Below are 72089 nucleotides of genomic sequence, written 5' to 3'. Positions count from 1 at the left end.
TTTGTGAGATTGTACAAATTCTGACTGAAACCGGCATTCTCTTCTCCAATGCAGAATTGTAGAAGTGAGGTCATTAAATAGCCTCTGGATATGTATTTTTAAGCTTAAATCCTTAAGGTTGCGGAATTTGGTCACAACACTCTGTCAGTATAGTGATGCATGCAGTCAGTACGGTCTCTCGGTTTATTACCAGATTCGTGGTCTGTGAGCCCTTTCAGTTTTGAAGGGGGCGCTGGAGCTTGGTGCAGTGATCCAGCTCTGGTTGTGGGATATGTGCTTATTGTTTCGCCAACCTCTAATTTCGCGGTCATCGATCTAGTCTTTAAACTGCAGTATAACTGAATCTTGAGTTTTTCAGACATTCTGCCCTGATATTCCCATCAAGTTTTGTGTTTGTCCTCTAGACACCCTCAAGCCCAGTTGTGTTATTTCTTTATTTTTATTTGACTGACTCCTGACTTTATAATGTATTTGATTTGTGAAAGGATGTCAATCATGTTTAGTGAATAAGGAGAGCAGGACTGACTTGCCTGAAGATGAGGCTTAATGCGTCTCTCTGCCTAGCTCTTGCTCTTCTGGCTCATGGCTGCTACATGGCGGTGCCAAGACAGAGCCTCGGCTGTAGGCCGGAGACACAGGAGTTGTGGCGCATGGGTCCATCGGTTCTTGGTTGTTTCTTTTCCGGGGCATTATAGACGGCTGAAATCAAGATTTGTTGCGATAAGACCTTGTACGCAGTTGAGAATTACGGTAACGGTTCACTCCAGGCCACTAAGCGCTCTGTCTAAGGTAAGGCTCCAGTGCACGTGCGACGGGGTGCCTGGCGCTGCCCTTTACCTGCATCAGCACGACCTGATGGACTCCAGGCAAATCATGGTGGGGAGGCGTGGCGGGGGCGCGGCCATGACGGGACTCGGCTGGTTTGCCCTCATTGGCTGAACTTCCGCCGTCACGAGAACTGACGAGACAAAAATCCTGTCTTTTGGCAAAGGCGGTCGCGCATCGCGCCTTGGGCGTTCATGCACACACGCCGACTGGGGCCTGCCCCATAGAGGGCTGTACTTTGTGTGCGTCACGCGAGCAGCCGCAGCCACCGGGGACGAAGCCTAAGAGGCCATCCTGCTTGAGCACAGCCAAATCTCACCACCACCCCCGCCACCCCTGCCCCACCCCCCTCCCGGTTGTTTTAAATTTTGTAACTGCTACATAATAACTTGTCCCTGAATAAACTTTGTAACCGTGCCTGTGTTTCTTCCTCTGTTAGGTATGAAAGCAGTTGGAAAGCCGTTCGACCTGTGTATGATGATACAGACGCGCACCCCGCCGGGAGCAAGAGGGTTAAATTATTTTAACCGCTGGTAAAGATTGTAGGCCACGTATGTGGCTGAGTGCTTTTACTTTATTGCAACTCATCATATGTTGCTAAGCAGAACTGGGGCTTTAAACAGACAATTACCCAAAGCATTTACTGACTTCAAAAGATTAAAGTAAATACTCCGGGACCATAACATGTGACTCATGACATCAAACATCAGCCTGTCACCCGCACGTCTAGCCATGTCACAAGAGGCTCTCATTAAGTTTTATTGTTACCGTTTGTTGTGGTATTTACACAGTGCTTTAATGTAACACATTACCTTTTGTGATGGTGATAACATCGTTTTTGGTGTGGATGCTCAAGGGTTAATAACAGATGACAATGTTGACCATTCTACAATGAGGTAATGTTTACCTATCAGGATATTTCCAGCTTCCTGGAGCTAAGCAATACATTGGTAAGAGCAGTGTCATGTGCAGTAAGTAGGTTAAGTACAACATGTCTTTTCCTGCACATTACAAATGACTTGTGTACAACTCATCTCAGGAAGGACCCGTGATGAATGTTAGAATTGGCTGAGCCTTGAAAACTCCATATTGACTGTTTCTTGGTGATATTAATAATTTCATCTGCCTGGTTTGTAGCTTCCGGCTTTTCTTCGTTTTTTTTACAATATACAAAGTCAGAGCCGACAACAGATATCCCAGGGCCCAGGACTAGAGTTACGACCTGCCCCCCATCCCGTGCCAGCGGTCTTGTGATCTCCCCCATTTCACACTCCCCTCCTCTATTCCCCCCTCTTCCCATGTATTTCTCCCCCCCGTCTCACTCTTATCCCCCTCTCTCTCACTCACTCTGCCCCTCTCATCCCTCTCTCTCTCTTCCTCACTCCCTCTCTTACACCCCCTCTCTCCTCTCACTCTCGCCCCTTCATCAATTAATCCCCCCTCACTCAATCCCGTTCCCTTAATACCCCCTCCTCACACTCATACCTTCCCCCCCCCATGACCACAGACACAATTCTCCCCACACAATCCCCCCACGATATACTTACAAAACACCCCCACACCCCAAATATATACAAAATACCAACCCCACACCCGAAATACATACAAAACACCCCCAAATACATACAAACACCCCCACCCTACAAATACATACAAAACACCCCCACATCCCCAAATACATGCAAAACACATACCCCCAAACACATTAAAAAAAAAAACCCATCCCCAAATACATACAAAACATCTCCCCAAATGCATACAAAACAGCCCCCCAAATGCATACAAAAACAACCCCCCCAAACACAGAGAAAGCATCCTCCCCACAAAAATACATGCAAAACACACTTACCTTGGTGATAGTATCAGGCCGTCATGCCCCAGCTCTTCACAGCTGTAGGCATCCCTCACTGTCCCACATGGGGCCTCTGTCTGATACTAGTGCCCACCAGGCCTCTTTCTGATACTGGTGCACGCCGGTACATGCTGGGTCTCTCTCTGACGCCAGTGTGCGCCAGGCCTCTCTCTGACGCCGGTGCGTGCTGGGCCTCTCTTATGCTTGTGTGCGCCAGGCCTCTCTCTGGCGCCAGTGTGTGTCGGGCCTCTCTCTGATACTGGTGTGCGCCGAGCCTCTCTCTGACAATGGTGCGCACTGGAAGCTGGGCCCAGTGAGAGAGGCCCGCAGCTCGGGAGAGTCAGGGTCTGGCAGCAACCAGAGGACCAGCAGCCGGACAAAGAAGTTTGGGCCCGACCTCTGGCCAGGCCCAACTTTTAGCGCCGGATGGGTTTCCCGCAGCCACTAGGCCCGGGACACTTGTCTCTACCCCCATCGGCAGCCCAGTCATGTTGTTATCAGACTTCTAATTGGATGAGCGAGCAAAGTGAAGACTTCAACTAGACTTTGTGGCCACATTGGGTGTGTGTTTGTTCATGTTTTATCTCTCTCCACAGGCCAAACACCTTGACTGATTCTGGTGACATTTTGAGGGTACCTTTCTGCGATCCTAACCTTGATCTGCTAGAAGTTTCAACCGAATCAGTGCAGCCCCCATCTTGGAATTATTGTTTAATTTCTTTTAGTGATAAAGAGAAATGTAACGGTACATCTCATCGACCGGATCCTGATACAAAACATTAAATGTATTATTCTGCAACATGTACTACATTTTCAGACCATTGTCTTGAACCGTTTCAGAGAAATGAAATATTTAAAATGAAAATAAATTAGTAACCATGGTAACAAACAACCCTGTACAATAAACTGTAGCTTTACTTTGACATCAAGGTGTCAGTGATAACTTTTCACTGACCAATAGTTTTTTTATTGTGTTTTCACGATACCCACAATGTCAGATCTTATCTTGCATTAAACTGGATATGGATGGAAGGGAAGAAAGCATCATTATGCCACTATATAAAGCATTAGTAAGACCACACCTTGAATATGGGGTACAGTTTTGGACACAACTCCATGAGGTTGTCACCAAATTAATAAAGGGGATGGAAAATCTGACTTATGAGGAGAGGCTAGCTAAATGTAATTTGTATACATTGGAAAAGAGGCGTCTAAGAGGGGATATGATAACTATATAAGAATATATTCAGGGTCAATACAAGGAGCTGTCAAAAGAACTATTCATCCCACGGGCAGTACAAACAGCATGGGGTTATCCCTTAATGTTGGAGGAAAGGAGATTTCACCAGCACCAAAGAAAGGGTTGTTTGCATTAAGGGCAATTACAATGTGGGATTGATTACCCATGGAGACTGTGATGGCAGATACAATAGATATCTTCAAATTAAGGTTGGACATATTTTTAGAAAGGAAAGGTATACAGGGATATACCAAATAAGTATACATGGGAAGGATGTTGATCCAGGGAGAAATGTGATTGCTATTATTTGGAGTCAGGACTCGAGAAGGGATTTCTTTTTCTCCTTATCAGATATCATTAGATGATGCTTCACTGGAGTTTGGTGTTTGCCTTCCTCTGGATCAATAAGCTGTAAATAGAAATATAGGAAAAGCATACGGATAAGTACCTGTTGTCTTAATTTAACACAGTTGAATTCGATGGACATACTTTATGTATTTGTTCAACCTCATCTACTATGTAACTATTTAACCATGTAACTATGTAACTATGTAACTATGTTTATACATCAAAGCCTTCTTGAGGATAACTAGTTGTGTGTTGTTTTTTGTTTTTCAACTTTCGGTCAGTTTGTTGCGACTGAGATTGTTACATGGAAGAGTTTTCCCGTTTGGGACATTATATTAAACGTATTTCTTTTCAAGTCACAATAGCGTGAGAGTTGAGGTGATATTCAGTATTTACATTATGTTTGACTTCAGGGCCTCGCTTGATCATCGTGACAGACAATAGCCGCCTTTTTGGACAACTTTGTTTCCGATGCCTCCACTGTCAGGGAAACGTGGCTTATTTACAGGCTTATATAATACCACACAATAGTGTGAGAATTAAATTGGCCAGACATTTAATTGAAGTTTGAGAATACTAGGCCAATTTGATGACAACATCTACAAATGTATGGCTATAAAACAAGCCTTTTTCTGGTATTTCTGTGTGAGCACAGTCAGACGCTGAACCCCCTTGCTCTTCTTCCCCTTATGTTTATTGTCTCTCTGATAAAGAGAGGGTGAGATAAGGGTAAATAAACCACTTCCCTATTAAGTTCATAAGCCTCTAAGAGATTACATTTGTGATTATGTTGCAAAAAATTAATGCATTCAAATATTTGCTATTAGAATGGTGATATTTGTTCTGGGGAGCCAATTAGACAGTTACATTCTTTACAAATGTTTGTTTTCTGTCTGGCCATGTGGGATTGCACCTTTGAATTGTCAGCACCTCCCATCTTTAAACTCAGGGCCCATTTTAGAATTTTGCTGCCCAAAAGCACTTACCTTTTTGCCGCCCTGGCCCCATCCTCCTGTAGCGTCCCGACGTCATGTGGCAAGGCCTTTCCATGACAACGAGACGCCTTGTGCCGTCACGTTGTCATGCCAACGCATCACCACGTGATGTTGCGGCGTGATTTGATGCCATGATGCTGCAGAAGGAAGAAGGCAACGCTGCAGGAGGGGGTAAGAGACCTTTACAGAGGTCCCAAGCTCTCCCCCGGCAATCAGTTTCATTGTTATGGGGAGGAGAGCGGGACTTCTGTAACCACAGCACCAGCTCCTCCGAAATTTGCTGCGCCCCTGAAATTTGCCGCCCTAGGCCAAGGCCTAGTAGGCCTATGCCTCCCTTTGCTCCCCCAGATAGAAGCAGCCGGAGGGAGATGATGGTAGGCAGCTGTGGTGGAGGGCCGCCAGAGTGAAGCAGAGGAGCAGTCGGCAGAGGAGTTAGGAGTTGCACGGAGGAAGAGCAGGATGGCCGGTTAAGAGCGCACCCAAACGGGCTGACCTCAAAGTCTTTCATACTTCCTTTGTCTATGCTGCTACAGCGCGCTCCTCCCTGGCTGTCCTGCTCTGCCTCCGTGCAACTCCTAACTCCTCTGCTGACTACTCCTCTGCTTCACTCTGGCGGCCCGCCGCTGCTGACACCGTGTAACATCATCTCCCCCCACCTACCTCTATCATCACCCTGTCCCATAGGTAGAGATAGAGGAGGAGGGGGAGAAAGCTAGAGGAGGGGGTGAGAGCTGAGGGGGAGAGATGAGGAAGTATAATGAGGAGAGTTGATGAGGGGGAAAGAGATGAGGAGGGATGATGAGGAGAGATGATGAGGAGGGATGATGAGGAGAGATGATGAGGAGGAGGGGGAGAGGGATGAGGAGGGATGATGAGGAGAGATGATGAGGAGGGATGAGGAGGGGGAAAGAGATGAGGAGGGATGATGATGAGGGGGGGAGAGAGCTGAGGGGGAGAGATGAGGAAGTATAATGAGGAGGGTTGATGAGGAGGAGGAGGAAAGAGATGAGGAGGGATGAGGAGGAGGGGGAGAGAGATGAGGAGGGATGATGAGGAGAGATGAGGAAGAGGGGGAGAGAGCTGAGGGGATGAGGAGAGATGAGGAGAGATGATGAGGAGGGATGATGAGGAGAGATGATGAGGAGGAGGGGGAGAGGGATGAGGAGGGATGATGAGGAGAGATGATGAGGAGGGATGAGGAGGGGGAAAGAGATGAGGATGGATGATGAGGAGAGATGAGGAAGAGGGGGAGAGAGCTGAGGGGAGATGATGAGGAAAGATATCTTCTAATTTAAATTGAGGCAAATGTTTCTCCTGAATCTACGGAATACATTCACTTATAATGGGGCCATGAAAATGTTTTTGCCCTGGGGCCCCCGCATATCTAGCTACGCCACTGCCAGGACCATTTATATATGTACTGGAGCTTTGTCTGAAACTGACCTACATTTTTAATCATCCTTAATTTCTCTCTTCTAACCCCTCACCCTGCAAATAAATAGGATCCCCTCATTGCTGCTTAATCGTCTCAAAATTGGGTACCAGTTTTGCACTAACTAATATCTGTGATGGAAAGTTTGACACGCCTTTTTTGTAAGAAACAATCCCTTCATCAGGCCTTTTCGTACTCTGAACTTAATGAGTTCAAATGATCTAAACACAATAACAACACTGATATTTATGAACTGCAGAACAACTCAATTCAAACCTTATTGTATTATATGTATTAGGTCGAATGGATAGGAGAAATATCCTTGCCTCGCACTAACTGATCAGTTACACATGACATGAATTCAGTTTAGGTGGTTGTCCACTTATGAGCTGTTATTAAAATCAGATATAACAATCTGTTAGGAATTATGAGTTCAGCTATTATATGTGGTCATTTTAAGCTAATAGAAGGTGCGATTATGCATTATGCAATATATCTAGGATTCTCCCAGATCAGTGTATCAAGCAGAACTTCATCGGGATTTGTAACATATACTGGAAATCCGATATACTACAGATAACATTGATGACGACAGGGTCAACCTCATTGGACTGTCTCTCTGCTACCTCTGGGATTACATTCTGATTCTGATACATTCTGATTCTGACACATTCTGATCCTGATGCATTCTGATCCTGATACATTCTGATACATTCAGATTCTGATTCTAACACATTCTGATACATTCTGATTCTGATACATTCTGATTCTGATACATTCTGATACATTCTGATTCTGATACATTCTGATCCTGATACATTCTGATCCTGATACATTCTGATACATTCAGATTCTGATTCTAACACATTCTGATACATTCTGATTCTGATACATTCTGATTCTGATTCTGATACATTCGGATACATTCTGATTCGGATACATTCTGATTCTAGATTCTTTTACTTTCTTGCTATCCTCCATGTCCAGTTAGAGTGTGTCCTGTGCATGCATCAGCTTTTAGTAAAGAAGAAGAACCCTGTAGCTGTACTTAAGAAGATTGCCTAAATTAAAACCACTTATATGTATCTTCCTTTGTTGGTATTCCTATGGCAAATAAACAGTTAGAACAAATTGTTCTGCATTTATCTTGTTGGTAGCTAGTTCCTTGAGTACATCTAAATCAAAATAGGAAAATCCAGCACAGTCATGGAATTGTGAGGAAAGAATTAGGTATCCGCCCTTAAGTTGGATCATGTGAAGTATTCTATACATGCCTATCACTGTACATCACCGTTTGTTGACCCAGTTATGAGCGGTTATGTGTTCAGGCCAATGGTTACACTTGTTTGTAGAATAATCATTATAAGGTCAAAGAGGTCAGCTACTTTCTTAACAGAGGAGGTAATACCATTGTCATTTTGTCATTGAGTGAAAAAGTAACCAAACCTCTCCACCCTACAGCAATGATAAAGAACATTTATAATCATATTCACATGTCTGAGACACGTCCACAAACCTGCCTTGCCCCACAATCATGCAGCCTAGTGTGCTTCCATTGCAGCAAAGGATTCTGGGTAATAAGATGCAAATGAGTACTCACAGTATGTCACTTTCACTGCAGGTCCGATGCCTGACATATTGATCTAGCCCCACCAGTTCCAGCTCTGCACTCTGATTCAGACAGTTCCGGAATTGCATCCTGTTCTTGTTGATTCCGGTCCAGCATCCAGATTCGGACAGTTCTGGCATTGCAGCCCGTTTAACGTGTTCCAGCCCTGCATCTTATCTCGGACAGCTCCTGCATTGCATCCCATGCTGACCATTTCCCCCTCTGCTTCTAGGTTCACACAGCGCAGACATTGCAGCCCATTTGACTTGTTAAAGCCGGAATCCTGATCCGAACCGTTCCTGCATTACATCCTATCCTGGTCAGTTCTGACCATGCATGTTGCCCTGGATAGTTTTAGCCTGGATCCAGATCTGTCCTTCTCCTGGTACTCTTGTTCAGAACACACCATGCTGCAGGTCCTGGCATCCTTTTACATCCCCAGCCTGGACCCTGGCTTGTTCCTGCCTGATTCAAGTCCTGACGTTTTGTACATAGCCTGTCTGAACTGCCACCTGTTCCAGTTCTCGTGTTCACTAACTGCTCTGATTCAGGCCCTGGTGTTCCTGTCTTTGCCATTCATAGATCCCGGCATGTATCGTTGGCTGGATCATTCTGGTCCTTTCAGCCTTTCTCTGTCCTGAGACTCCTCAGTGTATCCTGACCTATGTTACAGACCCATTCCTGTCTGCAGTCTGTCCCTGACCACTGCTTGTCCTGACCTCATCCCTGCCTGCCGCCTGACCTCGGCCTGTCCTGGCCTTGCTCCTGCCTCATCCTTCCGCACGCTACTATACCTGTTTTTAGGCGTTTCTTCCATCGTTGTGCTGATCTAGGCCTGTGTTGCCCAGCTCATCTCTCCAGGCTTGCTCCAGACCTGCTACTTCCAGCCTTTAGGATCCGCCTTAACAAGCATGTCCAGTGTGTGACACTGATAATACCAGATCAATAGATCCTTGGCATCAGAATCATTAAACCATGTTGTGTGTCTCAAATGCAGGAGAGTTAATTGAAGCACACACCAGACAACACAAATATTTTAATGGTAGACTGAAGGGGCGTCCTTGAATTCATCTCTGGGAATATGCACTTCATGCCTTTTTCTTTGAAATAGCAATTGTACCCCGGTGATACGTGCATTAGTACTTTCAGGAGTGGATTACTGCAATGCACTCTACCTGCAGTGACTTTTAAATTGTATGTGCCCCTGATAACTTATTTCCATATTGCCCATCAATAAGAGCGTGTGAAGACCATGTCTTCCGATAGTTACAGGGCTTTCCTGTTTGGTCAAAGAGTGTAAAACCAAGTTTTTGTGGGTGCGTTGTTTTTTTTTTTTTAAAGTTTATTCTAATGAGATCAGTAACAGACATTGTTTTTGCATTTATTTAGCTTTGTGGATTTGCGTTACCCTCTGGGAACATCTCCATAATATGAGGTTATGAGCCACGACTTAATGGACCCCTGTGCATCTACGCATACACGTCATCTGTGCCGGAGCTGCTTCTTGGCACCTGCTCAGTAACCACCCCCATGCTTTGTAATTACCCCGGGCATGAGCAAGTTCTTGCTCTGAGGTTGATGATTATACAATAGAATCATGCTTGGAATTTCTTAAAACACTCAAGGAATGTTTGTGGGTCACGGTCAGCATTATTGTACGATCATAGTTACACAATAAGAATAATAAAAGCAAACGTTTCCCCTTTGTATTTTGAAACTCTACGGCTGTAGATGTGATCCTAAACAAGCTATACAATCAGTAATCTGCTTGTGATCTGTCTCCGGTGCGATTTACTAATAGAGGAGTAATAAAAACATGCATTTTCACATTTGCTTGATATCGCCATAAAGTAATGACAGGCTTGAATTAAAAATGCTGCATAAATCACAGCTTCACATCCTTTATCCAGCTTAGTTCTGATATTTTAGGATAATTTACCTTTAATATTGAATATTATACTTGCAATACACACATATAAGTAAAATATTTGCTAAACATACACCATTCATCATTGAAATGTCCATCTTTTACGATAAAATCGAGATAAGGGCAGCTGGTTTTTTTAATGCATCCAAAAGAGTCAAATCCACTCCTTTTAAAGAACTGAATCATTATTGATTATGAACAAATGTCTGCGAGATTTGGTACAAATGCTCAGGGCGACCTTCACATCTTCCATCCATTGCATTCAATAAAGGGAGAAAGCAGAAAATACTGTGCGTTTATCAGCACATTTTGAAAGTCTCCCTCATAAAAAGGCAAACTTGGCTTGTATGTCTATCAGCTATCACAATTTCATGCTCTTCCCCCAAGTTATCCTCCACTCTTTATTAATTGTCAGAGCTAGCAAAGCAACAGAGATAGTTAAGAGAGTAGCAGTGTGTTTGGATTGGGCTGGAATGGAGGATATGGGGGGCGCCATTTTGTGTATCACTCAGAAATTCAATGTAAGGCATATGAACAACAGGCACACCAATTTATTATAATTCAATGGTACATTGTGACATTAAAGTCACTGGGGCTATAATTAATTGGTGTCAGGGCCGGCTTGATGGCGGTTCAATCGGTGCTTACATGCTTACAGAGGCCCCGCGCTCTTCCCCACAACATGTAAACTGATCGCCGGGGGGGACCTCGGTTAGTGCCTCTTACCTTCTCTCCGGAGCCGGAATCTCCTCCAGCATTTTCTGATGGTGATGACACGTTGCCATGACCACGTGGTGTCAAATGACGCCGTAACTTTAAAATGGTGACGTGTTGCCATGACAACGTGACGCCGCAGAAATGAGAAGTTGCCGGAGAGAAGGTAAGAGGCCCCGCTCTCTCCTCCAGCACCGAGCCTCGCCAAATTAGAAGCCGGCACTGATTGGCGTCCCTGATGCTTACATCATTCCATATTTAGGTTCACAGCAGGAAGTTCCCCTCGGCATTGTAAGTGATAAAGTGCCTTCACATAATATCAATCACTGGAGCTCTCCAATCCCCAGAGAGCGAACCCCAATCATAAATACACATTATTTGTGTAAAAATGTGTAAATTACAGAAATATGGGCCTGAGAAAGCCCTTTATAAGTAACATTTCCAGATGTTTTGTGGACAAATCTCCTACTGGACAACTACCTTCCCCTTTGCTTCTTTTACGCTGGGGAGAGCGAGTCTTCCTATATCTGTACCAATTACACATATAAACACTGTGAACAAAACGAGAAAGGGAGCAAAACAAGCGGCAAAACACGATATATTTATATATACAAATGCAAAGTGCAATACAAAAACTCACGTGTAAAACATTTAGCTATTGTGTAGCGGGTAAATTCCAGATGCAGGGTTTCCGGTGCTGGCTTCGAAAGACTCCATGGCTTATGAATGTCCTTTCAATCTGCCCAATTCAACAGACTGATTGAGGACCGCGCTGTTCTCTCCAACACTTACTTACCACATACTATTAAGAAGTCCGTTTGTACATCCTACGGTTTCTTAAAGCTGCAGACCAAGCCATATCCTACTGTAACAAATCAGTTCAGTTCTATGAGAAAATACGTGTAGCATTTTTTTTTAAACAACTCTAAATTAGATTTTTTTTATGTATTATAATGTGAAAAGTATTTTTTGTTTCGAGAGCAACCATTTACAAAGTCACATCCCCTTCCTCTTCTGAAACAGGCACTGGCACACTCCTTTTTGAGCCCTGCCCTCTCTCTAGCAGTGCACCAATTGTATCTAGTGACTGCCTGGTCACATGATCTTCCCCACAGTGCATCTTTGGTCCTCTTCTGCTGCACTGACAGCCATTTAGTGAACCCCCGAAATTTTCTCTGATCGATCACAGGAGAACGGATCGATTGGCAACTTATCTAATTACTTATCATTGTGTGGATTGTGTTGATGCACATATTAAAGGGAAACAAAAATTAAAAAGCAGCAGCTTGAACTGCTGCTTTAAAGGCAGTGATTTTCATCCTGTGGTCCGTGGATCACTGGGAGGTCTATAGTCTATGTCTAAGGGGTCCACGAAAAGGGACTATAAAAAGGTCCCTGCCCTTTCCCGAGTGCAGAAAGCCATTGTCCAGTTTACCGCATTGCAGAAGAAGCAGGGACTTTGCTGCAGCAGACCTGAGCTTCTTCCCTGTCCCTCCCCACAGCTTTTTAATGACACAAAACCCCCCGAGGAAACGACACCAGCCGTGAAACGCGTAGGGTTTTCGAGATAGCACACCGGAGATCCCCCAAGCTGCACTCAAGAAGTCTGTGACGTCACAAGCAAGAGGCGGTCCAGTGCACAGGACCGCGAGGTCGGACGGAGATGCCAAGCAGCGTTCCTGCAGCAGACGTAGGGGACCAGGACCCGTTACCGAGGACTCCTTCCTTCTTACCTGCTACTTGCTTGTGGCCTTTGAGCAGTTTGTAAGTAGGATTTCAATTTTACCGCATGCTGTCTAGCTGTTATTTCATCTGAAACGGCTGTTTTTATAAGCGAAATGTTTCTTGTTTCGTCCATGTTTTTATAAAAGGAGCAACGTTTTTTTAAATGTCTATCAATGCAATTTCTGGTGATTCATCATCCATCTGCTTATGTATCATCCCGTTGTGGATAAGCACATTCACATAAGTCACCTCTACACACGACCTATTAACCCTATCATCACGGCTTTTTAATCTTTTCACTTTTTCCCATGTTTCCACTTTTTTTTCCGCGCACATGTTATTAAGGCACTGCATATACAGACAAGCCAAAGGTATATTCTCCACACAAAATGATCACGACGTAGATATTTTGGCTTTGAAGTGCTGTGCTGTGTTTCTCTTTTCATTTCATGTAATATCCTGCACAAAGAATCAACGGGATAAACCCACTGAAGGACATTAAGAAAAAACCATCGACGACTGACACATGGTTTGATCCCACCTTGATTACACACTATTAGCTACAACATTTTCATCTAGTCCACAGCGCCAAATCAAAGTCATTTTGTGGAACAACTGGAACTTTGTTTAATGAGAGTGATGAATATTTCCCACGTGTGCCCACATGTGCCACATATTGCCTCTCATGTGCTAATCACTAGATTGTAAGGGGGGTGGGGCAGTGTTCATCAGCATGTCTACAGGAAGCAGCTGTGCAGAGGGGCCTGCCAGTCCCTCCTCCCTGTGCACCATGTCACTTCCACCCTCCCCCCCCAGAGTGACTTACTCACCCTGTCACTCTCTTCCACGCCATACCATTCATTCTCCCCTCCCCCCATGTTACTCCCCCCCCATGTCACTCCCTCCCCCCCTGTCACACATTCTCTCCACCTCATATGTCCCACTCCTCCCAATTTGTTCCCCTATATTCCCTGGGGCGTGAAGGGGGTACAGCCCCCTCTTGTCTGGTTGTTCTACATTGTGTGGTCAGTACACACCCAGTGTGAAAGAGGAAGGATCTTAGGCACTGGGTAAGTGTCCAGTCTGAAAGTGACATTACTTTATCTATTTATGTTCACTATACAAACAATAGATTTCCAAATGGGTCTGCCCCTCCATTTTTTAGGGGTCCGCTTATTTCAAAAGTTGAAAAAAAAACAATGCTTTAAGGCAGGGCTGCTCAACTCCAGTCCTCAAGCCCCTCCCCTACCCCAACCCCACCCCCACCCCCCAGCCCCCAACAGGTCAGGTTTTTAGGATATCCCAGCTTCAGCACAGGTTGCTCAATTGGAAGCCCAATCTTTGACTGAGCTTCTGATTGAGCCACCTGTGCTGAAGCAGGGACTGATTGGGCCACCTGTGCTGAAGCTGGGATATCCTGAAAACCTGACCTGTTGTAGTGAGGGGTGTGTGGCTTGAGGGCTGGAGTTGTGCACCCCTGCATTAGGGTATCTATTCATCATGTTAATATATCTTCTGCTTAACAGGGTGCCCCTGTAATGCCCCATAATACCTGTTCTTTATGGGGGATGCAGCTAGTGGGGTAAGAGTGTCTCCGGGGCCTGAGGTTAGCAGGGTATGCCCGTTGGGGTGTGATACATAAGGCAGTCGCTAGCACCAGAAAGTGTATGCAGTTGCAAACTAGAGATATTTTTGAAAGAACTTAGAAAAGGGCTGTTGGAGCCATTAGGGGGGAGTTGAAGATAAACCGCCGGTGTGATAAGACATGCGGCCAGAATAGAAGGATAGTTAAGAAACAAAAGCAGGTAGAATAAGGTGAAGTTAAGAGAAAGTGTGAGAACATGGAATAGATCTGCCATTTATTAGGAATTATAGGCTAAAAGGGGGGCATTATTGAAATGCTGCATTGTAATTGGTCAAAATTCTGGGCATCAAGTGAGTAATACCCAGAATTTTAGGAAGCTCGTCAAAACAGCTGCAGTAACGTTCCACTGCCCCCTCCCCCTTGTTCCACAGGTTGGGTCAGGTGACTTGGGGATTCATTCTCCCCCCTCCCCCATCACATTCGTGTTCCCCTACTAAAATGGTTGGGCCGTCTGTCCCATAAACTCAACACCCCCACCCCACTCCACAGTTGAGTGAGGGGCCAGTGTGAGTGAGGGAAGAAGGCACAAGATTTGGGTCCAGGGGCAATGGATGCATAGGTCTGAGAAAAGGCCCAGGGCCCTGAAACGTTACTTTTTGGCTGCACCTGCTCTAATAATCTTTTAAGAATAAACACAGAGTTAGCTGATTTTACTACATCGGGTCTCCTGTGTGCCTTCTGCCACTTTTTATTTTTGCACAGGCTTATTAAAAAGAATGATGTATCTCATCCAGTTCCCAGACACTTCTCCAGATGCCCTAAAGGGGGAATAGCCAACTTTTCCTATATGGCAATTGAACATATCCCTTGTAACGCTAGAGGAGGCCATAGAGAGGGGGTATTAAATAAACAGGAAATGTATTGGGTGTACACTCTGAACACACTCCATCCGGCCGGCATCAATCAGGAGTGGGAACTGAAACACTTCCTAATGGGGTAATGGCTAAGTTTTGGGGTGGGTTCACAGTGTTCACCCAATTACATTGTGATCTGGGAGGTGACATATTAAGTTACTGTCTGTCATGCGGTTGCCACTGTATTCATGGATATGAATTATGTGAATAAATTGATAAAATGTTTATATCCCTTTAAAGTGAATCTTGATACTGAAAATGCTTTATAAGTACTGAAAAGATTTTATAAGTACTAGATATATGAAATCCTTTGTTATACATCTGTATACTTCCATTAATTGATACAGCTTTATATAATAATAATGATGCTGGTAACTTAAAACATCAGTAGTTGTGTTTTTAAATTTATCCATTATATGTTCTGTTTTGTTTTTAAGATTTTTCATGTGTATGTTGTAAATACCTTGTTGTGCAGCCATTGCTATGGGGATTGTTGTGGAGATAGTTATCCACTTTAATGATTAATCTACCACAGGTGAGGTTTAAATACGTTCCCTGTTTCTATTGGTGGCATACACTCACCACTCCCTATATCTATTTGGCTGCCATACACTATCAGCACTCTTTGAAAAAGTCCATAGCCTGGACGAAACATGTTAGAGTGGTTGCCTGATGTTTGCTGCTAGCGATCAATAAAGTTTTTTTAGACATCCATGCGTTGGCTGCTGAAGTTGCTGTGAACCACGGACCATCCTACCCCCTTCCCCCTTGTTCCACAGGTTGGGTCAGGTGACTTGGGGATTCATTCTCCCCCCTCCCCCATCACATTCGTGTTCCCCTACTAAAATGGTTGGGCCGTCTGTCCCATAAACTCAACACCCCCACCCCACTCCACAGTTGAGTGAGGGGCCAGTGTGAGTGAGGGAAGAAGGCACAAGATTTGGGTCCAGGGGCAATGGATGCATAGGTCTGAGAAAAGGCCCAGGGCCCTGAAACGTTACTTTTTGACTGCGCCTGCTCCAATAATCTTTTAAGAATAAACACAGAGTTAGCTGATTTTACGACATCGGGTCTCCTGTGTGCCTTCTGCCACTTTTTATTTTTGCACAGAATTTTGGGTCCATGGGCCCATCCTGTTGAGTAGAGTGGGAGTGACCTTCCACCTCCTGGAGTCCACATACACGCAGGAGGTGCCGGAGGCCTGTGACGGGTGGGGATTTAGAGCGAGAGGACGCGTCTCCATTCAGAAGCCTGAACCTGTCTGTGAAGGCACCAACCTGGGGGGGCTTCATAGACCATTGGTTGAGTGGGGGTGCGGTTGAGCACACGTGGGGTCAACCAGTTCAGCAGTGGAGGGTCATGGCCATCCAGTTGAATAATGGTGAGGGATGGGCAGCTGGCCAGTAGAAGATTGAAGGAGGGGGTCATTAGTAAGACATTTTATAATAATAATAACAATACAAAACTTTAGCCCATAACAGTAATAATTGCCTCAGGATAGGCCATTAATGCCATTAAACGCCTCCACCCTGGGCATTAATAACCAATATCCTGTCCTTCGGGTATTTTTTACTTAATTACACATCTGTTGAGTACACGGTCGTGGAGTTGGATCTATGCCAAAAGGAAAACTTTCACTATCCCATAGTGGGGTACTGCTGAAATGAGAACATTTGGGGCAATCTTTGTTTATTTCGCTAATCCTTTATTACTAAATATATACATAATTCTGATTATTAAACTAAATTATTTACAGAAGCAGGCGATTCCAGCTTAATAAAATGACGTTGTTAAAATGCGGTATGGTTTCTCTGCCTCTTCATCCTCGCAAGCAGTTATCTGTGTGGCCTCTCCCAATGGCGGTGTGATGTGGGTAGCAGTGTAAATACCTGTGTGCAGGCTGCTCTGAGTAGGGAACTACTGTAGATAGGGGTTTGTTGGGTCTCCACCTCTCTCCAAAGTGCTGCCTCCAGGGTTGGTTCATTGTATATATACAGTATTTCCACTAATCATTACAAAAATACGTTACTTTTCCTCATTCCTTCTGAACACATACTTCTTATAAATTGCGCACAAATTTTACATTTGTGTTTTTTTTCTATAGGTTCCTTGTGAATTTTCTAGGAATCGTTTAATGACGCAGCTTCAAAAACTGCAGCAGCATTCTTCAGTTCAGTATGTGTTGTACATCCTATGGTTTGTCTTTATACGGCTTGAAAGTTTATAATTGTAAAGCATAGATAAACTGCCAATTAGGACCAAATAATGCTGGTGACAGCACTGAGAATACATAGGTCCATGTAAGATATCTCACGTGGATAATGATATCTTATTTTGTCTGGAGTATTATAGCTATTGTTGTCTCCTTAACAACCATTTATTGGAATAGCTGGTAATATGGGGAAATGACTATCACACTTAAGTTATAATAGCACTGCAGTAAATACTGTATACCCCAGTTTTATGTAATACCAATTTAAATGAATATCAGTCAATACGGTTGAAAGGGTTAATATCGTCTGATTGATGTGGTTTTTTTGTTTCCATTTTTTTTTTTAAATCCAACATAAAACTTTGTAAATCGAGTGTGAAAATAATCCGTGGCCTTTTCTTGAGGATGAGCGTAGGATGATTATTGATTTCCGCTGTTCCTCCCCAATGATAAAAATAATCAGATTAATTTGCTTCCTCGAAGAGGACATGATGGATGAGAAATAAAGAGAGGATAAGGGAAGTAAAACTCACCCTAAACTTCAGTTTACAGTGTTGTGTCAGACAAGTCACACACATGTATCACATTTTTATATATATATATATATATATATATATATATATATATATATATATATATATATATATATATATATATATATATATATATTTATATATATGTATATATAAAGCAGAAAATAGCCGTGTTAGTCCAGTTGCGAATATCTAATACTGAAGAACTCATTTATTCTGCACTATTTATATATATATATATATATATATATATATATATATATATATATATATATATATATATGTATATATAATATTTTTTTTATATATTATTATTATTATATGTTTAGATGTGACTATATTCTTATGGCAATTTCTGGATGATCCTGATTCCTATTACGAAGGCGTTTATTGGATGTGGCGGTGATGGAAACTTTCCCCTACACCTCCGTTTGCATTCACCGTTACAGCTCTATAGTGTATGCTCTCCCCGGTCTATCATAGAAAGCAGGAAAGGAAATGATTCGAACCCGGGGTAGTGTCAGGTCGGAGGGGACACAATTTCTGAGCAAAGTCTATTACATACACCAAGGCCTGGGAGGCAGGGAAATAGACAGCTCCCCTGAGATAACTCCTTCTAACCCGCTGTGTATCAACGCCCCGGGGTGAGTGATCAAGAAGTATGGTACAGCTCCCCAGTGAGAGCCTCTCTTTCTTTGAAGAGTGCATTGAACCCCCATCAACAATGCAGTGTATTAACATGATAGGGGGCTGGGAAAGATAAGGGGAATGGGAGAGCCTCAATGGGACTTCCTCTCCTCCCTACTGTGTACCAATGTCCTGGACGGGAAAGAGGACAGATGCCCGGAGGTATCTCCTCTTTGTCAGAGAACTGATGCCAAATCCTAAGGGGAATTGGGGAGAGTAATGGGATAGATCCATTGTAATGAGCAGTACATCTAGGAACTGGGGCAGAGTAGGGCAGATAAACATGATATTGCCTACTTCTCCCCAACGTGTACCAGCACCTCGGGAATGAAGGGAAGAGAAGGGAACAGCTCACCTCCCAGCAGTGTACAGCTGAAGTGGCCAACTCCCGTTCCCAAGAGCTGCTTCAGCACAGGTGGCTCAATCAGTGGCTAAGCCACTGATTGAGCCATCTGTGCTGAAGCAGGGATCTCCTAAACATCTGACCTGTTGGTGGCCCTTGGGGACTGGTGTTGGCCACCTCAGGGGTACAGAATTGTAGGAGGGAGGACGTAGTTGGAAAGCCCTCTTGTGGCATCTTTCCTCCAGCAGTGCCCCCAATCTCTGTGGCAGGTTGGACACGCAGAGCACGGAGATCGGCTGCAAACTCCCATTCAGGGGCTGATTGTACAAAATGTGTGTCATACCATATCAACACTCATCATGAAAACTGCCTGTATAGGAGTTTCAAAGTAATGATATTTCTTACACAGATAATTCCTATTGAAAGGACCCGTTCCTCCCGGTTTTTTTTTTTTACAACTGGGAAGCACGGGGTCGCTAGAGCTGACCCTCATTTATTTCGGGGACCCACTGCTTCTTCTCTCAATTTAAACATTAAAGCCTACGTATCCAGCCAGGAAAAAAAAATGAAAAGGGTAACTGGCTCCCTTAAAGAAATCTAACCGTGCTAACTGCAAATATTTGGCTGCTTTCATATTTCTTTTACATTAGTTACAAGTTGAATTTCCTAGGGGGCCTCTGAATGGGGAAGCGATTGTCAACCAAGTGTTTTCTTTCCCCTTATCCCACCCCCTGTCCATATCAGAGAACCAATAAAGATAAGAGGAGGTGGGGCGGGGGGGACTCTGGCTGTATACACACTTGTTGAACCTGTGACATCACACAAAAGGGAGCAGCCCCGAGGAAATCAAACCTCTCCCAAGTCTCACTTTATAAAATAAATTACAAATACTTATAGGTGTCAGATTTGCGCAGCGCCGGGCTTTGCGAGGCCCTAAGCTATAATAAAGATGGGGTCCCTGTCAAAAAAAAAAAACCTGTTTGGAGTACTCCTCCCAATTGAAGTGGTGTGAGAGGCTGTTCCTAGAATTTAAATAAAACAGGGACAGAGGATATGAAGTCAAAGGAAAGAACAAACGAAACCATTCCGTTCCTCCGGAAAGGCTGAGGAGTCGCTGTTATCCGTCTTTCAACTTGTGTTACTAAAGATTCCAACCACCATGGATTTTATTCTAATTCATTCTTAGCGTAAATAAACCCTTTTAGTTTACGGGGCCGCCTCAAATATATTTATAGGCAGTGTTCGACAAACCTATACATTTGCACGCCCCGGGCGAGTGGATTTAACATCGTGGCGAGCTCCTATTGGCCCAAGCAGCACACGTGTGGTACTAGGTGACGAGTAGATTTTTTTGTTCGGCGAGTAGATTTTTTGGTGATTTGTCGACCACTGTTTATAGGCCTGTTGAAAATCAAAAAAAGTCTTAGTATTTGGAGGCCCCCAAAACTGTAGTTTTTTTTTAGATTATTATACGTGGATTTGAGGTCAAAAGGTATTACCCAGATGAGGTCCCCTTAAACATGTTCACGTTTGGGTTTAGTAGGGATTGCCCCTTTAAGTGGAACTTGGCCCTTAAGGTGCAGTCAATGGAAGGTATTTAATATGTTTTTTTCACAGTGCAGACTTTAGAGACATGTCAGTCCTCCCACACAATGTTTCACAAGGTCTTCAGTCTGCTTGTAAAGGTGCAGTCCTGCTTAGTGTCAACATAACTTAGTGGCAGTGATACACTTGAAGAGGAAATCCCACTGAAAGTACTTTTCGATGTCATCTGGTTCCTTAAAAAAAAAACAATGAAATAATATAAACAGGATGTCACTCACACCACAAACTAAAAACGTATGTTATCCAAACATTTAAAAAAAAAAAAAATACAAAGAACTAAGCATCAAAGTTATGGAGTACTCTCAATAGCTCAGGGCATGGGTTATTACCACCGATGCATTTCGCGTCAAATGGCTTCATCAGGGAACTTTCTCCATTATGACTTTTATGCTTATTTTTGTATGCTTTCTTTTTTGCATGGTATATGTCTTGGTTTTTGGTTTATGTTACCAATGATATCCCATTTACACTATTCATACATTACTGTTTATGGTGCCTGGGTAACCATACTTGGCAAAAGGAGGCTAAGGCTACGGTCCCGTTGCACGCGTCCGCACGGCTGGCTTGCTTGCCGGCGGCGCGTGCAACTCGCTGTACCGCGATCTGCGGTCTACAAGATGCTTTTCTCGGAGCCGGGGGGCGTGGCCAAATGGGTCGGAGGGGGCGCGGCCATGACGTGAGGGGGCGCAGCCATGACGTGAGGGGCCGGAGCGGGAGGTGGGAGGATTGACTGGGAGGATGGACTGGGAGGATGGACTGGGAGGATTGACAGGGAGGGGGGGCGTGGCTTGAGCGGAGGGACCCGCTACTCTTCCCCCCCCTCCCTCCACGGGCTGCCACGGGCTGCAGGTAAGTAAAAAAAACACACACACGCAGGCACTCATACATACATAAATACATACACACACACACACACACACAGGCAGGCACTCACGCACTCATACACACACACACACACACACAGACAGAGACAGGCACGCACACAGACAGGCACACACATACACACACTCATACACACACACACACAGACAGGCACTCAGGCACACACATATACAGACAGGCACTCACCTGCTTTCACTCCACACTCCTCCCCGCTCCCCGAAGCCTCTCCTCCTCCCGCAGCCTCCCCTCCCCATTGGCTCACAGCCACACCACGTGACGCGTCGAAGCTAGGAAACACCATTCTGTGGTGTCTCCTAGCGGCTGACGCACCACAGCGTGTAATCAGCTGTGCAGCCAGTGGGGACCGGGACCAACTCGCGAGGATTCCCCTGCTGGTGGGGAACTCGCGACATTGCCGCCCGCGCCAACGAGCGCAGCGGGTCCCAGGCCTAAGGGCCTTATTTTGTATAGTCCGAAGCAGCCGATCGGGCCATTTACGTCAATAAGGATTTGGGTGCGATTCGAACTATATAGAATTACTCCCTACGCTGCCTACCTTGCTGTTAGTGATTATGTTGTATGTATACATATACCTTCAGTGGTATTATTATATACTCTCAATAAAGTCATCAGTTCTTGCTTCATTGGGCGGTGCTTCAATGCGGTCACCTATTTTCTTTAATATTTAGCATCAATGAATATATTTGTATCCGGAGATCCTGCGTGGCTGCTCGGTCAGGTCCAGCAGCCGCTCCTAATGAGATGTTTCCTGGTTGCTTTATGAGAAGAAGGCCTCAGGCGCAGAGCACTGCTGATCCAATTATTATTTATGTTACATTTAACGAGATCTTATCAGTAGTTATTATGATCAAATGTGGTTGGTTCATCCAGTTTTGAAGTAGAACTTTAAAAAAATATATATATTATTCAAAAGGTGTCAAACTTCAGTAAAAAAAAAAACACGCAGATGTAACCCTTTAAATGTGTTACTGGATTTTGTAAATGTTGGTCCTTTAACAGGGAAAATACTACATAATGGGCAAAAATAAAGGAAATAACTTCTCAACGTAATCTGGTCCCATTGAGGGGTTAAATCACACTTAAGTTAAAAAAATTACTTTTTTTTTGTTGAGATTTTTCGATTAAAAAAAATTTGTGGTTCTACTTTAAAAAAAAAATTCCTAACTAGTAAGGTTGGGGTTTATTATTGCTTTACAAAGAAGGCAGATTTTAAAAAAGCAATTACACATGTACTTATCTGAAGCGTTTGGATACCACGGGAACACTAAGGGACATAAGACACCTACCTTACAGACCCCTTACTGCCTATTCACTTGTATGCTCCATATTTACTAAAAGATGTCTCATGGCGTAGCACTGCTTAGCAAATATGTGCCTAAGTGTTTCAAACATAACTTTTGAAATGTTTACTTGTCTTTTTTTTTTTCTGAAAGGAGTCATTTAACTTAGTTTACCATATTAATCATTTTATTTTGGTATTAAGACGGCCTGCCCCTTTAGTGGGTTACATTAGTGACTCATACATTTTTTTTTTTTTTTTTAATAGATTTCTTTTTAAAAAGTTATTTTGGGAACACTGTAAATTAAGACTTTTAAGTTTCTTTAGTTCCCTTTTATTTAGTTTACATTTTCTTACTTCATATTAAAGTTGGTCCTCCGATAGGGAAGTCTCCCATTGATCTAGTGCCAAAAATGTAGAGAGAGACCAATGTTAATGCTGAACTGTGGCGAGTGCATCTAACATACCCTGTGAGAAGGGAGTCCTTGCTCTGAATTGTATACACCCTAAACAGGGGTGGGCAACTCTAATCCTCAAGGACCACCAACAGGTCAGATTTTAAGGCTATCCCTGCTTCTGAGCCACTGATTGAGCCACTGATTGAGTCACCAGTGCTGAAGCAGGGATACCATTAAAACCTGACCTGTTGGGCACCCCTGTGCTAAGACAGTGCTTCTCTAACCTCTCTTCAGGGCCCTGAGCCAAATAAAGATTGGGTGGTTTTCTCACAATGCTCCATTCACATGCAAATTAGGTCCATTCACCTGTGTGCAAATGCATTGGTTATTCCTAAAACTTGGTTTAGCCCGTGGGCCCCCCCCAAGGAAAGGCCTGAGAACCACTGCTATAAGTGGTCTGCTGGAAGATGTCTGACGCTGAAGCAGTACCTGTAAGTACCTTGGTTCAGAGAGCATGACTAAGACAGCGGGTACAACAGGTTCAGTTATTCTTCATTAGGTACAACTGAAGGGTAACTTCATACGTATTGTGTTGCTGGCTGTGAAGTGGTTAAAAAAAATACACTTGGTTGGGAGACTCGAGATGTGTTCTCAGGCAAACCCTTTGACTTTGGGTGGTGAGCAATCCGCACTGCCTGCTCGGACTTGTGCGGTGAAGCAGGTGTTGGTGACTAAACACGTATAATCCTCCCTTTCAAGGCAGATTGGCCAGACAAATGTTCTCTACGTTCCCAGTCATGCTGGGCGTTAAAGTGGCCTCACTAATTCATAGCTAATGGATAATTGATTTGATTTAATTTGACATTTTGTTATGTCTGAGAGTGCAGGTCACGCAGACATTGTTACGGGTGAACAGGTACACTTCCATGTAATACCATCAGAAAGGAGCAGGTAGTGAAGGACTTCTGCAAAGAGCTGAAAGTACAGTATCCAGGAATATCTCAACGATTCAAATTCAAAACGCTTGGCCGAAGAGAGACGGTCCAGAAGCAAAACAGAGTTGGTGAAGGGTTAATGTTTAAAGCCTTATAAAGACAAAGTGTAGAACCCAAACATGGGTAGGACGGGACATGGATAAGGTACAACAGGGACTCATCTTTCAGGGGGGTCATGCATTGGAGCGGAGTGGTGGTAGGCTTTGGGGGGTGGGGGGAAGACTTTTTCTGTTATAGTTACACCATGATTCACTGAGCTCACATACGGGTTATTACACAGCCATCTTGACTTAACCACCATTGGATTGAATGGCAGTAACTGTAGGATCGCGGTGCGATAAAAAAGGTATCGGAGTTTAGCAAATCTCCCCATAAAATGCATGCAATAGCCTTCCAGCAGAAGTGGTAATGTCAGATACAAACACGTAATCCAGGTTTGTGATAAACGTTAGAGAAACATGTGTGTGGGCCCCCCTTTCCCAGGGTTAAAATACCTCAATTGTGAGGGGAAAAAAACGGTCAATATCAGAAGGCATAATGTGGCTGAGAGCTTTCACCGTCTCTGAACCCACAACCACAACTTGCCACCTGTGCATACAGGGTAGCACTATTCTTTACGGCATGTGAAGCGCTTCGGAGCAAGGCCTTGGTGTCAATGCAAAGCCATCCGCTCACAATCAGTAACTAATTAATGCAGCGTAATCAGCCGCACACCTTCAAATATTTGTGTGTACAAAGCAAATGTATTCAATGTTCTTCACGCAGCCGATCTCGCTCTCTGAAGCTTCACCCCAGCAGAAGCAAAGTCCAACACCTCCAGCAGCATACGTGTGTCCCAACATGAGCAGGGAACGGCCGCTTGCTGCAACCTGCCTACGCGTCCACGGACAGTATTTAAATGAGTTTGCAGCATAGCAAAGCAGACAAGCAGCTACACGTCCCGCTATAAACGGCTCAGAAATAGGTTCTTCGGTCAACAAGACAGTGAATGTGCTTATTGTTTCAAGCTTGAAGTCACAAAGGCCTAATCTCTCTTATTCTGCTCGTCGCATAATACAGGTGAAGGTTCTCTTTCCCTTTTCATAAGGTTATATCTATGCAGAGATGCAGGTGGCATTAGTAATTATACTTCAATGAACGCACACACTGGATGTGACCTCACTATGAACCCCCGCCACTCCAAAACCAGGGATCCGTCACGAATCAGAACAAATTACTCCGGAGATTAAGCTTTCCGGGGCAGGGACTTCCTTCCCTATTGTGTGGTTCTAGGTTTGTCGAACATGTATCACTGTCACCTGTAGTGTATTGTCTCTAATAAAACGTTGCTTACAGTGTTGGCGTTGGTTCAATTGAAAAAAAAAAAATATATAACATTTATGGTGTTGAAAGTGCTTTGCCACTTGGGGGCTAAAATGATCGTATATGACAATGAGAGGTAAAGTATTATTGACTGTTTTTTAAAGGGTACTTATTGAACCTATTGCACTTGCTATTCTTGGTTGGGCACTCATCACTTGAGTTTTAAGGCTGGAATTCTGAAATGAATGTTATTTAATTCTTAGCCACCGGTTGCATTTTGTGGGGTTTTTTCTTTTACTATGTGAAGGTTACATAAATGATTCAGGTCGCACGCTTGTAAGTGACAGATGATTCCTGTTCAGGCTTCTCCCATTTTCTTTGCTTAGTGGAATCAGGTTTTAGTAGTTGCAGGCGATTTGGAAACAACTGGAAGATGCGCAGAATAGAATCACGGTCATTAAATGGAGATTTTTGACGTACTGTATTTGGGCCCACCCAAGCCGGCTGCTTTGGTCTGCGGATCAGTCCCAAAAAGGCCAATTCGCCTTTCCTGAAATTTTTTTCTCCTATCACAGACACTCCACGTGGGGAATGATTAATCCGGATTGGTATTAATCTGCACAGATTGACTCCGAGAGAGGGGAGAGTGCAGTTGTTTGAATCCGAAATCCACATCCCGGATTGTCAATGTGGAATCCTAGTGAGAATTCTTAAAAATTCATCTGGATTGTATGCAATAGCAGCTTCAATTAATCTGCTCCAATTGTTTTAGTACCCAATTCACAGGTGTGAACAGAAACACTACAACCACCAGAACGCCCTAGCCTTACCAGGTGCTAGTAGCTTTACTTTGACATCTAGAGGGCAGTGATAATTATTCGCTGCGCAATAGGCTTTATATTGTTTTTTCACGATATCAAATTAAACGGGGGATGGGTGGAAGTGAAGCATAACTAAGACCACACCTTGAATATGGAATACTGTTTTGGGCACAACTCCAAAAAAAATACATTATGGTACTAGAAAAAAAATGCAGAGAAGAGCCACCAAATTACTCAAGTAAATCTGATTAAAGATAATCTGATTTATGAGGAGAGGCTATTAGAAAAGTGGCGTCTTAGAGGAGATATGAACTATATATCGAATAAAGTCAGGGTCAACGCAAGGAGCTTGCAAAATAACCATTCATCCCAAGGGCAGTACAAATGTATGCATGTCTTTATATAGCGCCATTAATGTACATAGCGCTATACAGTAGTGATACACGTGACATCATAAATAACCAATAACAGATCATGGGAATAAGTGCTTCAGGCATAAAAGTAACAATTATGAAGAGGAGTCCCTGCTCAGAAGAGCTTACAATCTAATTGTTAGGAAGAACGTACCGAGACAGTAGGAGGGCATTTATGTAAGTGCATCTGCAAGGGGCCAAGGTTTATGCATCATGTGTATAGTATTAGCCAAGGTGCTACTCATATGCTTCTTTAAGCAAGTAAGTCTTAAGGTGGGACATATAGGTGGATAGAGAGGGTGCTAGTCGGTGTTATGGGGAAGTGCATTCCAGAGGTGTTGGGCAGTCAGTGAGAAAGGTTTAAGGCGGGAGAGGGCTTTAGATACAAAGGGGGTAGAGAGAAGGTATCGTTGAGCAGAACGCAAGAGTCGGGATGGTGCATGGATCAAATCTTATGGTTGGGGGGGAAAGGAGATTTCACCAGCAAGGAAAGGGTTATTTACACAAAAAATTGGACATCTTTTTTTAGAAATGAAAGGTATACAGGAATATACAAAAAAAGGAAACATGGGCAGGATGTTGATCCAGGGAGTAATCCGATTGGCAATATTTGGAGTCAGGACTCGAGAAGGAATTTATTTTTCCCTTATGAGACATTATTGGATAATGTTTCACTGGGGTTTTGTGTTTGCCTTCCTCTGGATCAGCATAATGTATATACACATCAGATAAGTACCCGTTATTTAAATTTAGCACAGGTTAAACTCGATGGACAGATGTATTTTTCCAACCTCATCTATTATGTAACTATGTTCATACATCACAGCCTTCTTAAGAACTAGTTGTGTTTTTGTACTTTTGGATAGTTTGTTGCAACGGATTGTCACACGGTTTTCCCATTTGGGTTATTATATTAAACGTATTTAATTTCAAGTCGCAATAATGTGAGAGTGGATTTTCAGTATTTACATATTTGTTTGACTTCAAGACCGCGCTTGATCATTGTGACAGACAATAGCCGCCTTTCTAAGCAACTTTGTTGCCGTGGCTCGACTGTCAGTGGAAACAGGTTTTTTTTTTGGCTCGTATAATACAATAGTGTGCGACATTAGGTTTAATCGCTCATCCCACATTGCAACATAAAATATAGCGTTTTTTCTAGTGTTAAAACAGAAAAGGAAGCATTTCAGGAACAGTAGTAAAATAGTTTATTGATAAAAATGACCATAATACAATGTTGAAAACATGAACGTTGGTGTACTAAAACATACACAGTTTTCTAACTGTTCCACAATATTTTCTGTCATAGAAAGAGATACATATGGATATATGCAACTGGCTAGAATATGATATACACAGTATATTCACATCGAATGTGTATCGGTTTCACGTAGCAGTTATACTTACAAAAAAAGAGACAATTGTTTTCCATGGACTTGCGATAGCAAACAGAACACGTGCCCTCACAAACCAATTGCACGGCATAAGACGTGTACTGTAGTGCCGACGAGTCCCCTAAAACAAATCTGGGGCAATCACCAACAAGACCCAGGTACATGCTGGGTACATGCTGCAACATTTCAGTGACATTTCTGCAGACAGACTAATGGCCCATCGGATTAACACAGCAGGGGTCCCTGGCAGTCCCGTTCAATTTGTTAATCCAATGGGCCATTAGTCTCTGCAGAAATGTCACTGAAAGGTTGCAGCATGTACCCAGATCTTGTTGGTGATAGCCCCAGATTTTCAAGTTTAAGGCAAGTTTTAGAATACTCGTCGGCGCACCTGTACATACCAAGGTGTGGCTTCGTTTTATCTGTCGGTAATGTGACAAATGGAGTTACCCAATCATGGAATTGCAACCACGACATGCAACTTCCCGGAACACCTGCATCGCCAGCGGTGTCTGCAAAACGCCGTGTGGACCGCGGCTCCAGCCAGCTGTGCAGATTGTCCGAGCACTACAAGAGGCAGACGCAGTTACAGTGCGTGGGTAATGGGGGCTAGGGGAGTAACACTGCTTTCTTAACACACCCAGAGAACCACTACTTTTTGACATTTATAGTTCCACTTTCTAAAAGAGGTGCAATCCCTGGCAACTGACCAAAAACCCCAAAGTAAAATGTAATAATGTCATTTGCTTCCTTAAACAAATGTGGCTGTACGTACTTAGAAGCAAACATGTGGCTAATTTAGTTTCTTTGGACATGAAGCACAAACTACCCACGGAAAGGGGGAGCGTTTGCAAAGCAGGCAATTCCTCTACCCTTATTCCACCCTGATCTTATCAGAGAACCAATACAGAGCAGGGAGTTGTGTGTGTGTGGGTGGATGAATTCTGGCACGGAGCAGAGGTTGTAGGTTTCCTGAAGAATGGCCTGGTTTCCATTACAGATACACAGTGCCAGGGAAGCCTCCACTTGCAAAAAAGTGTTAATGCATTTTTATTTTTTTTAAATCTAGCTACAAATTGTTAAAGGGAAAAAAAAATAAATCTAGATATGCCAGAGGTGCTTCGCCCAAAAAAAAAATCTAACAAAGTTAGTATGATGTCTTTACGTTGTCCCCGAGTGTTAGGAAGGAGACAGCTTGCATTAGTAATGACACACAAAGCATAGAGGTTGCAGTTGAAGATTCCTCCTTACCCTATTAATATATCAGTCAGTACAGCGTCATCATTGGGTATATCAGGGGTTCTCAACACCAGTGTTCAAGAGCTATCAACAGGTCAGTCGAAGACAGCCACTGATTGAGCCATCTGTGCTGAAGCAGGGATATCCTGAAAACCTTACCTGTTTGAGAGTCTCAAGGACTGGGAGTTGAGAACCTCTGCCTTAACTGAACAATATGAAGTTTGCCAGGTCGTATGGAAAGGTTTGGAAGCATAACACAAGAACGCTGCCCATATACAAAGCTCGAGCTGGAGTCCGCAAGTAAAAAAAAAATCCAATAAGATTCATTATATATAACTCCAGAATTCAGAGAGTGTAACATTAATGTTTGGCAATTGGTTGCTCTCCTGCTGTCATGAACGGCAATACATTACAAGGTTAAAGAGTAAAAACATGTACTTTGGCCTTAAGCAACTGTGTGTGTGGGCAGAGAATGCGGAATGTACACAAGATCGCTGTATTTATCCGGGAATCATCAGGACGTGCATGTGAACATACGGACAATACTTGTAGCCAGTGGTTATTTTGGGGCAGCTGAACAATAGCTGCAGTGTCACTGGTACCTTGATCCAGAAGGTGGTTATCAACAAGAAGTTCGGTAAGTGGAGTGACTTCTTGTTCTCAGACAGAAAAATCTACACCGGCGTTTAACTTACAGTGTAAATTTTACACGGTCAGAAGTAAACCACTCATAATCTTGAAGATCCACTTTCCACTGGTGACAGATTGGTTTCCTCCTCTAATGGGTCTTTACATTTTGCACTGACCTTTTCATCCATCAGCATCTTAACTGTGGCAAGATGCCCATTCTGATGTGCTAGATCCAGAGCCGTGTAACCTTCGGCTGTAATAAAATCAATCTCTGCCCCACGGTTAAGAAGCAGCCTAGCTGTGCTGGTATGACCCGTTTCAGCGGCTATATGGAGAGGGGTCTTCATCTGCCTGTTTTGAATATTCACATCACATTGCAGTTCCATAAGAATCCGGGCCACCCTGTAATGTCCTCTTTGAGCAGCTAGATGTAGTGGGGTTCTGCCATCCGAGGTCTGGGAGTTGATGCTGGTCCCATGTTGCTTTGCCAGAAGCTTCACAATAGACAAGTGACCCTGCCATGCAGCATAATGCAGAGATACCCAGTTGTCCTTCCCCTTAATAGTGATGTCCGCCCCCCGTCTCAAGAAAATACGCACAATGCACTCCTGCCCATGTTGGCATGCAACGTGCAAGGGTGTTCTCCCCTTACTGTCTACCTCGTTCAGAGACGCATTTTTATCAAGAAGCATCCTGGTGATGGATTCATCTCCATTTTGGGCAGCAAAGTGAAGAGCCGTAAATTGGTCCTCGTCCTTGGAGTTAATGTTGATCTTTTTCCCAAGAATAAACTCCACAATGCTCTTCATCTTTTTATCGGCAGCTATGTGGAGTGGAGTGGAACCTTTCAGATTGGTCATGTTGGGGCTAGCATTGTAGAGCAGAAGCAACTTGACACATTCTTCCTGGCCTGCCTCCACAGCCAAGTGAAGAAGGCTGGATCTTCCATCCAATACCAAGTCAACATCTTGAGGCTGCAGAATCTTCATCAGCTTCCCGGTGTCTCCAACCACAATGGCGTCTGTGAGCTTCTTCTTCTGGATATCAGTTGTGCTAATATCTGTGGGTTGCAAAGAATACATGTGAGGAAACCGGTTTTTGTTACCAATGTGCATAGATGTTAGAGAAAGTATTACAAGGGCATTTTAGACCCTTGGATGAACAAGTTTTAAATGATTGTAATTTGAACTGCATGTGAAGAATACAGTATAATACTAAGCTACGTATGTAACTGGATCACACACACAAAAGGGAGTTCTGCTTCTAATAAGACTATTTAAAACAGCAATTGTCAGCCCTCACTTTTTTAAAATAATTTTAATAAAACTTAAGCCTCCTATTGAGAAGCAGAGTAATAAACAGGAGATGCAGTAACTTCCAGTAACTAGCCATCACAACCATTAGGGTAATTTGCCAGTAACTAACATTGCTTACCAATTACAGAATAGTCTCTCTCAAAGGATAGTGATAGGGAACCCCTAGAAGAAAAGGCAGAGTCCACAGAAGACACCCCTGAGAGCCTCTTGTCACTGGATGCCAGCTGTGTCTCGCATGCACTTTGGCTGAGGTCTCCAGGTCCTTCCATGGTCTGCGATATTCCTGAATCCAGCTGAGACAGCAGCTCAGAGAGGCTGTAATCCTTATTGTAAGCTGGAGTGGAACAGCGTTTAGACTCCGACTGAGTGGGCAATTCCTTCAAAAACAAACAAACAATAATACAGTAGAATTAGTCAAGTGGATAATACGACAGAAGATCCTAATGTGTGGTAGCTGAAAGGAGCCCCATTCAGGGCTAAAGGACAAAAAGGTACAGACATTGCAAGTCTGTATGCATGCAGCGCCCAGAGTACTCAGCGCTTGACAAGGATGCTACAGTGCCCCGAAGGGTTTACGCCAGACCTTATGAATTACAGGAGGTTTAGGATGGGTGAGGAACAGGGTTCTCAGTCATCCTGCAGTTTCAGAACAATTTTTTTTTTAATTGGTTCACTGGATTCATTAACCACGTTAGATGTCCTGCTTTGCACGGATAACCCAACCACCGATTATTATTATTTTTAACCCGTTACCTCGGGATGGACTTCCTGCGAATTTCTGGCTTTCCCTTCGTGGCATATCACCGACCTGGTCTCATCTTCATGCCTCGTACACAAGAGCTCGGTCTCCGAGGTAATTTCTACAGAGGGAGAGGAAGAAACCTACGCTTAGTAACTGTTTAGAAAGGGAGAGTTGGCCATATCCATCACATTGTGGCCATCAGAACATGCCAAATCTGCCCGGGTGGAAACAATGTGCCCAGTTTCAATCAAAACAATAGAAAAAAAAAATCTGTAGATTTAAGGAAAATGTGTTAGATGTGGTTAAAAATTAAAGTGTGTAATGAAAACGGACACTTCTGCTTACATTGATCTCTGTGGATACAAACATACATACATACATACATCTCTGACTGGCCTAATGTGGTAGGTAATCCACTGCTTGCATCATTAGCACAGTCACATTCCCCAAGTCTTTCAGCGGTAAACAGACTCCACTTATTCTGCTGAATCATAATGCAGTCACCAAAAGTATTTTGTGGGTAATTTATCAAAGTCCACTGTCTTCCAAACTTGGGAAACATTTGCAAAAAAACAGCACCTGATTTAATCAAAGAATAATCATTCCATAGAAACTAAGAGGGCGTTTTCCTCTGATAGGTCTCAAAGGAGGGAGAGGGAGTAGGGGGCATGACATCTTTTATTAGCCCAATAACCAGTTGATATGTTACAAGGTTCCAACCTCTCAGCAGGTTGACTGATGAAGGACCCCGAGAGGTTGGAAAGCTTGTAACATATCAACTACTTGTTGGTCCAATAAAAAAGATATCATACACCTACTCCCTCTCCCTCCTGTGTTACTACATGGAAGAAAGGACCCCACCCGTCTTTGCTCTGATGGATCTCAACGTGTGTTTGCACCAGATTTGGCCTCACAGAAGACCTCGCTAACCTGAGGCCTTTCTCTGAGAACAGCTGAAAGCGGGGTTGTTCACTGCAATTTTAGTGACTTGTGATTGTGCCACCTATGCTGAAGCAGGGATATCCTTAAAACCCGACCTGCTGGTGGCCCTTGACTGGAGTTGACCACCCCTGCTCTAGATTGTAAGCTCTCACAAGGAGGGCCCTCAATGCCTCGTATTTCTTTGCGCTTATATGTCCTTATACTTATAGTATGCCATTCTGTTTAAGTCATTGGTATCCCTCTGTATTCCCATTGTACCACGCTATGGAATATGTTGGCGCTTTACAAATAAACAATAATAATAATGTGAAAGGTTCCAAGTAGGACTGCAGCCTCAAAACCACTGCGCCGGAGTCTGATGTGCAATTAACTCTTGTGCAACAGGAACATTCCTATTACAGGATCGCTGCACTGTTAGGACTTGCACTTTGTCAGTGGAATGCAGGCAATCCACAATCAGCTGCATCCTTTACACCACAGCAGAGGGCTGTACGCAGACAGGAACCCTGGCTGCCGCAGCGACGTGCTTCCACGTTATTGCGCCTTCCATAGGCATTGTTAAAAGATTGATGCAGTAGAGTATTTAAAGAGAAAGCAACACATTGTAGGCAAAGAGGCATTTATTTAAGTAAGCTGATTTCGCTTTCTTTTACAAGGTAACCCCCTCTTTTTCTTGAGAAAATAAAAGGTTTATTTCTTTGGGTTCCGTGAAATGCTCTCTGCTACTTATTGCTACACTCCATCTCTTTGGCTAATAAACAACGAGACAAATATTAGTGTTGATTAACAACATGTAAATACGAGAACTTGCTGGGTTGGCATTAAAAGTAAATACGTTTTCTTGCCATATATTGTTTTTTTTTTTAAAGTAAAAGGCCATATTTACTAAATGGTGCTGTGTCATAAGACACTATGCAGCCGATACAGGTATCTTTCTGTTCCGGAAGGGTCTTACAGCATAGTACGACTTGGTAAACATGGGCCTTAACATGCCACAGCGATTAGTGTCCATTTAAACAGCGTCTCCAAATCATAGGTCTCTGCTATCACACCTCGAACATAATGTTCTCAGCCTTCGGCAGTTAACATTGCCAGCTCACAGACACTGCATACAGTACACGGCAGAACGGAACGTCTGGCCACGTCCAACTCGCCACCAGGACTCCAACACCTCACTGCCTTCCGCCATCTTTAAAAAGGTCATCGGATCTCCCAAGCCGCCAGGCACCTCACGCGACTGCCGCTCTGACTGCACCCATGTGGCCCGCGGGAAATTTTTAAATGCGTCCTGTTAGCCGCACTGTGGGTCCTGCTGGTGCCCAGGTACGGACGCGCTCCGCTCAAAAATGCAATCCAAATGGAGGCCCATTGAGGTGCATTGTGGCTGGGGAGATCCAAGGACATTTAAAGATGGCGGGTGGTGGCAAGGCGACATATGTGGAGTAGTTCAAATGACAGTGTCCAAATGTCCTACACCGGTACCATCGCGCCTTCACTGGGCGCTGGTTCTATGTCTTACCTTGAAACGTGGGTCTCTTGCCAGGGCTGTCGTGCCAGGACTCCTGCATCAGTTTCACCATGTTGTTGCACTGCGGAGGTCTGGCTCTTTGAATATATGACAAATCGGGGCGCAGACCGTTCCCTACTTTCACCATAATATGCAGGATGTTTTTCTCCTCTGCGAAAAAATAATACAGCACGTCAAAAACATGTCTAGAAACAAAGCCCAGTAACAAAGCTGCAGTAACCTGCTAAATTCAGGGTACTCTTCCCACGTTTTCCCTTCTTGCGTAAGATCAATAACAAGGTTTGTGCTGTAAAGTGGCAGTCCATAACTCAACTTCAAATGCAGATTTTATTACATTTTGTGCCTGCACATTAAATAGTTTTGCACTTCTGTACTGCTCAGCTGTTTTATAGAACATGAGCCAGATATAACTGCCTACAAAACACAAGGAGTATGAAACCCTGCGGCCTGATTTCTATTATTTATTCAATGTTCCAGCCGCTCGGGAGTCTTAGACTTTTAAAGATAAATCAAAATCCTTTGACACCACCTGAATGTTGATGTAATTTTTAGATGAAAATTCCCTGGGGCATGTTATTTATATATCCAATGCGGTCAATTCCAGTTACTGCTGCCCGGCCTCTGGCTATAACAGATCCATCCTACACCGCAGGACTCTGACGCGGACACACGCGAAGCTGCCGGACTAGTTTTAACACTTGCTTTCTCCCTGCCATTTTCCCACTACATTTAGCTGGCGTTGCTTGCACCAGTGTTTGACTTTTTCACACAAATAGGTTCACAACACTGCATCCTATATACTCTATATTAGGGAGGGCAACTCCAGTCTCCAAGAGCCACCAAAAGGTCAGGTTAAGAATATCCCTGCTTCAGCACAGGTGTCTCAATCAGAATGACAGCCACCTGTGCTGAAGCAGGGATATCCCAAATACCTTGCCTGATGGTGGCCCTTAAGAACTGTAGTTGGTCACCCCTGCACTTCTTGCCTCCAACAGGTGTTATTTAAAAGCAGCACCCCTAGCGACACAAAAAAACAAAAAAAAGTGTTTGAAGCAGGGTGTCTTGGAGCAGAACCGCGCTGATTCCAGCTCCGGGGACCCCTTGCTTCCCAAGATACTTGCCTCCGTAGGCGCCCCGAGTGGATTCACAATATGGCGGTTTAGACGTCCCATGGGCCAACAGGAAGCCGCAAAGTCATCCCTTGTGTCTTCCTATTGGCCAGTGTGACTCAGGAATTTGAAACTATGCAGAGATACCGGCAACAGCTACAGAGGTTAGTACCTCGGGAGGCAGGGGGTCCCCAGAGGCAGGGGTCGCCAGAGCTGAGAGCAACGGGGGTCAGCTCCGAAGAGGAGACTTTATTTATGTATTTTACCCACTGCAAAAACCACTAAATGTGTTTTGTGCGTCCACATTCTCCCAACAAGACCAGCTTTAAAATGGCTGGAGATGTATAGCTGTAATCGGCGTAGCTTAAACCACACACTGCAGGTCTGGAGAATTATTTTTTTCCTTCTTGCGGGGTGATGCAATTGCTTTTATAGATATTCCCATCACTGGCAAAACCAAACCGAACCTTGACCGTATGTTATAAAGTTGGCTGGGGAGCCTCGTTACTATGTTTTAAGGCGATAAAAGATAGGTTTCTAGGCCATGAAATGTGAACAATCACCTCAACTTTAACAATAGGCATGAAGGAGGACATGAATGTAACACTGGGGAGGGTTAGTCCCATCTGTAACAGAGTCCCAATACCATGATGAACACTAGAATCGAATGGCACAGATACAGGCAACGTTGTTGCATCCTCTGGCTCACTCCTGCGGGCGATAGCCCCGACTTCTTCCCACACGCAGCCGATTTAAACCAATAACCACTTCTCCCGCTGGTGTGTTGCGTATAAACCGCTGCAACGAGCCAGGGGGTGCAATACTGTTGGCTACATCTGCATGTACATGTACATCCTTGGGCGCAGTTTTGGACAGTCGTAGCATTGTACCTACGTGCCCTGCTTTGAAATATTCATAGGCGCAAGGGTGTATAACAGCTCACTACGACCAGATGTAATCAGCGGTGCAATGCCACAAGTCGCCAAGCAGCACTGGGCTGGAGATGAGGCGTCTTCCAGCAGCCGGAAGGTGTCTAATGGCATAGCACTGCGTAGTAAATATGGGCCCCTGTCTTAATTGCAGTTCATTCAGAGAGAACAGAAGATGGAAAGCAGTCCACGGTGGCAAACAATGGTATGTACATTATTCATCGGCAAAAAAAGGTTTACCTGCAAATGGCTTTTTCTGGGTGAGGATTCCCCAAATGACTATTGCAAAACTGTGAAAAAAAAGAAGAAAATGGAAAGCACCATGAATATCGAGTACTCGGCATGTGTATCTCAGGCACACATAGGGATATAAACGTGGAAGTATTGACTTTAGTTCGAGACACAGAGGCAAATAATACAATGCAGTTTCACAGCAAATTTGGAGGCCATGAAATTGTATGCAGCATTTAATTCAAAATCCTTTATTTTTGTTGTAAATTAAATCAGTTGCGAGTAATTAGATGACACGCACTGCATTTCCCCAGCCCCCCCCCCCCCCCACTCTTTGTGCACTTTTTAAATGATTTTTTAAAATGTATGAAATGGGTTGTTATAGCAACTATGAAGCTACATCACTTCCTCTTGTGAAATAGGCAGCCATCTTGGGTGCCCTGGGAAGCAGAATCTCCCTCCCGATTAATCAGGGGAGAACAGATTAAATCAGCAGCTTAGATAATTGCGTTGCCGTAAAGGCAAGAGGAAATGTTACAGTTATTACAAATAAACAAAAAACGGGCAAGAGGAAATGCTTCTTGAACATTTCATGGGTTTTAAACACCGTGCAGGGGCGCGGGGTAACGTGCAGGGGCGCAGGGTAACGTGCAGGGGCACGGGGTAACGTGCAGGGGCGCGGGGTAACATTAATACCCATTGGAAATTATTTCTAATTGCAGGAGATGGACCAGGGACTAAAAAGTTAAGTAACTTACAAGGAAACAAATACAAACTAAAATATAGAGTTACAAATATGATGAGGTTAAAAAAAACAACAACAAAAAACACACACACATGTCCATAGAGTTCAACCGATGTTAAATTTAAATGACTGAGATCGTCATATATTTGTACTTCAAATCGATCCAGAGGAAGGCAAACAAAAGAACCCCAGTAATACAATATCCAATGAGGTCTCATAAGGGGAAAAATAAATTCTGTCTCGACTCCAGTAATGGCAATAAGGTGTCTTCCTGGATCAATATTCTAAATATTAATAGGAGTAACAGAATAGAAAAGAAGCAGACTAGTTGGGATAGATATACATATACATACACACAATCAAACCTATTAATGCAATGGACTATAGAAGGATATTTTTGACTATGGTTATTGACTTGTATATATGACACTTCACAGCAATTGCAAAACCTACAAGAGCTGAAGTACCATCAAATAACCAAAATAATAACGTTGCCCTGCAATGTCCATCCCCTCAAGTACAATAGATCATGTATTAATCATTTGTCAAGACATTTGTATGCCTCAGTAAATTAGCTTCTGATGACATTACTTTGTCCTTACCTGTAGACATCATGTTTGGTGTCAAAGTTCCTGTTCTTCTCCTTGAAGCGCTCTGGGGGCAGATAAGCAATGGTCCCACAGATCCCATCCATGCTCAGCTCATGGGAATTAGACAGCCCGTTCCACTTGGCTAAACCAAAGTCCGAGATCTAAACAAACAATGAGGAATTCGGATATCAGTTGCAAAGAAAAACACCATCTTAGATTATACTCTAGTGACTGACTCACAGGGCAGTCACTATTGTGAAGCTCTACATCTGTTAGATCACTATGATCCATCTCTATAGTCTCTCATATGATCTTTTAAGCCCTCGAAGTCTCTTGTGATGTAGCATCAAGAGCCATAGCTTCCAGTGTTGGAACTCAACCTCCAAATGTTGATAAAATGTGTTCCACCAGATCACTTTCAATGGATGAGTCCTACAAGCTATTTTGTGGTCACCAGGTTTACAAGACCACCTTCATACCGTCTACTAGGTCCTATCCCGTCTACACTTGCACAGCCTTATTACTCATCATTGTTTTACCCAATTAACAGCATAAAGCACGGGAAACATCTGTATGTCGCTGTACCTCAGGTTTTATGTGTTTCAGTATCTGCCAAACAAGTGCTACTCTGGGTGTCATGATAAACACCACTATTGTTTGATAATTGCAAAGTCGAACTGGACTCCCACAAGAATGACAATAATACATTCTCCGATGTATATGAGGACACAGGGGCTTTAAAAGTAACCTACCATGATAAACATGAAATCCACAGCAAAGCACCACTTACAATTAAACTCAGTCTTTGCCAATATAAGTACATACAACAAATAACTAAGCAAAGATTAAAGTAATTGTGATACCATTTGTGTGACCCATATGAACAATCTTCTATGGGGACAGAACTTTAAATTACCTGTTGACACACACACACACACACACACACACACACACCAGCAGACCTCAAAAATGCACAACATTGGCTAATGGGAATACAAAACTGTAAGGCTCACATAAATTAAAGAGAAGGGATGTGGCTGGTTTTCTAGCCATAAAAAAGGGTTTATTTTCCATTAGTGCCATTGTTTTCCTTCTTGAACATGTAATCCTAGAGGCATTCTGTTCACAAGAAAAGCTTCACCTCACACAAAAGAAAATGTTTTTAGAAGCCACTGTACCAGAGAGAAGTTGGCCTGGTGTTCAAAAACCGTCAATGACTCTAAATTAATCTACTTTTCCGAACCATGTACAGCGTGCCCATAGAGGCAGGAGTGGTTACATGAGCAGGCTCTTTTATGCGCAAACAAGGTGCTGCAGCGACTTTATATTGAGGTACGCCGGTTCGAATCCTTGGGTAAACTCCTTTTGATTTGGAGAAAAGTCACTTGATTTTCCTGTGTCAAGGCACCAAAATTATATTGCAAACTCTGAATGGCAGGGGCTTGAAAATATCCCATGTCTAGTGCTGTGCCCACGGCCAGCGCTAGAATAGACCAATAATCTCAGAAGTGGAAAAATATACTTATTTTCTGAAAATGGAAAAACCAGCTAAACTTGACCTGTAAAATTGGCAAAAAATGAGAAGGCAAATATCTCAGGAATCTATATAAAATGTATGGATTTGGTTATTATAGGGGGCCCGACCAAAATAAAAAATAAGAGAAACACGGACTTCATACGCACAAAAAAAAAAAAAAAACACTCAGTGGATGAGAAATCACCTATTATCGTTCCTTTTAAAAAAGGAGCAACCCCCCTACTTTAATAAAAAAAATTAAACTAATTAATAATAATTAAAAAACATAATTATAGCATACGCACATATACATTTTCATATTAATTGGATTGCCCAATTTTCCACATGGCTGGGTAAAATTGTGTGCCCATCCCTGGATTAACAGCAGTTACCTCCAGCTCCCACTTTCTTCTATTCCCCCCAAATAAGCAACAAAGACCCAAATAAGAACTGAGCTTATTTTTTTTAAAGAAATAAGCGATATTGCATCCTTTTTTTTTTTTTACCGTTCCCACTTTTTTTGTATATTTATTTATTTCTCAATTTCAAATGATATAGTGAGAAAATAGCCACACAAGAGGCTAATCTCTGCGAGGAATTTAATACGGACCAGTCAAGAGAGAGGTGAAAACTAGAAAACAAAAGACATTTATAGAGACAGGAAAATGTCAGGCATATAATTACTGACGAATGCCCCGTACGCATCTGATTCTTGCATTAGAGAAGTTATATAATGATATATGCAAATAAAAAAAAGATTGGACCAGTGCATTTGCTTGGGGTTGGTTCATAGATGTTTGACGCATATCTATTGCCAAAAATAAACTAGTGTTACCACATGACTATATTATAAGGAACAGACATGCCACACTGCCGTCCCAATGGGAAACGCTACTCTGATGTATTATACAATATGCAGGGAATTCAAAATCTACCTTATGAAATAACCAGGCAATTGCACTTCTATTAACACTGTGAATCATGAGTTTTTATTATGTAGCCACCGATTGATATTTTTACAGTAAATTCCCGCATAGGACAAAACGCATTCCCATCATTCCTTTCTAGTCATTCACTTCTCATTACTGCGAATGGGTTGTGCCATAGAGAAGGATTTCCCCAATTCTACTATTCAGGTAACCAACAAGGATCATTCATAGTACTCATATTGGAGTGGAGTCGTCCAAGTAAAACCCTACTGCCAGCTGCTCGTGATGTTGAGTGGGTAACGGTCTTCCTGGGTCTCACACACAATAAGATGGTTGGGGAAGAGGATCTCTAAAATGCGATGCACAATCAAAACCAAAGCCAATCTAATGGCCAGCAACTGCTCAGATTTGAACCAAGCTCCCCTGCTTCAGTCAGGGCCTTTATTCACTGAGCCACACCTTCAGCCTTAGGCTGCGTCCATGCTGATGCTGACCACGCTTGGCGCGGTCAGCACAATCAATTGAAATCTGTCCGGCCACGCACCGCGCGCCCATGAGCGTATGCTCGCGAGCGCCTGCAGAGACAGATTAAATTGACTTTGGAGGCGCGCTGAGGGGCACATGACCTCCTGAGCCAACAAGCACCAGTCAATGTTTAGGTCATGTCCCCCCACTCACGCTTACCGGAAAGGTTGCAGGGCAGTTTCACATTGTAACTACCCTTACTATAAAGAACCCTTTCCTTTGTTGTTCGTGAAGTCTCTTTTCCACCAACCTTAAGGGATGACCCCATGACGTTTGTACTGCCCGTGGGATGAATAATTATTTTGAAAATTCCTTGTATTGACCCCGAATATATTTGTATATAGTTATCATATCCCCTCTTACACGGCTCTTTTCTAATGTAAACAAGTCTAATTTAGCTAGCCTCTCCTAAAATCAGATTATCCATACATGTGAACTGTACACAGCTAAAAAAATACAAAAAAAAAAACAAAAACGACTTTGCTGCAATACAAACATTAACTTCCATTACACCAGCAGTGGATAGGTCAAGCAGTGCTTTTCCGATGAATTGATATTGAACAATACATCTTTATTGTGAAGACTAAACAGCAGCGAGAATGAGGATTTGTGTGTCTACAGATGTGCCTTTTGTCAAACTTGAGTAGCACAAGCATTAAAAGTTACATTAATAAAACAATGTACATTAAGTTCTATTGAAACAACTCTACATGTATACCATTTGGGGCAAAAAAGTTTGGACTGTATTTTCCACAAATATGTACTTTATGATATATAGGCTTCCTTTCTCCTGTGCAGCCAAAGCACACCTGAAGAGCAAGCCCGAGGTTCTGAAAGCTATGGACACTAGAACTTCATCTATGAAGGACTCTGCTGTTGCTTTCCTGGAAGGTATCCACAGGGTCTACTTTTCTCCAGGACCACAACAGCTGCCTGAACCTTGAACAACTTCCAATAGGAGGAGGAGGAGACCACTTTGTCTGTGACTCGACCTTCAAAATATGTAACGATACAGTTACAAACTAATAGTGATTTCCACCATCAACCATTTTCTGGAGCACCGACAAATGCAGTCATATCCTGCTTTTCTGAAAAACATGCAATAAGTCTAACATTTTGATCTCAAGAATGACCAAATGTAATATTGCCTATACAAACCTGGTGCAGTTTATTCTAGATCTGACCTTCTAATTTTTTTAATGTTATGATTGTATGTAATCTTGTGCATAAGATTGAGTGCCTGATTTTATCGCCAGTGTATGACTTAAGCCTCGCTTATAGTGTCTGCGTCGCGACATCGCGTCACAACAAATGTATTGACGTCATCGTGTGTGCTTATAGTAGGAGTGGTGCGACGGCTTGGTTGCGATCGCTGGAAGTCACTTCAATTTGATTTTTCCAGCGACAGCAGCGTGATGTCATCGTCGCCGTCACTCTAAGCGCAGCCTTAATGAAAGGTTGTTGAAAGAATACGACGAGTTAAATGTCTTACTAATCCAATGTACCTGTATAGCGCCAATTATGAATGACATCAAGAGAGTCTGAAAAGACTTCATGGGCCAGATACTATAATCCAGATATAATAATTCACTGGTTCTAAAAGGACAAGAAGTGACACGCTAAATAACTGTATTATATGAAGAAAAATTATCTAATACATCAACTGAAGAGGTTCTTTCAGAAGCAGGAGGTTACAAGTGAAAATGCTGGAGTTAGGCTTTTAAAAGCCTATGAGAGTACCTATCATTTTTGTTGATTAGGAATATTTCAAAGCAAATCTGAATTTAAGCACTTTACTACCAGAGGTGCTTACAGTGTATTATTATACTTCATTAAATATTCTTGGTTAAATTGGTAAACTTCATTGTCATTTAAAAAGTGTCCCGTCCGCCCATCTACATTAATATGGACTTTAAAAGAGTTGTTTCCCAAAAGAGAAGGTGGCCTATGCTCCAAAAAAGTTCAAATTTCATGATTCTGGAGACAAATTGGGGAACATTTTTTAGAGTTCCTTGATTTCCGCATTTTAGATAATATATTTGAGGAACTACACCACTTTTCTGGCAGAGGAGCGTATAAGGGGGGGCTTTGCCAGCAAGTGGATGTAGCCAGCATGAGTGCACATATAAAGCAACGTACCTTGACATGGTAATGACCATCTAGTAGTATGTTTGCCGGCTTGAGGTCCAGATGCAGCAGCGGAGGAGTCATGCAGTGGAGGAAGTTCATGCCCACCGCAGTCTCATGAATTATCCTGAACCGCAAATCCCAAGGTAAGCGCTCGGAAGCAAGGAGCTTCTCCAAAGATCCCGTCTCCATGTACTCCATGACCAGGCCAACCGGCTCGCTGCAGATTCCGTACACTGGAAGAATGCAGTGGAACTTTGCCCTCTCCATCTTCTTGGCTTCTTCCACCAACTCAATATGTTCCCTACGTAACAAGACACATTATTAACACTGTGCAGAGAAAAAAAAATGTTTTATTTATGGGATCTTTATTCAAACTGATGTTGTATTTTAAGACAATGCTATTACCCATTATAATCTTTTTCCTACAGGTTTATGGGTCCAGTCTTCTCATCTAACTCAAACACGGTGACATATCATTCGCTCTTCAACACAAGGGCTGAAAAATGTTACCGACAGATTTTTCCCTATAGGCTAGTCCAGATCAATTTATAACTGAAGCCAGCATGTTGAGACAATGGTGCATTGTTTTCCAGAGAACCAACATTATTGTTACATTTAAAAAAAAAATGGACCATGTAATTTCATTTAAAAAAGGTGAAATATTAGAAATGACAAAGGGAAGTGTTACACTCACAGCAGAGTGCTTTGACTAACACTGCAATTCCCATACCCATTACGCAGTTATGAGAATACGGAGAAAAGCAAATTCTTTAATGAGTCAGACTCCCGCACCCCCTCCCCCCCCCCCCCCAAAAAAAAGCGTGTGGACAGTTCTCTCAATATACAATGAAGTATGAAGTGTGTTGCAGCATTATAATTGTAGCTCCGGTGACCCTCTCGGTCTCCGAGTTGCTTTCCGTCTTCGTTACTAGTGTTACTTCCTGGGTATTTAAACATCCATCCAATAGGAAGCCACAACCAATAAACGTTAAAAGCTTCCTATTGGCCCGTGGATCATACGAGATTTGGCAGCAATTTTGTTTTGCCGTCACATAGCTGTAATACCATTAAATTAACTACACCGGTATCTCAGGTACCGGGGGCTGTCCCTGAATTGCAAGCAGGGGGTGTCGTTTTGGGGAAGGAGATAGAAGGGGGGAGGAGGAAGTAAGGGAAAGGAGGGGGAAGAAGAGAAGAAAGACACTGAAACCAAAATATATTCATCTAGGCCAGCAGTAGCCAACTGCAGTCCTCAAGAGCCACCAACAGGTCACGTTTTCAGGAAATTCCTGCTTCAGTGCAGGTGGCTCAATTTGACTGTGCTGAAGCAGGGATATCCTGAAAATCTGACCGGTTGGTAGCTCGAGGACTGAAGTTGGCTACCGTTGATCTGCACAACCGGAAAAACAAAACAAAAAACCCAGATCAATAAACCGTTACAAAATTAATAATCACACCCGTAGTAGTACAGATGCAGACATTATTGCAACCTGTGGTGTGCTCGTGTGGGGAACATTGCACGATATCACGACCGCCTCCTCATGCAGCTTGGTATGTAGTAGGTAGATATAGCTTTATTTACTTATTTATTTGTAGCCATTCATTTACATAGCGCTTCACAGCAGTAATACACGTGACAATCATATCAATAACAAATACAAATAACAGTGGGAAGAAGGGCTTCAGACATAAAAGTGACACTTCGGAAAAGGAGTCTTTGCCCCGAAGAGCTTACAATCTAATCAAAAACAATGGCCGCTTCTCCCGCTGCAATAACGGCGGCTACATCTGTAAAGTCTCATTTACTCAGAGTAATATACACTAAGGTGAGACATAAGAATCCTATTCCATAAGAGTACGGTTCCATCCATGAGTGGGGAGGCAGGGTTTGCACATGTAAAAACAGCAGCTCAAGTTAACCCGTAACCGGTTACCCATATAAAAAGGAAGGGTTCCTAACTGCAGGGGAGGGGAAATCCTGGTCCGCAGGCACCTAAATCCTTCACTCCTGACGCTTGTGTTTACGGCTGCCGCTTATTGTGTGATCTCCCTTCTCTGCAAGGGCTTCTGGGAGTTGTAATAACATAGGATTTACAGACGCATGAACTACAAGTCCCAGAATGCCATGACATCACCCAGGAATCAGCCAATCAGGGCAGAGCTTTGGTAACCACACACCCTTCCACCCACACAACTGCCGCAAGGTATGATCTCATGGGCTTCGTTAGGCTGAGCTCAGACAGGCTGCTGCGCTACTGCGCGTCCACGTTTGTCAGCCTCTGTCTGCGGGGCGAGGTGTGCTCATCCCCAGCAGACAGAATGACCCGATAAATAAATAAAATAATAAGTGTGTGTGTTTGTGTGGCGAAGTACACGCGACGCGGCTGCCGCTTGAAATTACATCTTCAGTTGTCTCCAAGTGCAGCCGCGTCAACACTGTCGTGGGGTGTCGTTTTCAGTTTGAAAACCCCCACAGAACAAATAACGTCGCATCGCATCCTTACAATTCACATTAAATGCATTTGTAAGACCAAAATGCAGAAACTATTGTAAGTGTGCCGTCCGATTCCAGTGTCATATGGATATGCATATAGTGTACAGTATATACACAGGGAGATAAAGCAGAAATAAGTCAGAGCCCAGTTACATATAGAAAGTACGTACACACTAAATATATATTGGAATGTAATATTGACATATGACAATACTGTACGAACCATTATGCTAGCGCCTTTCTTAAGGCTGAGTCCATAGACACTAAGCCCGTGCGGGGGCTGAGGGAAAGCGGGTGTTTTCCCTGGCCTTAATACGTGCGCCATCCAGGGGCGTGTCTATGGGCGGGCCAGTGACATCACGGAGCTGGTTTGCCCTCATTGGGCAAACCGCTCACGTGACCGGCCCTACACGCATAAACTAAAATTTGAGTGTCGGCTACGCTTCTGCACGCCTGCGGAGCGTGCGCGAGCCCCTGCTAAAAGCCGCTCTCATTGCGGCTGCAGGGGCTGACTGACACTTGTGAGCGCCGCTCAGCGCTGACCATGCCCGCGACCTAATACAGTTCAACCCTTTGTAACGCTGTTTTTGGGGTCCAAAGAATCACATCGCACTATAAGCGGATCGCGTTAGAAATAATGTAATTGTATGCATTGTACAACAAAGTATTTAAGAAACCAATAAATCGTGTTGTAAAGTATTCATAAATACAAAAATTGGGAGCGACGCTTGCATCACTTTATAAGAGGATTCACGTTGTAACGGAGTTGAGCTGTATATTTATAACATACACCGATTTTGCCTACCACGAAAACATTAATTTACAGGGATCATTAATTGTGGTGCAGTCTGCATTTAATAATAAATGATAAAATAGGCCAAATTATATGGAATGGTGTGTGTGTGTGTGTGTGTGTGTGTGTGTGTGTGTGTGTGTGTGTGTGTGTGTGTGTGTGTGTGTGTGTGTGTGTGTGTGTGTGTGTGTGTGTGTGTGTGTGTGTGTGTGTGTGTGTATATTCTTGGGTGCCTTTTTTTTTTCTCCACATCTGCAGATTTTTTTTCATGTACATTTGTTACAGTATCTGAAGAGCACCTGGAAGACATCACCCGATTTAGATCAATGCAGGCAGGAGGCAAACCAACCCCCATCACACGTGGATGCATGTAAGCAAAACATGGGCAGAAAAGGCGATATTACAACATCCATTCACTATTACTTGTGCTTCAAGCAAATCGATTGACAAACGTTTTGTGACGTTCAGTCTCCAAGCTAGTTTGATTTCTTCACAATAACAAACCAATTTGGAAGTCCACATCAGCTCAAAAACATACATGTCATAAATCCTACAGCACTAGATTATTTTGCAATACTTTGCAGAAGTGGCCGTGTTAAACAAGTCTTTGCAATGTCAATTCACGAGGCCACTTGTCTCATACACAATTATTGTGCTGCCAAGTCGGCAATGTGAATTTACCAAGAATTGGTTTATATCCCTTCTGACAATGCAGCGGCATTCTTAAAATCAGGCAAAAACCATCCTTCTGAAAGTGATCTGTATGCATGCAATATTTATTTCTTTTATTTAGAAAAGTTAAACAATTACAAAAAATAAATAAAGAAGTGCAAACATTTTTGAAGACTAGCTAGCTCAGGGGCGGCCAACGCAGTCCAAGGGCTGCCCATAGGTTTTTAGGATCTCTCTGCTTCAGCCTAGGTGGTTCAATCAGTGGCTCGGGTCTTTCACTGAGCCACCTGTGCTGAAGCAGAGATCCTGAAAACCTGACCTGTTGGCGGCCCTTGAGGACTGGAGTTGGCCACTCCTGAGCTAGGCTGTTTCCCAACCCCAATATAGACCGCTAAATTGGGCCACACCTTTAACTACCGAGTTTGATTTTTATGGCCGGTCCCATAAAATGTATAGCAGCCGTCTGCACTGACCGCCATTTATTTGCAGTTGATTTTACTTTAACTCACATAGGCTTCTTTCTGGTGGAGCTTGCTGCTTTAATAGACGTTTAATCACTTTTTTAAATTTAGGCCCAAATTTATTTGCAGTTGGTTTTACTGGGAGGCCCTCTCGCCCTTTCCAACACGGTTTCTATTTCTGAACTCCGATGGGCCGTTCAGGAGATAGAAGCGGTCAAATATTAAAGTGGAGGTCAAAATGCTGGCGCTCTCCCCGGAGCAGTCTAACCCCTCGGGTGTAGTACAGGTGCCCGAGATGGAGCACTCCCCAGAGCAGTCTAAAAGGATTACCATGGTAACTTCAGAAGCAAGAGAGAGTGTCAGATAAATCAGGATTTTTAAACACACAAAAAAAAAAATACAAAAAAAAACTACTTTTCTTTCAAAGAGCAGGACATGCTTAGGGGACTAGATAACATGATAGGAGTTCAACTCACATATGCTGCTTTAATATAAGTTTAATCACTTTTTTTTAAAATTTAGGCCGAAATGCATAACACCAAATAACTGGACTACAATTCCCATTTAACATACATATTTGCACACACATGCGGTTTTGATAGGGGGGGCTCATTAAACGGCCGTATCCGAAACAAGGTAAGAATGTAGTTGAGGTGTTTGGCTAGTTTTAGAAAAATTGGGCAAGATTTAAAAAAGGCTGCATACAAAATAGTATTATACATCAATATTTCTCTAATGCTTGAAAGGTGCGGAGGGATTTCACAGTGTACTATGTGGGAAGAGAGAAAAAGTCAATGCAACAACCTCTTCTAAAAGAAAAGGGCTTTTGGACCGTTTAAGTGTAACTTTAATGTTTTATTTTGAAGTTACAGAAAATTCCCCTTATATTGAAAGATGAGATCAATGGACAAAAACACACAGACAGGACTGACAATGCAACTAGAAAAGTCACATTTAGAAGCGTATATATAAAAAGGAGTAAAAGAATGAGAATTTCACATACATTAAAGCCACCCACATATTTAGCTTATAAAATAAAAAAAGAACGGGTGTGTTACCCCAACCTTCAGCTTTGACAGCAGTGAATTTTCATTGTAGTGCATTTCCTGCTGATCTGATAACATCGGATTGTGTAAGTGGGGTTTTTCTGCCCGGCAGCCTGATTACATACTGTACTGCAGTTCTTTTGATGGATGGGATAGTGGGGAGTCTGGTTTGACACTCGTGTCAAATGAGTAACTACCTCAAAATGACGTGGATGAGAAGCTGAGCGACCAGCACCGCAGCTGTGAGAGATTTGAGGCACGTCAATGGAATGAGCAGGTCCCAAACCCCAGAAAGTGATCCTCCACGTGAGGACGGAGGAGGATCCGCGAGACTGGCTTTCTCGGAGCAAGACACACGTAGGGCCTTATTCTGTATACGACTACACAGCCGCTGTTGTGAAAATCCCCCATTTACGTCAATGGGGATGTTCAGCTGATAATGGTTTGAACGGCTGCATTGGCATATATAGAATTACCCCTAGAAGAAAGTCTGTCACGTCATTTACACAAAGTACAGTGCCACACACAAGGACAGCAATAAGAATCCTATAACATAAAAGTAGGATTTCATCCACACGTAGGGGATTGTACTTAAAAAACAGCAGCTCTGGTTAAAGCAGCAGAACACGTGTTTTTTTTTAAAGATTTCTAATAGGATTAAAGCATGGGGTCTCCGGGAACATAACCACATTGATTTCAGCTCCAGGGACCCCCTGCTTCCCGAGATACTTGCCTCTGTAGTGGGTGCCAGTAGTGACTCCGCGGGTTTAAAGCGCCTGCGTCACGTGGGCGCTTTAAATCCGCCATTTTGATAGCCCCACACAGCCGAGTCAGAACCGTCATCCCCTATGGAGCCATCTAGGAAAGCAGCCGGAACCCCAGGAGCCGAAATGAACACGGTTCGACGCAGGAAACCCCGGCTTCAAACCGATAACATTAAAAAACAGAAATACATTAAAAGGAAAGCAGGATTGTTGTATTAACCAATAATTGGTTATCCATATAAAAAAAAATAATAATAATATATAGTACGGGTTCCCATGTCATGAGATTACCAAAGTGCTGTCATTCTGGTGTGCCAAGTCCCAGCTTTCTATTTCCTCCTCAACCCATTAGATTTCTTTGTTACAGTACCCGATGACACCCCTATACCCCACTGCAGAGCTGCCAGAAGTCGTCCCCAAAATGATGTCATGGAAGGAACGAGGCAAGCCGCTCCAAGGGCGTCTGGCAGATTTTGGATCAACCCTCACACACCCAATCATATGCAAGTAAACAATAAACCGTGAGAAAAGTGGACATCACAACGTGTATTTCAAGCAAATCTGACGACATGTTTATTTTTTGGTGTTCGTGGTTAAAGTCCTGGTCACACAGACAAAAAAAAAAATGGTCATTTTTTGTCCCCACACAGAATTTGCAGATATATTTTTGTGATTTATCAAGTGTTGGCAATTAGGTCAAGCGGGCACAACAGAAATAGGATGTGCATTTGGGGGCAGCATAACTTCTTATTTCTTAGGCCACGTCCATGTTTAGTGCTTGCGGGCAGAGGCGCGCTTCCGCTCGGCACTGAGCCCCTACAGCCGCAATGAGAGCGGCTTTAGTACGGGCTCGCCTACGCTTCCGCGCGCTTGCGGAAGCATAGGTCTTAGGAAAATGTTAAATTTTCCCGCTTGCCGGAGCGCAGGGCTGGTCACGTGAGCAGTTCGCCCAATGAGGGCGAACCAGCTCCGTGACGTCACTGGCCCGCCCGCCGACACGCCCCCGGACCAAGGCCAGGGAAAACCCCAGTGAAATATCATCTGATATCTCATAAGAGGAGAAGATGAATTCCTTTTGGACTCCAATAATAGAACTTTTTTTTTTTTTTATGTGAATACTGGTCAAAAATGTATTTCTTTTTTTTGACAGCTGGGGTCGGTCTTACGTGCTCTCTGAGATATTTGTCGTTTGCAGCTTTTTGCAACGTTTCATACAGTGGTTTGCAAAAGTATTCTCCCCCTACCAATAATGTTATAAGTTGTTGAATTACAAATAATGTGTGCACAGTTTTTCCAAACAAACTTTTTTTTAATTCTAAGCTACAAAGCTGTAGTGGTTAAACTGAGCAGTGTTATAAGAGGAGGAGGTTAAATGTCAGCAAAGGAAATGTACAAAATGAAATGTACTGGTTGCATAAGTATTCAGCCCCTTACGTCAGTACATGGTAGAATCACATTTTGCAGCAATTACGGCCATTAGTCTTTTAGATACATCACTACTAGCTTTGCACAGTAGGATGGTGACGGTTTTGCCCATTCTTCACGGGAAAATTGATCCAGTTCTAATAAGTTTGTTGGGGATCGTCGATAGACCGAAATCTTCAAGTCTCGCTGTAAATGTTCAATTGGATTCAAGTGAGGACTGGGCCACTCAAGAACATTGTCTTCTTGTTCAACCACCCCAGTGTGGCTTTGGCTTTGTCCTTTGGGTCATTGTCCTGCTGAAATGTGAATTTTCTCCCCAGTGCCAGAGTCTTGGCTGAACTCAAACAGGTTTTCCTTAAGGATTCGCCTGTACTTCGCACCATCCATTCTCCCCTCTATCCTGACAAGCTTCCCAGGCCCTGCTGAAGAGAAGCGTCCCCATAACATGATGTTGCCACCACGCTTGACAGGTGGGATGGTGTTGATTCAGTGACCTCTATCCACATGTCTGCAGTATCATCTATATGCTTTTTCCAAACTCCATACATGATTTAAGAGGAGTCTTTTTGAGTAATGGCTTCTTTCTTGCCACCCGTCCATACAGGCCAGCTTTGTGTAGGGCCCAGCTTATTGTTGACACGTGGACATTGACTACCATCTCAGATAAAGTGTACCTGTTCCGGTATGGAAGGGGTGTTTCAGCGGGCACCACAAGGCAGAAAAAACGTAGCAACTGCTGGACTGTGCTGTGAAGTGTCCTTTATTAAAGCATGGTTAAAAAGAGGGGGGGGGAAAGGATGCCCCTGCACCTCTAACGCGTTTCACCCATGCATGGGTGAAACGCGTTAGAGGTGCAGGGGCATCCTTTTTCCCCCCTCTTTTTAACCATGCTTTAATAAAGGACACTTCACAGCACAGTCCAGCAGTTGCTACGTTTTTTCTGCCTTGTGGTGCCCGCTGAAACACCCCTTCCAAACCGGAACAGGTACACTTTCTCTGCATCCCTTGTCAGCCATGGAGCACACAGAACCGGCGTTCACACCGCATGTGAGTAAACCTGCTGCTTAAATGAGAGCCACCCCAGGCATACAAGATTATTCAATTCAGGGAAATTGCAGAGGTCAAGGGGGGGTCCAAACACTCCCTACTTACAACTCTGTATACCTCTGTTATACCTTGTGCCATCTAGGGGTTTAATGCATATAGCCTCAAGCATGCAATACCACACCAAGTGATCCGGTTTAAAACGCAGTTAAAAACATTTACTTTACAATTACTGTGGGTCACATATGCTGGTGATTGGGGCCACTTACCCCTTACAATTTTGTACCATCTCAGATAGAACTTTGCAGATCTCGCCAGGTGATTGTTGGCTTCGGTGACATCCCGAACCAGGTTCGTGGTTGCCGGGCTGTTCAGTTTGGGAGGGCGACCCGATGTGGGTGGCATCTTCCAATTCTTAATGATGGATGTCACTGTGCTGAGAGGGATAATCAGCACCTTTGACATTTTCTTGGACCCTTCTCCTACTCTGTGCCACTTTCTACCTGACTTGTTTCGAAGCTCCTTGGTCTTCATAGTTTCTGTGTTGGATCACTATGTGAGCTGCAGCTTGAAAGTCTTTATCTAGCCAAGGGAAAATGATCTACAAGTTTAACCACTTTGATTACACACGGGCTGAACCACTTTTACTCATTGCGTGACCTTTCAAACAAGTCATAGCTGATTTAGGGCTGCAGTAGCAAAAGGATTGAATACGTATGCAACAGAGAGTAATCTATTTGTATCTGTAAATCTTACTTTATATTCTATATGCCTTTTCTATCCATCACTTTGGAGTAGTTTTTGTAGATTCAGCATTTAAAGTCTAATTAGAAAGTGCTGTGGAGAACGCTCAGGTGCCAATAAAATGTCCAAAATCTGCAGGGGCGTGAAAACTTCTGCACACCATAGAAGTATCTATAGAAAGAGGGGGTACATAGGGTGGCGCTCTCTACTAGCACAAGCGAAGGTGAAACACAATATAGGTGTGAACAAATAAAGTGCACCGTGCAAGTGACTGGTAAGTCATTATTAAAAAGTGACCATGTTATCTGTCATGTATTCTGTGATATCCACCGCTCCCTCAAACTTGCCCCTACCCACCACTGTATCCACACAACGTCTTGCCAGACTTGCAAAGACTTCTCCCACCTCTGCTCATAAAGCCACGAAAATGACAATGTGCTATATATGGTCACTTCCCTTATCGCCTCTGTATGAATCACTGCGCACAAGAGCAACACATCTGCATTTCAACAAAGCAATTGAAAAAAAGCCATTGTATTTTACATTTCTTAGTACATCGCATGTGTCACCATCAGATTTACTGGTAAATTGGTAGGGAGTATCTAAGGGAGAAAACAAACAACTCCTTTCCTCCAAGCCACATGCATCACCCACATAAGTCTACTGCCAGAATCAACACATGTCTGGGCAAATTACCATTGAGTTTACATACTTAAAAACCTAGAGGTGCTCGGGAGAGAGCAAGAGAAAGCTCGCTCACTGCAATCACTGTGTGCGCACTGGCTCATCAATTCCATCGATTACTGTTTGGCTAAATAAATACAGAGCACAACAAAATGACATTCCTACTTGTTGTATTAAACATCCGTAACATCACATTGTTTTTGGACATACGACAGCAAAAGGAAGGTGCTTTGTATGTACTAGAACAGGTCTTTATTTATCGGAATTCAATCTTTTAGCAACCCATTTAATCCACATCAGATCATCCAGTATGTTTCTATTAGGCCGCACTTATAGTGCTGGCGACGTCGCCCGAAAACAAATGCATTGTCGCCGCCGCCGTCGCGTGCGATAAGAGTAAGCACGACGGCGATAAAGCGACGGGGCAACGCGATTTTTAGAAGCCGGGAATATTTTATTTTTCAGGGGCTGTCACCTCATGCACAGTTGGCTCAATCAGTGGCTCATTCTTCAACCAAGTCACCTGTGCTGAAGCAGATATCCTGAACACCTGAGCGGTTCGGGGGAGGGGGGCTTGAGGACTGGAGAACCCCCGCACGAATGGTATTCTGCAGTTCCTCTGTCTGGCTGCTGCCTAGTATCAGAGCTCTGTGCTATTATTCAGTGCAGAGAAACAAGGCAGCACAGGCCTGTAACCAATGTCCAATCCTGTCCTGCCCTGTCACTGGGTCACTCACTCTCACTGGGAGAAAAGAAATAATAATAATAATAATAATAATAGGATTCCAACATTAAAAATCTAATACTCACGTTGGTGACATTTTAGAGATTCAAATGTATAACCACTTGGAAAAAAGAGCACTTAAAAACGTCATTAAATTGTAGGGATATTTTTTGCTGGAAATAAAATGTATAGATCTCAGTCCTGGTCGATCCACTGGCGGATGAAGCCTTCATAATGATCTTCGGGGTACTGTGGATATTTATCTCATATTGCGCACACACAAACGTCGGCTACATCTGCATATATTATAAAAACACAACACGTGTGTAATCTTGTGCGCTGGGTCTTTAATTTATCCTCGGGGTGGCATGCAAGGGATCAGTGGGTGATCTGGCAGAGATTTAAGCAGCAATACTACTTTCCAACTTGTTTTTTTCCCTTTGCTTATTTGTATATGTAAGGCCGAGTCCACGGTCCCTGCTGGCGCGCTGAGGCGCAGGGAAAACGGGTGCTTTCCCTGGCCTTGCGGTTGCTTACCGCAAGCGCTCTCAGCAGCCGTCAGGGGGCGGTCCGGGGGCGGTCCGGGGGCGGGCGCGTCACTGGCCGGGGGCGGGCCAGTGACGTCACGGAGCTGGTTCGCCCTCATTGGGCGAACCGCTCACGTGACCGGCCTGTCTCGCCGGCAAGCGGGGGAATTTTAAATTCCCCCAAGACCTGCGCTTCCGCAAGCGCGCGGAAGCGCAGGTGAGCCCCTACTAAAGCCGCTCTAATTGCGGCTGTAGGGGCTCAGTGCTGAGCGGGAGCGCGCCTCAGCGCGCTTCCGCCAGCAAGCACGTAACATGGCCGAGGCCTAAAGCACGTGACAATGTATAATTCTGCATTCTTACCTAAACAGCCATCTTTTGGGGCTGCTGTTAAAAAACCTGATTGTGTGACCAACTGAATGGCCGCCTTCCGGTTTTATTCAATCCTTCAGTCAGTGTAACTCAGCAGCTACAATGTATCCTTATATTATTAAGGTAACATTATCGATTGTGACAGTTTACAGCTCAAACTGCTGGGAATATTGGCAACAAATTCTCACAAACAGGAAAGTGTTGCAAATATCTTGCATTGCTGGGGAGGTGGGCTAAAACCTGCTATTGAAATCAAAGGGTGCTCAGTATATTAAAAATTAATTAAAAATGGCATTAAGTGTTGAATTAAAAAAAAAAAAAAAAAAATCTAATACTACAGAACCAATTTAAAAAAAACAAAAAAACACACCACTAAGATTTCATATTTTGCTGCTTTAAGGGTAAAGCATTTGCCAGAATAAAAGAGCAAATTGTATGATGCACCGTACAGCAGGGGTCTGAGGACTGAGTTGGAGATGCCTAGTGTGGAGAGGGGGAGGTTGTTGTTCTTGGATGATGGGTGGAGATGGTAACAGCCTCCCCCACCTGCGGCGATTTGCCCAAATATGCTAACCCCATTATAGAATTAATGGGAAAAGCAAAAGGACACGACAAAACCAAGGGAAGAAAAAAAAAATTAATTAAAAAAAAAAAGTGGATCATGAATGATCTCCGATGTCACAGAATGCGTTAACCCTTTCAGGGCATTATTTTGCCATGCGTTACAAGCCCTGCAGGCATTAAAAATGTTTCAAAACAAAAAAAATAGGCCAATTAGTTTGGGGTAAGCAGCAGTTATGGGTTTGCCAGCATCGTGGCAGCGCGTTTAGTGTCCCCCTAGGATAATGTAATATCTGAAAAACTGGGCCTTAAAAAGGGGGCACGGAATAGAAACTTCAAGGGAATTTCTCTATGCCTCAGGACAGCTGCAGATCCTAAGACGACTTAATTGGTAGCATTTTTGCTGTCAGATCTTTTTTTGTTTCAGTGCTTTTAATATGGGATTATATATTTTAAAAAAAATAATAATGAGGAGCTCTGTGGTTGGTAAGGAAAAATAATGACTGTTAATAACACACAGTCTTGTTTTTGCTCATCTTTTGGACATGCAAGCAGTTAACCCCATCAGTACCAGACAGGGTTGCCACCACTCCGGGTTTGACCCCAGAGACTATGGGTTTAGTTGAAAAATCTCCGGGCAGCGGCGGCATCTTCCCCTGCATATCCCGTGAACTTTGCGTGGGGAGATCCCGCCGCCGGTGAGAGGAAAAAATAAATAATAATATGAAATAAAGAAATATAAAAACATAAATAAAAAAACAAGAATGTATTACAAAATGTCACCGGGTTAGCGTGCCATAGAAAGTGGCAACCCTGTTACCAGAGCGTCTACTCATGTCTTACAGGTCACCAGGAGAAAAATTGGTTAAAAGAAAGAATAGGAGGTACAGGCATACCCCGCTTTAAGTACACTCACTTTAAGTACACTCGCGAGTAAGTACATATCGCCCAATAGGCAAACGGCAGCTCACGCATGCACCTGTCATCACGTCCTGAACAGCAATAACGGCTCCCTACCTGTACCAAAGCTGTGCGCAAGCAGGGAGACTATAGAGACTCTTACAAATGCGTTATTTACATCAGTTATGCACGTATATAACGATTGCAGTACAGTACATGCATCGATAAGTGGGAAAAGGTAGTGCTTCACTTTAAGTACATTTCACTTTACATACATGCTCCGGTCCCATTGCGTACGTTAATGCGGGGTATGCCTGTACACATGCAATCTTCTTGCTGCCCCAAACTACGACCACATCTGACTGAAGTATTTATTACCTACTGCCTATTTCTTGCACAGTCTTCTGATCAGTTCCCTACAAGCTCCCGCTCTGGCTTTATGGTACATTTTAAAATCCAGATCATTTCCACAGATTATTATTATTTTTGGTAGCAACCAGAAACAATGGGTCCCTCTGCAAACAGGGGTCCCTCTGCAAACAGGGGTCCCTCTGCAAACAGGGGTCCCTCTGCAAACAGGGGTCCCTCTGCAAACAGAGCTTATTAAGCAGTTCTGCGCCAACCTCAGGAATTTATATACCGCGGACACACTAATGTCTACACTTCCCTAAATGCACACACTCACTCTCTAATACAGGGGGGCTCAACTCCAGTCCTCAACACCCCCCAAGAGGTCAGGTTTTAAGAATATCCCAGCTTCAGCACAGGGTGCTCAATCTTCAACAGCCACGTATTGAGCCACCTGTGCTGAAGCTGGGATATCCTTAAAGCCTGATCTCTTGGTGCTTCGAGGACTGGCGTTGAGCACCACTGATGTAACACACACACACACACACGTGTTTAATCATGCCATATCTTCACTGAAACATGTAACACTTTCACATATCAAAGTTTTCGCTATCAGAAAGGCATTGCTGAGCCCTCTGGGGGTGCAGGGCTTTAAGGATGAAAACATTTAGGCCTAGAAGCATAATAATATCTACACATCCCAATGACATCACAGAATACACTGGGCCGTCCTTCAGATGTTAGTTAGGGTCTCGCATCTAAACAGCAGAAGTTCCACATTTTCAACAACCAGGGGTGAAGTGCCAGGCAGGTTTAAAATCACATGTAACAATGTCACTGCCACATGGGCCAGCAAAGCAAAGGGCAGGGAAGCTCTGGAGTATTCCCGATAAGGCGTCAGAGCGGGGCAATAACAAAGTGCCCAGAACGGAATATGCCCTGTGTATTACACGGCTTATGTTCCCTCTCAGTAGAGGACAGTATACAGAGATTATTTCTATTGCACAAAGATTTCTAGGCCCAACCAGCAATATATTAATCTTCTCAAATTATAATCTGCAACATATTTAAAATAAAACAATGTTAGCGATTTTAAGCAGCAATACTACATTCCCCCTTTTTCTTATTTGTATATGTATATCATGTGACAATGTATCATTCTACATTCTTATGTAAGATGGCCATCATTTGCTACTCCAGTTATAAATCCTTATGGTGTTCCTAATATAATGGCTGCTTCAGTCAGTGTAACTCAGCAGCTACAATGTATCCTTATATTACAAAGGTAACATTATCTATTGTTACAGTTTGTAGCTCAAACTTCTGGGAATTCTGGCAACAAATGGGAAAGTCTTGCAAGTATTACCTAGTACTACGGAACGGATTAAAAAAATAAATACAAACAACAACAAAATGTCACGTTTTGCTGCTTTAGTTTAAAAAGTCACAGTTAATCTTGACCTCCATTTATAAACCAAAACTGCCCCGGGTATGCCAAGAAATATGCTGGTGTAACAATAAACAATACATAGGGGAAAACACGCTTGATATTTGTTGTTTTAACCTTGTCAGTTCAGAGGAATGTCACAGAGAAGCTGAAAGCGGCTTCTGGTCTCCAGAACACACACACACAAACTAACTACACGTGTGGACACTTAACTCCCCAGGACATTGTGCGTTTATTTCCAAGGTCATTTCGACGTGGTGCTCTTTATTACATCGCACGAGCAGAGCGGTTTATACGATTGAGTGGAAGAATGATCTAGTCCAGGAGTGGGCATCTCCAGTCTTCAGGATATCCCTGCTTCAGCACAGGTGGCACAGTCAACGACAGCCACCTGTGCTGAAGCAGGGAGATCCTGCCGACCTGTTGGTGGCACTTGTGAGACTAGATCAGGGGTGGGCAACTCCAGTCTTCAAGTGCCACCAACCGGTCTGCAGGATCTCCCTGCTTCAGCACAGGTGGCTCAGTCAACGACAGCCACCTGTGCTGAAGCAGGGAGATCCTGCAGACCGGTTGGTGGCACTTGAAGACTGGAGTTGCCCACCCCTGATCTAGTCTCACAAATGCCTGACTCCCAGGCGTAAATTCTATATAGGACCAAAGTGGCAGATCAATAGGGATTTTCAGCCAAAAATGACGAACTCAACAGAGAGCGTCACCGCGTACTACATAACATTTACCCCCGAGTCATTTTTCTAATGCGTGCTTCCATATTTAATGCAGTTATTGTATTATAATTCATATCTAGAACTATAGCCAAACAAAAAAATGCATGTATAGTTCTAGATACGGTTTAAGGGTTTTCCTGGACTCACCCCGCATCTCGAACATCAGACCCTACTAACGACTCCTTCCACCCCATTAACATCGGATTATAATTCCCCGTAACGTAACATCAGCTCATATGGTCGGCACGGTATAAACATATTTTACATGTGCACATTAAATCAGTAACCTTCATTCCTTTGGCTACACAAGGCAGGCAGCAAACGAGTTAATAAAAATACTCTACAAACAAAAAAACAGCCACGGGAAAGCCTTACAGTAACAGGTACAGCCGACCCGCAGCATTACTAGTGACACACACGGGCCCTGGGACTTACTTCTTATCCACATGCAAGCTGGGGGGGCACTTGATGGCCAGCCATGTTTTCCAGTTGATGTGCTTGACTTTATAAACCTGCCCGAAGCCTCCGGATCCGATCTTTTCCCAGCTGGTGAACTCCCGGGAGTCGAACGTTTTCAGTAATCCCATTTCCCAGGGGGACGCGCTCTCCATATCCATGCTGGTGTGCCTTATCCCTGCGTGTGCTTCCCCCGCTGCTTCCAGACTGCTGATCTGACTGTGTTTTCCCTGTAGCTCCCTGCCCAGGTGATTAAGGTGTGTTCATTAACCATGCGGTGACATCATTTCCTATGTCCTCCTTTTTTTTTTCTCTACCTTTTAACACTACCTCTCTTTTTGACTCTCTTGACTTGGGAAACCCATATTAAGGTTGTGCTGCCACCTGGTGGTCACCAGACCTGGGTGGCTTACATGTAGCATTGGCACCCAAGCTGGAAGAGGGCGTAGCACCCATGCTGTATACCAGCAGAAAGGCACGGACATTTCCTCTGGATCAATAGACTGTAAATACAAAGATAGGATAAGTATCTGTCGTCTAAATTTAACACAGGTTGAACTCGATGGTCTTTTTTCAACCTCATCTTCTATGTAACTATGTATCTCTAATTAAGCCGTATATAAGCATGTGTGGGTCTGTTTGTATCTATTTACATGTGGGCATGTGTCTATCTGTCAATATGTTGTATCATTGTGTCTGTCAAGACTGTGTATCGGTGTTCCTGTCTTTGCACACCGTGCCATTGTGTATTAGTGTGTGTGTGTGTGTCAGTATGTCTTAGTGTTATTTAGGTGCTGATATTTGTGACCGGCAGCTACAAATGGCACAGGGCCCCATTAAAGAGGCAATCCACGTGGCACTTAAAGAAAAGAAGAATATATATATATATATATTGTTTTAATATATTAGGCCTTTGATTACCTTTTATTGAAAACGAATGACCTAAGCTTCCAATCGATTAGTTCTCCAGTAATCGATCAGCAAAAATCCTGCTTCCCAGGGTTCACTAAATGCCTGCCTTTCCGTTTCAATCAATCCTTCAGTCAGTGTAACTCATCAGCTACAATTTATTCTTTTATTACTATGGTAACACTGTCTATTATTACAGTTTGCAGCTCAAACTGCTGGTAATATTGGTAACAAATGATCACAAACAGGAAAGTGTTGCAGAGATCTTGCAATGCTGGGGAGGTGGGCTAAACCTGCTATAGAAATCAGAGGATGCTCAGTATAATAAAACTCATTAAGCGTTGAATTTAAAAAATACAGTAAGTTTTATCTAATATATTAATGAACTGATTTATTTAAAAAAAAACACATGTAGGATATTGAAAGGATTGCCCCTTTAAGGCCTTTCCTGACAACGAGGCAGACACACCGCCTTGCTCTGCTCTCCTCTGCGTTGCTGGCACGTCTGTATGCCAAGCGGTTACAGTGTGTGCTTACACAACATTTGCCCTGTCTGACTCCCCTGCCTGCTTCAATACAAATCTATAGTAATCAATAGTCCAAATCCGTAATGTCAACAACAATATATTCTGTATTTCATAACGGCATCAATTACATATTAAAGGCACTTCCCCCTGTTCGGTTGTAACATTTGTGGAGATGCACAGATGTCACAGAAACCACATCGGTGAGAGTCCAAACTGGTGAGACTGGCAGGAAATCAAAGAAAGTTCTCAGGTCTGCGGACAAGAAAGGGAGAGTCTCTTCATAAACATGCATTTTTCATTAAAGGGGAAGTAGACAATGTGTGTTATAGGGCTCTCCAGCACACAAAGGGTCAAATGTCATTGTACAGTGGACCAGGGCATTGTTTCAAGCCATTAAGCTGCATGGTACCAGCAGTGCCAGTAAAGGGCCTGCTAATTACCCCCAAATAGTACTGGCATGAACACTGCATTGTGTTGAAGGGGTGGCCATGTTTACCTTTCTATATAGATCAAGTGTCTCCCACTGATGTACACATCTTTCACTTTCTGTCTGGACCAAGGTAAGAAGCAAATTGGGCTTAGAAGCGCCCCGTTTCTTCAAGTACTGCGACGGCTGCACTGTCTCCCACATTTCATGAGGATCCCCTGCAGGAACAGAAAATTAGACAACAATTCCAGCGGGCTTGTGTGAATAATGGAACTGGTTTATTAAAGGATCAACATTTCAGTCCTACTTGGGACCTTTATAAACCTAAAGGTCCCAAGTAGGACCAAAACGTTGATCCTTTAATAAACCAGCACTATTATTCACACAAGTCCTGTGTAGTGCAGGAACTCGCTGTAAGAAATCTATGCATTCGTATAAAAAAAACCATAGGTGATATTCAACACAAAGGGCATTGTTTTAAGTTAGCAGCTGCATCCAGTGGCAGAAGTTTGTTCATCACGTTTGCTACACTTGACTCCGCAGGCGTGCCAGCGTTGTTGACACGATTGAAAAAGAGAAACAGAATTGCATACTTTCTATTATCTTATACTATATTAGTGAAAGCACTGTATGTTTGCCTGCCTGGATGTCCGGTGTCCCTAGGGGAAATCTCATTGGTCCCTTGGGTCGCCCGCCCCCGCACACCTCTCATTGGCCTGAGGCGGAGTGACGGCCCACACACACACACACACACAACACAGCAGCTCTATACACACACACACACACACACACAACACAGCAGCTCTATACACACACACACACACACACAACACAGCAGCTCTATACACACACACACACACAACACAGCAGCTCTATACACACACACACACACAACACAGCAGCTCTATACACACACACACACACACACAACACAGCAGCTCTATACACACACACACACACACACACACAACACAGCAGCTCTATACACACACACAACACAGCAGCTCTATACACACACACACACAACACAGCAGCTCTATACACACACACACACACACAACACAGCAGCTCTATACACACACACAACACAGCAGCTCTATACACACACACACACACACACACAACACAGCAGCTCTATACACACACACACACAACACAGCAGCTCTATACACACACATACACAACACAGCAGCTCTATACACACAGACACACACACACAACACAGCAGCTCTATACACACACACACACCCTCTGTCCGCCCCCCTCCCCCCCCCCCCCTCACGTGCGCCATCCTGCACTGGCTCCGGACGGGAAGCGCGGCCCTCCTACCCCAGCCGCTCCCTTACCTCCCCGGCGCTACCACCCGCTCAGGTAAGTCACTGTGCGTCCCGCCTCAGCCTCAGGCCCACTGCGCGTCCCGCCTCAGCCTCAGGCCCACTGCGCGTCCCGCCTCAGCCTCAGGCCCACTGCGCGTCCCGCCTCAGCCTCAGGCCCACACAGGGCGCTTCCTACCGCCGCTCAGCCAGACGCCACATCGAGCGGGCGCCGGGGGGGGGGGGGGGGGAGCGTGAGTCTTAGGCCCACACAGGGCGCTTCCTGCAGCCGCCTGCACGCCTCACTCAGCAGGACGGCACATCGGGGGACCAAGCGGCCGCCGGGGGGGGGAGCGCGAGTCACAGGGAACGGGGGGGGGGGGGAGTCACGGGGAACGGGGGGGGGGGGGGGAAATGCCCATACATAAATTATGACAATACATATGCCCACCGCTCTCCACCCCCCCCCCCACTCCCCTTTCCCCCCCCCCACTCCCCTTCCCCCCCCCACTCCCCTTCCCCCCCCACTCCCCTTCCCCCCCCACTCCCCTTCCCCCCCCCCCCGCTCCCCTTTCTCCCCCCCGCTCCCCTTTCTCCCCCCCCGCTCCCCTTTCTCCCCCCCCCGCTCCCCTTTCTCCCCCCCCCGCTCCCCTTTCTCCCCCCCCGCTCCCCTTTCTCCCCCCCCCGCTCCCCTTTCTCCCCCCCCCGCTCCCCTTTCTCCCCCCCCGCTCCCCTTTCTCCCCCCCCGCTCCCCTTTCTCCCCCCCCGCTCCCCTTTCTCCCCCCCCCGCTCCCCTTTCTCCCCCCCCCGCTCCCCTTTCTCCCCCCCGCTCCCCTTTCTCCCCCCCCGCTCCCCTTTCTCCCCCCCCCGCTCCCCTTTCTCCCCCCCCGCTCCCCTTTCTCCCCCCCCGCTCCCCTTTCTCCCCCCCCGCTCCCCTTTCTCCCCCCCCCCGCTCCCCTTTCTCCCCCCCCGCTCCCCTTTCTCCCCCCCCCCCCGCTCCCCTTTCTCCCCCCCCCCGCTCCCCTTTCTCCCCCCCCGCTCCCCTTTCTCCCCCCCCCGCTCCCCTTTCTCCCCCCCCCCCCGCTCCCCTTTCTCCCCCCCCCCCGCTCCCCTTTCTCCCCCCCCCGCTCCCCTTTCTCCCCCCCCGCTCCCCTTTCTCCCCCCCGCTCCCCTTTCTCCCCCCCCGCTCCCCTTTCTCCCCCCCCCGCTCCCCTTTCTCCCCCCCCCGCTCCCCTTTCTCCCCCCCCCGCTCCCCTTTCTCCCCCCCCCGCTCCCCTTTCTCCCCCCCCCGCTCCCCTTTCTCCCCCCCCCGAAACCTTTACAACAAATACTCACCTATTGTTCCACGAGTTATAAATAATACTACCTATTACGCATTTACATCCCGGGCAACGCCGGGTCTCTCAGCTAGTCATATATACATGGTGCTACTTTCACATCTCACAGCCGCTACAAAATGAAAGCACTCTTAATATATTATCTCTAACTGTGCATGGCTTGTATACAATGTATACCCTATCCACTTATGTAACTATGTATTGTAACCATGTATTATTTGTCATCTTAACTCTATGCCCAGGCCATCGTTGAAAATGAGAGGTTGCTCTCAATGTATTACTTCCTGGTAAAACATTTTTATAAATAAATTAGGGGTCGCTTAGCGAAGTCTTTGGGCTGCAAAACAAGGGCAAAAATACTTTACCCGATTTATCAGAGGAGAAAGTCCCATTTAGTTTATGCAAACTATTATTTTCCTGTATTATGAACCGCTAACTGGTCCCTAGTAAAAGCAGCATGTCTTTTAGATTTGCTATGCTGCTACGGTGTATGGAGTTAACATTTTATATTACGGTATAATTCTTGTTAAAAAAAAAAAAGGATCACTGTGGATGAGTCATTTTATTGTGATTTATGTTACTAAATTGCACTGCGTCTTACATTCTCCCTAAAACCATATTGCACTAAACATTTAATCCTAAAAAGGTTTCAACAACATTACTTACAACAAAGGGAATCTCAGCTAGTTATTATGAAACCCTACAACAAATAATGTTTTATTATTATTATTATTATTGCTGTCAATTGCCGTGTAGGCAGCACTTTATAATGGGCCCATATAGGCAATTTAACATAATGTATTACATATACAATATAGATGTAAGAACATCAGAGATCAATGCAAACAGGTAAAAGCAAACCTTTCCCTAAGGAGCTTATACTCGAATGGTACAGTGAGAAACGTATTTATTTTAATATTGTAAAATCTATTTCTGTTCTTATAGCATAATCATCATAAAACAATTTTTTTTTATTTCAATTTTTTTTTTTTTTTTAAATAAAAACCCGCCATATAAGCATTTAATCCCATAGTCCTCATTCCTTTTAATCCTTTTACCATAACATACTGGGGCCCTTGCGCCAAACCTTGTACGATTGTCTGCATATTTCTGGGCAGGCTCCATCCTCGGCTCTTGGAGATCAGCCATGGACGTGATCAGAAGAGTCCTCTGCCCATCAGTAGTGAGATCCAGGATCGTATGGTTGATGTAATCGCATGGCCAAGATCCATAATGTCAGGGGGCTCTTTGTTCCACCAGACATCCTGACACGGAATTAAAGGTAAAAGGTAACGCTTCCAAATATCCCAATGTACCTGGGCCATTCCCAGTGTGGAATGGGACCTTTGGCCGCGACAAAAGCACCGCTGCAACTGCAACTCACCTCTGTACAATTCGCCAGCCTTCAGGCAACTGGCGCTCCTAGTTCCGTGTGTGCCCATCCCTCCTAGTCCCGTGGCTGCAGCTCGACAGGCGGCCATGGGACTAGGGGCGGCAGGCGCTCAAGGGACTAGGAGCGGAGGGCGGCCAATTGTACAGTGGTGACCTGCGAGTTGTAGTGGCGGCAGACTGCCGGTGGTGCTCTGGTCGCGGCCAAGGTCCTGGAGCGGTCCCAATGTGCACAGATCTGTAGAAACAGCGGTGGAAGAGCCTTAAAAATGTAAGTGGTTCTATTCCCAATTTCAAAAACCGTAAGCAACGTGATACATAATGAGGCAGAAGTGTTTTTTGAATATAATTTGAAGAAAGAATTATACAAGACCTCTGCTCTAAAAATACAAAGGGAAAGATGCGGTTTAAATTAAACCTATTTTGAATGACAAGAAAGTGGGACTATGAGTTTGTAACTAAAGAGTAGTGGTATTATCCCTGACTGTTGTGTAGGACAGCGGTGCGCAAACTCCCTGCGCCCCCCTTACCTGCTGCCTCCTCGGTCGCGCTCCCCCCCCCCCCCCGCCTCTAATGATGCGTAAAATGATGCTGCAGGGTCATGTGAAATCACATCTCCATGGTAACGGGCGTCATTTGACGCTGAGAGAGAGAGTGTGTGTCAACAGCAAAGCATATAGCAAATGAAAATATTACTGTGTGCTCATTTGCATGTCTTGGACAGGTCTGCAACCCTGTCTTTCACCATTATCACCCAGCACATCCACTGCAGCAAGGGATTCTGGGAAATGACATGCAAATGAGCACACAGTGCCACCTTTTGCTTCAAAACCATTCAACATGGTTCCCCTATAAGCTTACTGCATGGTCACAGCTTTGAGCACAGCTAGGGTTAAGATGCATAGCCAGCAAACCCACCCACAGACAGACTGTTTCGACCTTAGTGGGTCTCTTCAGTGTGGGGTTGGTTATACTGGCTATGTTTAAAAAAAAAAAAAACGAAGCAAGGGATAGGTTTTACCATACTTAGTTAAGTTATGGTGGGTAAAAAAAGTGACAAAAACCCTTCAAAGCAAAGCATATAGCAAATGGAAATATTCCTGTATGCTCATCTGCATGTCCTGGACAGGTGTGCAACCCCGCCTTTCACCATTATCACCCAGCACACAGCACTTCCACACCCCCCTCCCCACCGCCCCCTTACTCCCCCGCCCCAAAAGTTTTTCTGTGCAATAAAGTTAGAGATAATGTGTGTATGATATGTCATGTCTGTGGTGCGGTGCATACGTATAAATGCACTGCACCGCCGTGTTCGTCACAGTTTTTTTACTTTTGGGGAAACCATTAATAAAAATGTATGTGAGTTGTGTGGGATATGCACTGCGCCGTTGTTAACGTCGCGGTTTTTTTTTTCCGTTTGGAAAATGATTTATGTACTGTTATAATCTTGTTGTAAAGATTCGCTGCATAATAAAAGAATTTTCAAAACAAAAAATCTAGTGATATAATAACCTGGTGCTTATGTCATAAAAAATAATAAAGCATATATTACCAGCAAAGGTAAGGAGACAACAGCACTCAGAAGGTATAAGCAGCTACTGTATAAACTGTACAGGGATACCCCGCTTTAAGTACACTCACTTTAAGTACACTCGCGAGTAAGTACATACCGCCCAATAGGCAAACGGCAGCTCACGCATGCGCCTGTCAGCACGTCCTGAACAGCGATACCGGCTCCCTACCTGTACCAAAGCTGTGCGCAAGCGGGGAGACTATAGAGCCTGTTACAAATGCGTTATTTACATCAGTTATGACGATTGCAGTACAGTACATGCATCAATAAGTGGGGAAAAGGTAGTGCTTCACTTTAAGTACATTTTCGCTTTACATACATGCTCTGGTCCCATTGCATACGTTAATGCGGGGTATGCCTGTGTTACATACATGCTCCGGTCCCATTGCGTACGTTAATGCGGGGTATGCCTGTATTAAAGAAACTTGCACATATATCCAATGTTTCGGTCTGCTGAACGGGACCTTCCTCAGGGGGTTGCTTTTAAGCACAGCATGGGAATCAGATGGAAAGCCAGTCAAAACACGCACACACACACACACACACACACCACAACAACACAATATGTAAAGACCACATAAGCAATTTGTTACATTTGTATACAAAATAATGGTGAGTACTAGTACATTGTTGGTTCAGACTTAGCTATGGAGGTTGGAATGAATATGTACTCGGCTACAACAATGAGAACAGATAGCAAGGGCAGTCAGAGACAGACCAGCCAAGCTGATAATTACATCAAAGACTACACCTAAACAATGTGTAACCAGGACAAGCACTCACACGTGAAGTGTTTAAGTAGAGATCTGCTAACCAGTAACAAGTATTTGATATATCCTGCCACACTATGGCTCTTTCTATCCTCTCTTCCTGGCTGCAAACCAAAGCAAAACTGCATTCAAAAATAAATAAAAAGATTGGATTGGATTCAATGGGAACATTTTCCTTTCATATATCAAGTACATTCGTAGTCAAAGCGGAAAGTATATATATTTTTTTTTAAATTAAATCTCAGATCGCTTATTGCTGAGGAGCTCAACTCCAGTCCTCAAGTCCTCGTCGTCGTCCCCCTTAACCCCCCAACAGGTCAGGTTTTCATATTTAAAAGAAAGTAGTGGGACTTGGAGTGAAAATGAAAGAGGAGTCAGTACCTGCACCCTGACACCTGCACCCTGACACTATCACATCCAACGCATGCTGGGGCATTCTTTTTGCAGTCGGGAAACCTTAATAAATTGACACCTATTGCATTACTTTGTTGAAAAAAATCTCTGGGTCTCCTGAAGTTGGTTAAAAAAATACAGTGAAATAGGAAAAATAACCTAGCGCATGTGACTTGATTGTGATTTAAATATAGAAACGTGGCTGCTCAAAAACCCCAATACCAAGAATTTACCTCTAAATTCTATCACAGGCAAAGTGTAGAAAAACTTGGGGAGCGCTCATGACGTGCAAACAATGTGCAAAGTAGTGAATGAGTTAAATACTCTTAAATTGCATAAATTGAGAATAACATTGACTTTTAGACCATGTACTGGGACATTTTATTCTCATACAGCACCTGCAGCTGTATGAGAAAAAAAATGTCCCAGCACATGGTCTAAAAGTCAATATTATTCACAATTTATGCAATTTAAGAGTATTTAACTCATTCACTATTTTGCACATCACTTATTGTTTTTTTTCTATACTATAAAAAAACACAGTGGCAGATTAATTACTTCCAATTAGAATATTTTTTTTTTCGAAGAAATTTGGTTTGTCATTTTTTGAGACAATAGTTAGCTCTGCACTGAGGGGTCTGTTCTTGGTTTACTTTAATTACATGTTTTCATCATGGCGAGAGGGAGAACAGGAGCGGTGCTGCTGAGGCGGATCTTTGCCAGCGGCCATAGTGACTCAGCCTGGACAACACAATAGCACCAGTAGCAGTAATCATTGCTGCTACCAGTAACAGCACTGTGGTGTGCAGGCCTATGGCTTGGTCCCCACTGGCTACTGCAGCGCTCGCTATGGCGGGCGCCGCGAAGACAAGAGCTGCCTCTCAATGGGGCCAGGCATGCTGCAAGGGGGGGGCAGCGCGCTGCGCGGCGTGTTTTTCTTCCAGACCCGAAAATTGAGATGGACACGGGTGATGGAGCACTAGGCCACGCCCCCCTGCAGTTCAGCCAATGAGGGCAAACCTGCCGGGTGACATCATGGCCGCGCCCCCATCATGCCCCCCTCCCCCCCACATCTTTCCCCCTGCAGCTTACTGCAGACCGGGAAATTCGGCTGCACGTGCCGCCAGCCTCGCAGGACTGAAATGTGCTCTCATCTGCAATCACTGTTGCCACCTGGGTCTGAGTCCATCTGCTGCTGAAATTTTTAAAGCTTCCAGTGACTGAGCTCCAGATCAGAACCAACGCTAACACCACCCTAACTCCTGTTACTAGTTTTAAATACCTGGGCATGTGGTTTGACTCCCACTTAACATTCGGGATGCACATTGATACCCTGACATCCAAAACCTATGCCAAACTAGGTGTACTTTACAGGAACAAATCCTCCCTAAGCCTCCTGGTCAGAAAGCGTATCGCACAGCAGATGCTAATGCCAATTATCGACTATGGAGACATAGTATATGGCTCGGCACCCCAAATCCACCTTGGCAAACTTGACACCCTCTGCAATTCAATTTGTCATTTCGTTCTCCAATGCAACTAAAACACACATCACTGCGAAATGCTCAAAAAACTAGATTGGTCATCACTCGAGTCTAGGCGCAAAGTTCACCTTTCCTGTCTTGCCTTCAAATACTTTCTGGGCAAGCTAGAACTGAACAAGCTCCTCACCCCTACCACATGCAGCTCTAATCATCTGAGATCTGACTCCAAAAGACTGTTCATGGTCCCAAGGCTCAACAAAGTATCCAGCCGCTCCTCCTTCTCTTACCGTGCACCCCAAAACAGGAACAACCTACCAGAGACTCTCACATCCACCACCAGTTTAAGTTCTTTCAAAACTAAGGCTATCTCACATTTTAATGTGGTCTGTAACTGTTACATAAGCCTATAATATACATCTTCTCTAACTGTGCATGCAATGTATTGTATATAATGTATACCCTGTTCATTTATGTAACTGTATTTGTAACCATGTATTATTTGTCATATTAACTATGCCCAGGACATACTGTAAAACGAGAGGTAACGCTCAATGTATTACTTCCTAGTAAAACATTTTATAAATAAATAAATTGTAGTGAAGTGGACTGTTTTATTCGGTGCTTAACTGTGAGTTTAGATTTACATACCTGCCAGCCTTAACAAAAAAAAAAGGGGTGTGTGTATGGTGTTTCTGTTTACCAAATTGTGGTGGAGTTGTTACTGCTCCAGCGCATGCGTGTGGAGCTGGCGGCTGCTTCGCATGCTTGCCGAGCCGCACTTCTATATTTATACTAACTGTGAATTCCTCGTGTGTCACTGTGTGTGTGTCACTGTGTGTGTCTCTGCATGTCTGTGTGTGTCTCCGTTTTCCAAATTGTGGCGGTGTTGCTGCTTCACCAGCGCGAATGCGTGTGGCACTGGCGACTGCTGTGCATGGTCGCCGAGCCACACTTCTTTATTAATACAAACTTTGAATTCCTCGTGTCTGTTTGTATGTGTGTGTGTGTGTGTCACCGTGTCTCTGTGTGTCTCTGTATGTTTGTGTGTGTCATTGTGGGTGTGTGGTCTCTGTTGTTCAAAAGTGCGGTGGGTTGCTGATGCTCCTGTGTATGGCGCTGGTAGCTGCTGCGCATGCACACCGAACTGGAGAATTCTGCACGTGCGCCGAGCCTGCGACTTCAGCATGTGTGCGCTGAGCCGATGGCTTCTGCGCATGCACGCCAAGCTGGCTGCTGCTGCACATGCGCACCGAGCGGATGGGTGCTGCGGATGCAGCTCACTAGTGACTGACATGTGGCGGTGCCGCTTGTGACACATGCGCAGTCAGTCACTTCTGTCAGAATTTTCAGCCGCCTGAAGCCTTTTTTTTTCCTCCCTATGGAGTTTTTTTAAAAAAAATTTGCAACTGCCATCAAAGAAGTTTCACTTCAAAAATCACCAATCTCCCTGTACATAATATCAACCACGCAGTGCGAACGTGAGGAGCTCAACGACGTCTGTAATAGGACACAGTGGAATATACCAAACCGTATATTGGAGTGGAGTAGTATTTTGGAGTAAAATCTGTCTGTTTCTGTAACCCCCCTTTGGAGTTGCTGTGTTCCCTTAAGGGCATTAGAAGATTAACTGTATGGGTTGCTGCAGTGTAACTCCCCTCTCCCATCACATGGTACAGGGAGACTAGGCAGAGACCGAGCCCCGCCCACCTTCTAGAAGGTGATTAGCCTGTCAGCTGGTACAAGATATGAAGTATAATGCTACGGCCCGCTGCACACGCACCTGCGAGGCTGGCGGCGCGTGCAGCCGAGTCACCCCCCTGCAGGGGGAAAGACAGGGGGGCGTGACGGGGGCATGGCTGTGACATCACCCGGCAGGTTCGCCCTCATTGGCCGAACAACCGGGGGCGTGGCCTAGCGCTCCGTCGCGACTCCTGATCTCAATTCTCTTGAGAGCAGGAGTTTCTGTCGGCGCAGCACGGTGGCCCCCCCTCTCAGCGGCCCCGGCCCCGTTGTGGGGCGGATCTTGTCCCTGCAGCGTCCGCCACAGCGGGCACTGCAGTAGCCAGCGGGGACCTGGCCTTATTCTAACCACTCCCACTGTAGGCCTGGTGACCTGTGATGTCACAAGAGGGTATATATAGAGCTGTAGAAGGTTCTAGAGGGAGTTTCCCAGGAGGAGACTAAGAGATGGGTGGATCTCATTGTATATAGAGTACGTCTTGTTTAAATGTGGAACTATACGTGTAGGGATGTATGTTCACCTTTGTTGTTTTGCAGTTAGGGAATGTGTGCCTTATGTAGAATAGAACCACACTATTAGGAAGAGGTGAGTTTCAGCCAATAAAGTGCATGGTGTTCCACGTGAGGTCCCTTCAATATCGGCCTCGGAGTATCCCCATTTATTTATTTTATTTATAAAAATGTTTTACCAGCAAGTAATGCATTGAGTTACCGCTCGTTTTCAAGTATGTCCTGGGAAATTCAGCTGTTCAGGTGCTCATCTTGGCCATGTGAAAATGTACAGCACCTGAAGGTCTATGATGTTGTATTCACGTGTTCCCCATCTTCTCTTTTCTGTACCCCATAAAGCGCTGTGAAAAATAATCAGTTTAAAAAAATAAAAAATGATCT

General features: G+C 44.2%; 1 protein-coding gene across 1 annotated transcript; it reads right to left on the bottom strand.

The window, feature by feature from the left end:
* Positions 1-27848: 27848 nt before the first annotated feature.
* RIPK4 (receptor interacting serine/threonine kinase 4) lies at positions 27849-59584 on the bottom strand. The gene is made up of 8 exons (XM_075593700.1): positions 59316-59584; positions 43162-43453; positions 38065-38213; positions 36727-36776; positions 34440-34598; positions 31990-32096; positions 31355-31613; positions 27849-30980 (listed from the first exon to the last, which is right to left on the bottom strand). The coding sequence occupies exons 1-8, from the start codon at positions 59495-59497 to the stop codon at positions 30019-30021; spliced, it is 2160 nt and encodes a 719-aa protein (XP_075449815.1). The 5' UTR covers positions 59498-59584; the 3' UTR covers positions 27849-30018.
* Between the last annotated feature and the right edge of the window lie 12505 nt (positions 59585-72089).

This window comes from Ascaphus truei, chromosome 3, assembly GCF_040206685.1.
Source record: "Ascaphus truei isolate aAscTru1 chromosome 3, aAscTru1.hap1, whole genome shotgun sequence".
NCBI classification, from domain to species: domain Eukaryota; kingdom Metazoa; phylum Chordata; class Amphibia; order Anura; family Ascaphidae; genus Ascaphus; species Ascaphus truei.
Note: the sequence above shows the minus strand (reverse complement) of the source record. Positions and strands in the feature narration are given on the sequence as shown.

Excerpts from the sequence above, each read along its gene's own strand:
- RIPK4 (XM_075593700.1), bottom strand. The coding sequence starts at position 59,497 with ATGGATATGGAGAGCGCGTCCCCCTGGGAAATGGGATTACTGAAAACG. Across the intron at positions 34,599-36,726 it reads CCAGAAAAAGCCATTTGCAG|AGGAGAAAAACATCCTGCAT; the intron begins GTAAACCTTTTT and ends ATTTTTTCGCAG. Across the intron at positions 30,981-31,354 it reads GAGAGACTATTCTGTAATTG|ATATTAGCACAACTGATATC; the intron begins GTAAGCAATGTT and ends TGCAACCCACAG.